This window comes from Bufo bufo, chromosome 1 (assembly GCF_905171765.1).
Source record: "Bufo bufo chromosome 1, aBufBuf1.1, whole genome shotgun sequence".
Classification (NCBI taxonomy): domain Eukaryota; kingdom Metazoa; phylum Chordata; class Amphibia; order Anura; family Bufonidae; genus Bufo; species Bufo bufo.
In genome coordinates, this window is record NC_053389.1 from 170,092,282 (window position 1) to 170,164,370 (window position 72,089).

Here is a 72,089-nt window from a genome sequence, read left to right on the forward strand (position 1 = left end):
TGGGAAAGTAGCTCAGAGAGCCGCGCATTCCTAATATATAAAAGGACTTAGGGGGTCATTTATCAAACTGGTGTAAAGTAGATTCCTTCTTTCATTTTCCAAAGGAGCTGTCCATAAAGAAAGGTGGAATCTGATTGGCTGCTATGGACAACTAAGCCAGTTCTAAATGATCCCCTTAGTACCTCTGAGAGGGAAACCGGTGCAAAAGACACAGAGGCATAGCTATAGGGTAAGCAGGGGAAGCGACTGCTTTGGAGCCCCAACTCAGAAGGGGCCCACCCAGGAGGAGGACTAAAAGATTTTATTGTTAGAACCCCTCAACAGTATTAGGCCTCATGCACACAGCCGCTTCCCGGCAAACAGCGGGTCCGCAATATGTGGGCACTGGCCGCGTGCTCCCCGAATCACGGATGCGGACCCATTCACTTGAATGAGTCCGCAATCTGGAGCTGCGTTGTGGAACGGAGGCACGAAACCCCACGGAAGCACTCCAAAGTGCTTCCATGGTGTTTCTGTCCGTGCCTCCGCACCCCAAAAAAATAGAACATTTTCTATTTTTCTATAGTGCGGACGGATCACGGACCCATTCAAGTTGAATGGGTCTTGATCCCTCCCGGCCACCGCACGGATGTAGCCCGTGCATTGGGGACCGCAAATTGAGATCCTCAATACACAGAATGGCCGCACAACAGCCGTGTGCATGAGGCCTTAGACAATTACATTCAGTGACAGTATATACAGTATACACAAGAAACAGAGTGGCTGCTGGACCTCGTCTGAGAGAGCGATCTTGACTAGCCACAGGAGTGGGGGTTGCACAGAAGGAGGGGGTTGCGAAGAAGTTGCTGAGGGGGCCCTTTTTAAAAATTTGCTGTGGGGCCCAGTTATTTCTAATTATCCCACTGCAAAGACCCTACTCAGCAAAACAGGTTACAGGATACCTCACTCTCATAAGAAACAGTAACTGAAGCTGATAGTAACCAGACTGAAGCCAGCAATTAGCACAGCAGCAGAGAGATAAAGCAAAGTATTCAGGTTTACCTGTCAGTTTACACTTAGCCTGCTCGAGCCAAGAGAAGATCAATTATTGTCTAAATGACACAAGTTTATTCAAGTAGAATCAATAAACTTCACCGAGTCTGGACTCTACTTATTCCACCAACTACAACTCCTTTGTTTTTATGGAGCCTAACCCCGGGGAACGACAGTACCAGGTAGGAGCACAGTGACGCAAACTATTAAGGCCACATTACTACTCAGCATTCCTACTGGGACCCGATCGCCCCTGGGGGCCAACTGTTGCACAAAGGGTCCAAATGTCTGTTAGCAACAAAGTACAGTAATTTACGCGTTTAGCTTTGTCAGACTCTTTCAGTTCTTGCACACATGTGATTCGGTACGGTTTCAGGTTCAGAGATTTCCGCTCTCGCTGACACGTCATTTATTATACACCAACTTGCAAATTTTTTGGGGGCTACTTGCAATCCGCTGCTAAATTTCATGCACAACTTTAGCTGTCATGATCGTTGGCGGCCTCAGTTTCTTCATGTTTGCAACAGAGCCAGTTTAAGGCAATTTCTGAATCAGGCTCTGAATACAACGTTTAGGTGGTGGCTTTGTTCTTGGCTACTTGTCGGCAAAGGTCTCTTGTGTTTTCTTAACCAATCTGCCTCGCACATAGCCTTCCACAATCAGGGAGAACACTATCTTTCTGACACAATAGGCAACTTTTTTCAAACTGAATAATAAATCAGATTTGATTTGGAGATATTGGAGACAGGCTACTTTTTTGTGGGCCACCCTGTAGAACGGTGGAGAGCCTTAAGAAGAAATTTTCCAATGGAGCTCTGATAAATAAAAGGTGGAATTGGATCGGTTGCTATTGGCAACTATAAGCCAGTTTTCCTTTTCACCAGTTTTGATAAATCTCCACCAGTGTCAAAAGTTTAAATAAGGTTCAAGAGAGAAGTGTTTTTAAAACGAAACTGAACAAAAGAACCATGGGGCACAGTCTAAAACTAGTTGGGAGGAAGATCAGAAGCTATGTCAGAAATATTATTTTATTGAAAGAATAGTAGATGCTTGGGACAAGTTTTCAGCAGATGTGGTTGAAAACTGGCTTTTTGACACTGATTCCAACGCGAAGTCACTTCAGAGTCAACATGGAAAAACACCTCAAATCTGCCTCACACAGTGATTAGTGTTTCATTTTTCAGCGTGCAGAAAAAAGAAACATTTTGCCCTATGTTGCCACGCTTTCCACGCTCTCCCCTCCAGAAAAGCACTGAGGCTGCAGCAGGTGGTTGCATACTGAATGAAGTTGACCAGTGTGCAAACTCAAGGCTCAGCCTCGGCTCACTGATGCCGGTTCCACAGGAAAAATACTCAGATTTTTCAGAGTATTTTGCCTGTGTGTACTAGCTGTAAATGAGTTTAACCCCTTCAGTACTGAGCCATTTTCACTTTAAGGATCCATTAAAACGTCCGTATGTGTTTTGCACATTGCCGGCACTCTCATAGAAAATGCCTTTTCTTGTCCGCAATTGCGGACAAGAATAGGACATGTTCTATTTTTTTGCGGAACGGAAGTGCGGATCCAGATGCGGAACGGATGCAGACCCATTTTGCGGACGTGTGAATGGACCCTTGGGACCAGGCCAAATTTAGGAAATATATCACTTTATGTGGTATCAACTTTGGAGCACTTTTACTTTATTTAAGCCATTCTGAGATTTTTTTATAGTGACACGTAGTTTATGTTAGTGTTAAATTTAAGTCAATATAAATCACCTTTATTTATGGGAGAGGCTTAAGGGCAAATGACGAGGAGAAGCACCTACCCCTGCCCTAAGCTGGCTGGGTTGTGCCGGGAGCCAGGAGCGAGGGTAAGCCTAGCAGTGGGCATACCCTAAATGGAGTTTGAAGAAGAAAGGGGGGGGGCGGGTGTGAACCGAAGCGCCTAGAGGAGACGGGAGACGGCGCTTAAAAGGGTCAGACGCCCCTCCCACAAATTCAGCCAGACTTTTCAGCCTTCCAACTTATGGGAGAGGCTTAAAGGCAAATGACGAGGAGAAGCACCTACCCCTGCCCTAAGCTGGCTGGGTTGTGCCGGGAGCCAGGAGCGAGGGTAAGCCTAGCAGTGGGCAAAAAGAATCGAGAATACCGGAGCAGTGAAAAAACATTTAATTCCTCTCAGAGCACGAGGTTATAAAAGCCTGGGAAATCTCAACATTTGGGTTTGGAATGTACCTCGTAAAACAAGAGGAACGCCAACGACCCATGTTTTTAATCACGTGAGCCGGGACTCCATTTTTTGAAGCTGCGGATGCAGCCCCAATACGGAATGGATGCCCAGTGATGGCCAGCGGGTTATAACCGAGACCTGATGCCATCGTCCTGATGTGAGATATGAACTAGACAGAAGACAGGAAATTTCCATGAATGGCAACAGCGGGCAATCGGGGGGGAGCACCTTGCAGCAGTGCTAGCAATTGTTGAAGGACCATGACCGGACACCAAACATTGGAAGTTCTGAAAAACATGACCTCGGTGGGGGGCCCATGCTGATTGGACTTGGTGGAAGGTAACCGGAGGACGAAATGGTCATGGACCCAGGACAATTGCCGCATCTGCAAGCCCTGATGCTTGGAGGTGGTGCTAGTGAACTCGCCTGGCCTAAGGAAACCGTAAAATCCGAGGTACATAGCTGCCTTAATGACCAAGCTAGAAGAGTGCCCAAAAGGATGTCCATCCAACGCAGAAGAAAGCCTCCTAAACATCTCACCGGAGACAGGCTGTCTTCGGACAGGAGGGGCATCCCCGCTATTCTGGATTCCCCTAAGAGCAGCCTTGACTGCTTGTACCGAAAAATAGAACCTCCGCTCGGACTGTGAAGCATGGAGCAGTGCTGGATTCCAGCTAAGTACAGCTTAATAGTATTATAAGACAGCCTGAGGTTGCGATGACAATGGGCGATGAACACCAGAATGTAGGAGATGTCGTCCAAGCAACCTTGCGGGTGAGACCTGGAAAAAACCCGGAATAGTAGACATGCGGGGAGACCAGACCTGAACGTACCAGGCAGAGAAGGAAGAACAGGGCCTGGGCAAACCCGGATTAACTGACAGTGTGAAAGACAGGGCCTGGACGGACCCGGGGTAATGATACATAATAAATAAACAGAACGTACCCGTTCCCAGGAGAGAAAAATCTAGTCGAGTCAGAAAGGTATGAGCCTGGGCGATCCAGGAGACAGAGGCAGGTATGAGCCTGGGCGATCCAGGAGACAGAGATAGGTATGAGCCTGGGCGATCCAGGAGACAGAGGTGGGTATGAGCCTGGGCGATCCAGGAGACAGAGGTAGGTATGAGCCTGGGCGATCCAGGAGAGAGAGATAGGTATGAGCCTGGGCGATCCAGAAGACAGAGGTAGGTATGAGCCTGGGCGATCCAGGAAACAGAGGTAGGTATGAGCCTGGGCGATCCAGGAGACAGAGGTAGGTATGAGCCTGGGCGATCCAGGAGACAGAGGTAGGTATGAGCCTGGGCGATCCAGGAGACAGAGGTAGGTATGAGCCTGGGCGATCCAGGAGACAGAGGTAGGTATGAGCCTGGGCGATCCAGGAGAAAAAGCTAGGTATGAGCCTGGGCGATCCAATGGGAAACAGGAAAACATAGCATGCAGTAAATGAACATACACATACAGAACGGTCCTGCTACCACTACATATCAGTACAGATGACGGCAGGCGAATGGTCAGTGTGCAGTGACCGCGCATAGTGTTTAGGCTGAAGCTGTGTGTTTCCAACCCAGGTGAGTTGTACTCATGGAAAACACAGCCCAGCGTGCGCTCCATCATGAGGATTTGGCACTGTATGACCAGCTCCTAGCAACCCCAACAAGGAACAGAGGAGCTGGTTTAGCTGCAAGACCCTATCATGAGCGATGTCAGCGTGTGTGAACCTGCCCTGAAAAATGCCGCTGTAGGAAGCATAGAGGAACCGGGAGGAGCGAGCACCGGTAAGTTTGGCCGCAATGACACAGTACTAAGCAGGACACCCTCTGTAATTCACAACGCACAAGTCCGGCTCGATGTTAACACTGATAGAGGTCATTGTCAAATGGAAACCGAGCCGTAATATGAGAGACCGTCCTAGCTACATCTACACGTGTCCTCCAGACCTCATATGCTGCAGTACTTGGGATTATTGTCCTAGTCCACATCTACACGTGTCCTCCTGATCTCCCCATGTCACATCACATGGACTCACTGTCATAGAATACATCTGCATGTGTCCTCCAGACCTAATATGTCACATCACATGTACTAATTGTCCTAGTCTAGATATACCCATGTCCTCCATATCTCATAAATCATAGGTCACATCACATGGACTCATTGTCCTACAGCACAGCTACATGTGTCCTACAGCTCTCATGAATCACATTACATGGATTCACTGTCCTACACTATATCTACAGCAGTGGTTCTCGACATGCGTTCCACGCTGGAATGCACGCCGACCCTGCGTCCGGAAGCAGGGAACACATGAGCGCGGATCGGAGGAGCCCTGTGGAGGGGACGGGACTGAGGGAAGGTGCTTACCCGTCCTGGAGCCGCATGTAGGTGGTGAAACACACGAATCCGGGAGCGATTATCCACATGCTTTCCACACTGGTACGCACGCCGACCCCGCGACCGGAAGCTGGAAAACATGTGATCGGTGATCGGAGGAGCCCTGTGGAGGGGACGGGACTGTGGGAAGGAACTTACCTGTCCTGGAGACGCGTACGGGCGGTGTAGAAGCGGCGAACGGATCGGACTGTAGTAGTGAAAGCGAGGCTGCTCCTTATCCAGCGATTGTGAACAGAAGCGCCCAGAGGAGATGGGAGGCGGCGCTTAAAAGAGTCAGACGCCCCTCCCACAAATTCAGACTGACGTTTCAGCCTTCCAACTTATCAAAAAAAAACAAAAATTTACTGAAAATTTTGAAAATTTCTCTGCTTTTAAAGAAGTGATACCTCACAAAATAGTTACTTTACATTTCCCATATGTCTACTCTATGTTGACATAATTTTGTAAATGTAATTTTATTTTTTAAGACATAAGAAGGCTTAGAATTTTAGAAGCAATTCTTAAAATTTTTGAGAAAATGTCTAAAACCCACTTTTTTAAAGACCAGTTCAGTTATGAAGCCACTTTATGGGGCGTACATAGTAGAAACCACCAATAAATAACACAATTTTAGAACCTACACCACTCATGTTATTCAAAACTGATTTGTACAAACTTTGTTAATCCTTTAAGTGTTCCACAAGAATTAAAGGAAAATGGAGATAAAATGGATGGAAATTTCACTTTTTTGGCAGATTTTCCATTTTGATCCATTATTTCCTGTAACACAGGTTAATAGTCAAACAAAGCTCAATATCTATTACCCTGATTCTGCAGTTTACAGAAACACCCCATATGTGGTCGTAAGCTGCTGAATTGGCATAATGCAGGGGTCAGAAGTGAAAGAGCACCATTTGGTTTTTGGAGGGCAGATTTTGCTGGACTGTTTTTTTAAGCACTCCTGATGCCTGAAACTCCCAAAAAGTTACTCTATTTTGCAAACCACGGGATAAGGTGACAGTTTTATTGGTGATATTTGGGGGTAAATATGATTTTTCAATGCCTGATATTACGCTTTTTGTAAGGCAAGGTAACAAAAAAAAGGCTGTTACAATGTTCACCTGACAGGTTAGATTAGGTGATATATTTATAAAGCAAGTTGTTACGGACGCGGCGATACCTAATATGTCTATTTATTTATTTTTATTTCTGTTTTACAAATAACTGTATTTTTGGGGAAAAAATCATGTTTTTGTGTCTCCATATTCTGAAAGCCATATTTTTTTACAATTTTTCTGTGATTGTCTCATGTAGGGCCTCATTTTTTTTTGGGTTGAGGTGACAGTTTGATTGGTATTATTTTGGTCTATATTGGACTTTTTGAGTATTATACTTTTTTGATGTAAGGTGACAAAAAAAATGCTTTTTTGGCACCTTTTTTTTACGGCATTCACCTTAGGGGGTAGATCATGTGATATTTTTATAGAGTAGGTTGTTACGGATGCGAGATACCAAATATATACAGTACAGACCAAAAGTTTGGACACACCTTCTCATTCAAAGAGTTTTCTTTATTTTCATGACTATGAAGGCATCAAAACTATGAATTAACACATGTGGAATTATATACATAACAAACAAGTGTGAAACAACTCAAAATATGTCGTATTCTAGGTTCTTCAAAGTAGCCACCTTTTGCTTTGATTACTGCTTTGCACACTCTTGGCATTCTCTTGATGAGCTTCAAGAGGTAGTCCCCTGAAATGGTTTTCACTTCACAGGTGTGCCCTGTCAGGTTTAATAAGTGGGATTTCTTGCCTTATAAATGGGGTTGGGACCATCAGTTGCGTTGAGGAGAAGTCAGGTGGATACACAGCTGATAGTCCTACTGAATAGACTGTTAGAATTTGTATTATGGCAAGAAAAAAGCAGCTAAGTAAAGAAAAACGAGTGGCCATCATAAATTTAAGAAATGAAGGTCAGTCAGTCAGCCGAAAAATTGGGCAAATTTTGAAAGTAAGGGTTATTTGACCATGAAGGAGAGTGATGGGGTGCTGCGCCAGATGACCTGGCCTCCACAGTCACCGGACCTGAACCCAATCGAGATGGTTTGGGGTGAGCTGGACCGCAGAGTGAAGGCAAAAGGGCCAACAAGTGCTAAGCATCTCTGGGAACTCCTTTAAGACTGTTGGAAGACCATTTCAGGGGACTACCTCTTGAAGCTCATCAAGAGAATGCCAAGAGTGTGCAAAGCAGTAATCAAAGCAAAAGGTGGCTACTTTGAAGAACCTAGAATATGACATATTTTCAGTTGTTTCACACTTGTTTGTTATGTATATAATTCCACATGTGTTAATTGATAGTTTTGATGCCTTCATAGTCATGAAAATAAAGAAAACTCTTTGAATGAGGTGTGTCCAAACTTTTGGTCTGTACTGTATATATATTTTTATTTATTTCGGTTTTACATATTTTAAAAAAATTTTGGGCAATTGTATTATGTAGGGGCTCATTTTTTTCAGGATGAGGTGATGGTTTGATTGGTACTATTTTGTAGTACAGATGACTTTTTTGATCACTTTTCACTTTTCATCAAGTGAGGAGGGCAAAATTGCAATTCCATCATAGATTTTCACCGTGAGGTAAAAGTTACATAATCCTTTTATAAATCAGGTTGTTACGGATGCGGTGATACCAAAAATGTGTAGTGTATTTTTTTAAACATTTTTAACCAATTATAAATGTAACTTTTTGTATTCACTTTTTGGTTCTTGAAGATTCAGTGGGTCTAATGTACAATACACTACAATATATAGTGTACTGCAGTGCATTGTTACTTACACTAAGCCAGATCAGGCTCCTGCCTCTGACAGGACCTGTCATCATTAGATACAATGATGAACTTGGATGCCTGTGAAGGCGTAGAGTTTCCATGGTAACCATTGGGATGCTGCCACAGCAGCGTAGCCGCCTGATAGGAGAGGGAGGGAGCTCCCTCCCTCTGTTAACCCCTTCCATACAGCAGTCTCTACAGACTGCGGCATGGAAGGGGTTAAGCAGCCGACATTGTTGCTAGCACTGATGTCGGCTGTTGCAGCAGAGTGTCAGCTGAATGGTTACAGCTGACACTCTGCTGCTAATGTGCAGCCATCTTGAAGATGATTGCGGCAGGGGAGGGAATGGGATGGAGGGGGTGAGTGCTACCTGCCCCCTGCCATTATGAAAGGTGGGCACATTGAGGACTGCAGGGAGGGGGAAGTTTGGGTGTCATTCATACATTTCACAAGGTTCTGATCCCCACAGCCCCACAGTCATGAAATGTGGGGATCAGAACCTTTTGCCGGTGATTCAATCCTCTAATTGGCCAGTCTGTACAGACTAGCCAATCAGAGCGATCCCCAGCTCGGTACCACTGTGATTGGTCCTGGGCCAGTTAGCCTTACGTCATGGAGGCTTAATGCAGTGCAGTTCATGACATACAAGAAGTGTGTGGAAATTCGGATTTGTTGCAAATCAAAGTTTTCCTAAACTTAAGACCGAATTCTGATTCGAATGCTTTGCTTCACTCAACACTAATGACAATCTGTCATGAACAAACATAGCATGGGATAAACATATATGTATTAACCCTTTCTACCCCGGGTGATGGACCATGTGATGAGCGCAGTGATGTCATCAAAGGTCCTTTAGCCAGGTCCTGAAGAAAGTAGAAAGAAGAGGAGATCCGCTATGCGATCAAGTGGATGGAGTGAGTTAAATTTGTTTATTATTTTTAATCTCTCAATGGACATTTTACTAAGCATTCTATATTAAGAATGCTATTATTTTCCCTTATAACCATGTTATAAGGAAAAATAATAATGATCGGGTCCCCATCCCGATAGTCTCCTAGCAACCATGCGTGAAAATCGCACCGCATCCGCACTTGCTTGCGGATGCTTGCGATTTTCACGCAGCCCCATTCACTTCTATGGGGCCTGCGTTGGTGAAAAACACACAATATAGAGCTTGCTGTGATTTTCACGCAACGCACAAGTGATGCGTTAAAATCACCGCTCATGTACACAGCCCCATTGAAGTGAATGGGTCCGGATTCACCTCACGCATTGCACCCGCGTGGAATTCTCGCCCGTGTGAAAGAGGACTAAGTGTTCCACAAGAATTAATGGAGAATGGAGATTAAATTTCCGAATTTCACTTTTTTGGCAGATTTTCCATTTTAATCCATTTTTTTTCCGCTAACAAAGCAAGGGTTAACAGCCAAGCAAAACTCAATATTTATCGCCCTGATTCTATAGTTTACAGAAACACCCCATATGTGGTTGTAAACTGCTGTACGGGTACACGGCAGGGTGCAGAAGGAAAGGAACGCGATATGGTTTTTGGAAGGCAGATTTTACTGGGAAAATTTTAAGATGTCACATTTGAAGACCCCCTTATGAACTCCTGGAATAACTTTAAAAAAAATTACCCCATTTTGGAAACTACGGGATAAGGTGGCAGTTTTGTTGGTACTATTTTAGGGTACATATGATTTTTTGTTGCAGTATATTACACTTTTTGTGAGGCAAGGTATAGCTGTTTTGACACCGTTTTTACTTTTTCTTATTTACAGTGTTCATCTGACAGGTTAGATCATGTGGTATTTTTATAGAGCAGGTTGTTACAGACGCAACAATACTAAATATCTTTGGTTGTTTTTTCAGTTTTACATAATAAAGCATTTTTGAAAAAAAATATTTTTTTAGTGTCTCCATATTCTGAAAGCCATAGTCTAAAAAAAATTTGGGCGACTGTCTTATGTAGGGGCTCAATTTTTTCGGTATGAGATGACGGATTTATTGGTACTATTTTAGTGGGCATATGAGTTTTTGATCGCTTGGTATTAAACTTTTTGTGATGTAAGGTGACAAAAATGGCTTTTTTGCAATTTTTTATTTTTTTCCGGTGTTCACCTGATGGGTTATCTCATGTGATATTTTTATAGAGCAGGTTGTTACGGACACGGACAATACCTAATATGTCTATTTTTTTTATTTATTTTACTTAAGCACAATAATAGCAGTTTTGAGGAAAAAAAATAATCATATTTTAGTGTCTCCATTGTCTGAGAGTGATAGCTTTTTTATTTTTTGACAGATTGTCTTAGGTAGGATCTAATTTCTTGTGGGATGAGGTGACGGTTTGATTGGTACTATTTTGGGGGGCATACGCCTTTTTGATCGCTTGATGTTGCAATTTTTGTGATGTAAGGTGACAAAAAATGGCTTTTTTGGCACTGTTTTTATTTTATCTTGTTTTTTACGGTGTCCACCTGAGGGGTTAGGTCATGTGATATTGTTATACAGCAGGTTCTTACGGATCCAGCAATACCTAATATATATTCCTTTTTTATTTATTTAAGTTTTACACAATAACAGCATTTTTTAAACAAAATAAATTATGTTTTCGTATCTCCATATTCTGAGAGCCATAGTTTTTGGGCAATCGTCTTAGGTAGGATCTCATTTTTTGCGGGATGAGATGACAGTTTAAATGGTATGATTTTGGGGTGTGTATGACTTTTTGATTGCTTGGTATTACACTTTTGTGATGTAAGGTGACAAAAAATGGCTTTTTTTTACCGTTTTTATTTTTATTTTTTTACGGTGTTCATCTGAGGGGTTAGTTCTTACGGACAGGTTCTTACGGACTTGGTGATACCTAATATGCATACTTTTTTAAGTTTTACACAAAAACAGCATTTTTGAAACAAAAAAAATTATGTTTTCGTGTCTCCATATTCTGAGAGCCATAGTTTTTTTTATTTTTGGGGCGATTGTCTTAGGTAGGAGCTCATTTTTTGCGGGATGAGGTGACGGTTTGAGTGGTACTATTTTGTGCCTTTTTGATCGCTTGGTGTTGCACTTTTAGTGATGTAAGGTGACAAAAAAAGATTTTTTTTTAGCACAGTTCCTTGAAACTTGAAACTTTTAATTTTGTTTTGTAAAACTATTTTTTTTTTTACTTTTTTTTCTTTCTTTATTTTTTGTCCCACTCTGGGACTTTGACTTTTGGTGGTCTGATCCCATTTAGGGTCCATTCACCCGTCCGCAAAATGGGTCCGCATCCGTTCCGCAATTTTGCGGAACAGGTGCGGACCAATTCATTTTCAATGGGGCCGGAATGTGCTGTCCGAATCCGTTTGCGGATCCGCACTTCTTGATTCGCATTTCCGTTCCACAAAAAAATAGAACATGTCCTATTCTTGTTCGCAATTGCAGACAAGAAAAGGCATTTTCTATGAGAGTGGCGGCAATGTGCAGTCCGCAAAATGCGGAACGCACATTGCCGATGTCCGTTTTTTGCAGATTCGCAAAACACAAACGGACGTATAAATGGACCCTTACAATGCATCACAATATTTTTGTATTGTGATGCATTGGCTGTAAGTGTATTACCAGAGTAATACACTTGCAGCCTGCTTCCTGCGAGAGCCAGAGGATTGGATCTCACAGGGTTACATGGAAGGAAGCCACGATACCTAAGGAAGGCATGGGGCTGCCTTCCCTGCCATCGGTTCCCCGTCACAGCAGCGCGGGGACCCGATGGCTGCTCCGATCCCCCACAGACATCGCACGTGCCGCGGTCAGCGCTGACTGCAGCACATCAAGGGTTAATGCACAGGTATCTATGTTTTCACCGATGATGGCGCATACAGCAGGGGTCCGGCTATCAGTGACTGCCGGACCCCGCTGCTGATCGGGCGGGCACAGCTCCTGCACCCGCCCGATCAGAGCGCAGTAATAGTACAGTGCTGGGCGGCAAGTTAAGTCCCGCTGCGCCGTACTATTAGAGCTCTGGGCAGGATGGAGTTAAGTAAAATAAAAAAATTAATATGAAGGAAAAAAAGTATGGGCAGACTAGATGGACCATGTGATCTATTTCTCCCATCCTTCTTCTCTATAGCTATGTTTGATCATAACAGATTGTCATTAGTGTTGAGTGAAGCAAAGCAGTCGAAGCGAAATTTGGTACGAGGTTTAGGAAAACCAGGTTTTCCTAAAATGGCAGCTGCACATGTTACAAAGCGAAATTAAGTCTAGTGGAGACAAGCCCGGGAATGCAAGATCACCCATAATGCCGTGCAGCCAGCCAATCCGCAGGTAGCCATCCCCCATGATGTCACAGCCCTATAAAACCCTCATCCCACATGGTCTCCGCCATTGTCCTGTGAGACGAGCATAGGGAGAGATGTGACAAGCGCTCATGTCTTAGGGACAGTGTTGCTGAAAACGATTAATAGAAGAATTCAATACCAATAAGATGGAAGCCTTTATTATTCCAGTGCCCAGCGTGCCAACTAATACCATCCAGTTTGCACACCGTAGGGGGGCAGGGCTTAATGATGAACATCCTTATCTTTTGCTGGCTTTACTTCCTAGAAAAGTTCCCGATGACATATTCTCATCGATATTAGATGATGTGGAAAAGGAGGAAAAGCAGATGGCAGAAGAAGGGCTCCCATCTGTTGGCAGGAGAGCGCTGGGGTTGGAGAAGTGGGCATGCCAGCATATTGTTCGCCCACCTAACCAGTCAAACCCCATACCAGCAACAGTCCCTGTTTAAAGGTGCATTAAGGTGCTGTGCGGCCATTAGGAATGACTATATACTATAGGTCTTCAGGCAGTTGCAGGCTAATTGGCCACGCGGTTCTTGATCGCAGCATGGCCACAACCCGCCTGCAGCATGGCCTCTCTGTGTGGCCGTACCCTAAGGCAGAGTGGGCTGGGTATACCTGATTTATAATGATTCATGACTAATTTATTTGTAACATCTCTAGCCATTATATAAAAACTTGCCCGTTGTAGTCAAATTCCTACAGTGGGACCTTATTAAAACCAGCGTCCTACATAGAGGTCTTAATCAATCCCTCGCTGTCGTCAGATGCGTCACAATTAGTAAGAGGCTGGCATCTCTTATTAATGTTGCAGATCTGAAATCTACTTCAGAAATGGAGCTGGTGTATATATCCAGTATGATCCTGGAGTAAGTTATAATAAATGTCCCAGGCCGGCTATGCCTGGCCCACCCAGCCCCCTTTTTGGAAAAGTGGCAAGTAGGGAGCAAAACCTCTGAAAAGCGAAAGGTTTTGCTCAAGCAGGGAAGTATAGATGTAATCTGCAGGCAGTATCTTATAGAGCAGGGGGAGCTGAGCATACAGTATTGATACAGTATATTGTTATGTAGGAAAAGATTCAGTAAAACCTATAATTTGTACATTTATATCTCTCCACCCCTGTGAACAGCTGTCAGTACCGGGGAAGGGGATGTAGGAATGAGCAGGTCCTACTTCCGGCTAGGAGGGGGAGTTGCAGAGTAGTGTTAGAGAGGAGAGCCATCACATGCAAGAACTCCTGCTCCTGGCATCAATATATGATTCTCCAGAGAGACCAACAAGATTCAGGTTCAAGAAAGAAGCGGAGAGACAAGACAGCAAAATACCACTTTACTGCTGCAAGGTGAGAGACTATAGCTCAGACTCCCATAACCTATACCAGCACTGGGCCAGAAAAAGAACCTTGGACAACTATACCCACAGGTGCCAATATACAATTATCCAACCTGCCACCATACCTCCTCAACTGGTGCCAGAAACTGCCCTTTGAATCTGTTACGTAAAAAGAAACCGTTACACATTCACTTCTGGCCTAATTCTTCAAACTACATTTCCACTGCACCGATCACTGGGGTGCAGCGGTCTCAGGGACCACAATACCTCATCGGGGCCACTACCACTTCCATCCTCTACACTGGCTCCTCAGGGGCTTGCTACAATAACACCTCCCCCATGTACTGACAGCTGTTCACAGGGGTGGTCTTATGTTAGAAAAAGCAGAGATATAAATGTATAAATTAAAAGTTTTACTGAATCTCTTCTCACAAAACAATATATCAATCTGCTCAGCTCTTCCTGCTCTATAACATGCTGCCTGCAGATTGTACTCCATTTTGTGGTGACAGGTCGTCTTTAAACTGGCCCAACTGTAATCTACGCATCAGATAGTTATTATCTTATTTTTCTCCCTTTTATCTCTTTCCTGTTGGGCTAAAGACGACCATGCATGAAATAACTGTTGTCCAAATGCTTGTCCGGCTAAAAGTTAACTCTCCCGTTCCCACCATATACATGCATGCATGGCTTGCAACTGGGAATGGGTAGAAAGATTATCTACCAGAGAACAAAAGGCATGTTAAAATCCAACATGCTTGATCCTTATATTCCCCAACCAGGGGCGGACTGACCGGTCGGGCACTTCGGACATGGTCCGAGGGCCCGGCCGGGATGGGGGCCCGCTCCAGAATAACATAACACCGGGCCCCGCTCACTGTAATAGTAATATTCCTATGTGAACAACTTGAAACCCCCTGCGATCCTCTCCCTCTCTGTACTCACAACCTCAGTAGCATAGAGGCAGCAGCAGGCAGTGTAATAGGAGCCGACAGTGGACGCTAGCCCCGCCCCTCCCCGCCCTCCAACCAATCAGAGGCAGCCAGCAGTCCACTCACAGCACAGGGGGAGTCGCAGGGACTCAGAGAATCGTCTGAGTTTATTAGTTAAAAGAATCGAATGAGTCACAGACTGTGTCACCGAGTCCCTGCCAGGCTTCCTGCTCTGCGGCTCCCTGTCTCCTGACAAGTCCGTCCGGGGGGGTGGTATAGTATTGCATGTAGCAGAGCTGTGTGTGTACAGGGTGCTTGCAGCAATGTAGCAGAGCTGTGTGTGTACAGGGTGCTTGCAGCAATGTAGCAGAGCTGTGTGTGTACAGGGTGCTTGCAGCAATGTAGCAGAGCTGTGTGTGTACAGGGTGCTTGCAGCAATGTAGCAAAGCTGTGTGTGTACAGGGTACTTGCAGCAATGTAGCAGAGCTGTGTGTGTACAGGGTGCTTGCAGCAATGTAGCAGAGCTGTGTGTGTACAGGGTGCTTGCAGCAATGTAGCAGAGCTGTGTGTGTACAGGGTGCTTGCAGCAATGTAGCAGAGCAGGAAGCCCGGCAGGGACTCGGTGACACAGTCTCTGACTCATTTGATTCTTTTAACTAATAAACTCTTAGACCATTATCTAAATCCCTGCAATAACTATACAGTGTAATTACATCATTCTGCTCCACTGCAGCAGAGCTGTGTTTGCCAGGAGCGAGTCCCTCCAGACCTTCGGTTCACTTGAGAGCCGACTCAGCAAGTGAACCGAAGATTCGATGAGCTGAGCATGCTCATTGATCTTCAGTTCACTTGCTTCTGCCGGCTCAGGAAGTGAACCGAAGATCCGATTCATGAAAAAGATCCGAACTTCCCATCTCTAAAACTCAGTAGCAGGCCGGGCGGCAGCGCAACTCACTGACGTCACGCGCCTGCTCCTCCTACTTCATTCATACAGTGGGAGGAGCAGGCGCGTGACGTCAGTGAGTTGCGCTGCCGCCCGGCCTGCTACTGAGTTTGTGAGTACAGAGAGGGAGAGGGAGAGGATCACAGGGGATTTCAAGTTGTTCACATCGGAATATTAGTATTACAGTGAGCGGGGCCCGGTGTAATAGAATACAGTGACTGCACCGGGCCCCGCTGCCATTACAACACCAGATGCCGGTGTTCCATTTACTTGACAGTATTATGTCTATATCGTGGGAGATAGTTTTGCATTACGTCTAGCTTGAACTGCTGACTAATATAAAATTTTAAATCTTTATTTCATTTCCTTAAAACTATTTTCCACGATATAGACATAATACTGTGAATTAAACGTCACAGAGGGGCTGAAGAGGTCTAGATATTTGCATTTTGTTAACCTTTATTTTTGTTTGCATTTTGTTAACCTCTACTGCGCCTGCGCCAAGTCGTCTTTTTCGCGCATGCGCAGTGTATTGGGGATCATTCACTCACAGGGACACTGTTATGGGGGATCTGTGGATGACACTGTATATGCTGCTATATATGTGTCATCCACAGAGCCCCCCCCACAACAGTGTGTCATCCACAGAGCCCCCCCCCCACAACAGTGTGTCATCCACAGAGCCCCCCCACAACAGTGTGTCATCCACAGAGCCCTTCCCCCACAACAGTGTGTCCTCCACAGAGCCCCCCCACAACAGTGTGTCCTCCACAGAGCCCCCCCCACAACAGTGTGTCCTCCACAGAGCCCCCCCCCACAACAGTGTGTCATCCACAGAGCCCCCCCCACAACAGTGTGTCATCCACAGAGCCCCCCCCCACAACAGTGTGTCATCCACAGAGCCCCCCCCCCCCCACAACAGTGTGTCATCCACAGAGCCCCCATAACAGTGTGTCATCCACAGAGCCCCCATAACAGTGTGTCATCCACAGAGCCCCCATAACAGTGTGTCATCCACAGAGCCCCCATAACAGTGTGTCATCCACAGAGCCCCCCCCCCCCAACAGTGTGTCATCCACAGAGCCCCCCCACAACAGTGTGTCATCCACAGAGCCCCCCCCACAACAGTGTGTCATCCACAGAGCCCCCCCCCCCCACAACAGTGTGTCATCCACAGAGCCCCCCCCCACAACAGTGTGTCATCCACAGAGCCCCCATAACAGTGTGTCATCCACAGAGCCCCCATAACAGTGTCATCCACAGAGCCCCCATAACAGTGTGTCATCCACAGAGCCCCCATAACAGTGTGTCATCCACAGAGCCCCCATAACAGTGTGTCATCCACAGATCCCCCATAACAGTGCCATCCACAGATCCCCCCATAACAGTGCCATCCACAGATCCCCCCATAACACCTTTTAGTTCAAAATATTTTTTTATTTGGCTATTCCCCACCCCTCTTGTAATTGTTCCGCTACTTGCGGGCTGTGTGCGGGAATGAGTTGAGTCACTTCGGTGGCCAATCCCGTCCTGCAGCGCGTGATCCCGCAAGACCTGCCGCTGTAGGTCACGGGTCTCGCGGGATCACGCGCCTCAGGATGGGATTGCGCACCGAAGTGACTGAACTCATGCCCATGTAGCCCGCAAGTAGCGGATCAGTGGAACAAGTACAAGGTGGGTGGGGGGATGATCTGTGGGGTTGCCCAGACGGCTAGGCTCTTCACAGTAGTTATTAACCCCTTTCAGCAGTCCCCCATTCACTGAAGGGGAGACTGCTGAAAGGGATTAATAACTACTGTGAAGGGCCCCCCCCCTTTCACAGTAGTTATGCCCAGATATGTGCCCCCTTCAGAGTAGTTATGCCCAGATATGTGCCCCCTTCACAGTAGTTATGCCCACACTGCTTCTAACAGAGGCTCACTAATGGACGCTGAGATTAGATCACCCCATATGAAAGCATTGAATCAATGCTTTCCTATGGGGAAAAATTTGACCCTGGAGGTCATCATGCAGAGTGTGAGGACGTCCAGCGTCAGATACCGGACCAAAGGTCTGTTTTAATCCAGGAAGCCCTCAGGTGGCTGCCGGCCACTAGAGGCTGACTTATTGCTGGAACGTAAACAATGCAGCTTCTCTAGAACATTGCAGTTCGATTTGCAAAAGGGACACTGTACCCAGACCACTTCAATGAGCTGAAGTGGTCTGGGTGCCTTTTTGTGTCACTTTAACTTTGAAATCTTATTAAAGATTGTGTAGGGTGTGGCTGGAGGCGGGGCATGGAGGCGGGACAAGGGTGCGGCTTGCAGCAGAACATGGGTGGGGCCTGTAAGGGGGCCCTTGATTTATTTTGCCCGGGGGCCCTGAGGGTTCTCAGTCCGCCCCTGTCCCCAACATCAGCCATTGGGTGAAATAAAGTTCAGATATTGCTGGCAGTTATCGCATGTGTATGGCTGGTTTCAGTCCAATGGGAATGAAAAAGATTAAAAGAGTTAAAAGAGATAAAAGTAATAAAAGTAAGATAGTCAGGCAGCACGGTGGCTCAGTGGTTAGCACTGGTGTCTTGCAGTGCTGGGGTCCAAGGGTTGAATTTGACGGCATCTGCACAGTTTGTATGTTCTCCACGTGTTTGTGTGGGTTTTCTCCGAGTTCTCTGGTTTCCTCCCACACTCCAAAGACATTGGGATAGGCAGTGGCGTACATAGATAAGTAAGGGCCCCATAGCAAGGTTTGAAACCAGGCCCCCCACACAGGACAGAAGGGTTTCTGCCTAAAACCTTTTCAATGACCCTAGGGCCATTTTTCCACTGCTTCATTTACTAAATGTTGTTCCTTTAGAGGGTAGAGTCCTGTCCAAGTTTTACATCCAGTAGAAGAGGAGATGATCCCAACTAAGACTGGGCCCCCTTTTGCCATGGGCCCCATAGCAGTCGCATGGTCTGTCGCTATGGTAGTTACGCCCCTAGGGATAGGGAACTTATATTGTGAGCTTCACTGGTGTAAAATAACTAGAGTAACCCGCAAAAGATACACACGGCAGATTTGTTTCAGAAATCCTTCCCATACATCTGAATATTGTTGTTTCGTAGCAGTTCTATCAAGTAAAAAATTTAAATTTTCGATCAGTGTGGAATCAGGATTTTCTCAGATTGCATTCATTTTGTCAGCTCGATCAGTCTATGGGGAATCAGCTGTCATCAATTTTTCACATCAGTGAATCTCAGCATCTCCTACCTAACCTCATTGAAAAACAGACTGTACACAAATGGTGTCCGTGAGCTGCCAGTTTTTTTTTTACTGACGGACTGGCGTGAATGGTCGAAGCCCACCCCCCTCCCCCCCAGCAACCCTCTCCTCCAGTGCAACCCTCACTCCTGCAGCTAGTCAGAAAAGCTCTCCCAGACCAGACCAGGCAGCCGCTCCGCCCGTTTCCTACACGTAAATACTGTATGTCATATTACTGTATATACTGTCACTGTAACATAGTATATAAGGCAGAAAAAAGACATTTGTCCATCCAGTTCGGCCTGTTATCCTGCAAGTTGATCCAGAGGAAGGCAAAAAAAAACTGTGAGGTAGAAGCCAATTTTCCCCACTTAACGGGTGGGGGGGGAATTCCTTCCCGACTCCAATCAGACAATCAGAATAACTCCTTGGATCAACGACCCATCTCTAGTAGCTATAGCCTGTAATATTATTACACTCCAGAAATACATCCAGGCCCCTCTTGAAATCTTTTAGTGAACTCACCATCACCACCTCCTCAGGCAGAGAGTTCCATAGTCCCACTGCTCTTACCGTAAAGAATCCTCTTCTATGTTTGTGTACAAACCTTCTTTCCTCCAGACGCAGAGGATGTCCCCTCGTTACAGTCACAGTCACAGTCCTGGGGATAAATAAATGATGGGATAGATCTCCGTACTGACCCCTGATATATTTATACATAGTAATTAGATCTCCCCTCAGTCGTCTTTTTTCTAAAGTAAATAACCCTAATGTTGATAATCTTTAAGGGTACTGTAGTCCCCCCATTCCAGTTATTACTATAGTTGCCCTCCTCTGTACCCTCTCCAGCTCTGCTATGTCTGCCTTGTTCACAGGAGCCCAGAACTGTACACAGTACTCCATGTGTGGTCTGACTAGTGATTTGTAAAGTGATAGGACTATGTTCTCATCACGGGCATCTATGCCCCTTTTGATGCAACCCATTATCTTATTGGCCTTGGCAGCAGCTGCCTGACACTGGTTTTTACAGCTTAGTTTGCTGTTAAACTAAAATTCAGAGGTCCTTTCCCATGTCAGTGTTACCCATATGTTTTTCCATTTAGTATGTATGGGTGACTTGCATTATTCCTTCCCATGTGCATAACCTTACATTTATCAGTGTTAGTGTTAGACACTTATCTGCCCAAGCCTCCAATCTATCCAGATCCATCTGTAGCAGTATACTGTCCTCTTCTGTGTCAATTACTTTACACAGTTTAGTGTCATCTGCAAAAATGTATATTTTACTGTGTAAGCCTTCTACAAGATCATTAATAAATATATCGAAGGGAATAGGGCCCAATACTGACCCCACTATGAGTGTGTACCGTTAATAACCACCCTCTGTTTTCTATCACTGAGCCAGTTACTTATCCACATACAGACATTTTCTCCCAGTCCAAGCATTCTCATTTTATATACTAACCTTTTATGCGGTAGTGTCAAATGCTTTGGAGAAGTCCAGATATACGTCATCCATTGATTCGCCGCTGTTAAGTCTAGAACTTACCTCCTCATAGAAACTGATTAAATTAGTTTGACATGACCGATCCCTCATGAAGCCATGCTGATATGGCGTTATTTGCTTATTTTCATTGAGGTACTCCAAGATAGCATCTCTTAGAAAACCTTCAAACAGTTTACCCGTGACAGATGTTATACTTACCGGCCTATAGTTTCCCGGGCTCTGTTTTTAGACCCTTTTTGAATATTGGCACTACATTTGCTATGCGCCAATCCTGTGGAATACTCCCTGTCAGTATAGAGTCCTTAAATATCAGAAATTAGGGTCTGGCTATGACATTACTTCATTCTCTTAGGATACGGGGGTGTATGCCATCTGGTCCTGGCGATTTGTCTATTTTAATATTTTTGAGACACCGCTGTACTTCTTCCTGGGTCAGATAGGGCACTTTTAATGGGGAATTATCTTTTACATTCTACATTTCATCTTACAGTTTATTTTCTTCAGTGAATACAGTGGAGAAAAAATATTTAATAGCTTTGCTTTCTCCTTATCGCCGACACCTTCAGATTTATACTTTTTACCATTTATATAATTGAAAAACATTTTAGAGTTAGTTTTGCTCCCTTTGGAAATTACTCTGTCGGTCTCTAGTTTGGCTGCTTTTATTTATTTTTTAAATATTCTATTTTTTTCCTTATAGTTTTTCAGTGTTTTCTCGCTACCCTTCTGTTTTAGTGATTTAAATGCTTTCTTTTTTTCATTTATTGCTTTCTTTACAGTTCTATTTATCCAGATTTTTTTTGTTCCTTAACCTTTTATTCCCATAAGGTATGTACCTCTCACAATTAGATTTTAGGATTAGGGATGAGCGAACCCGAACTGTATAGTTCGGGTTCGTACCGAATTTTGGGGTGTCCGTGACACGGACCCGAAGCCGAACATTTTCGTAAAAGTCCGGGTTCGGGTTCGGTGTTCGGCGCTTTCTTGGCGCTTTTTGAAAGACTGCAAAGCAGCCAATCAACAAGCGTCATACTACTTGGCCCAAGAGGCCATCACAGCCATGCCTACTATTGGCATGGCTGTGATTGGCCAGTGCACCATGTGACCCAGCCTCTATTTAAGCTGGAGTCACGTAGCGCCGCACGTCACTCTGCTCTGATCAGTATAGGGAGAGGTTGCAGCTGCGACGTTAGGGCAAGATTAGGCAGATTAACTCCTCCAAAAGACTTCATTCTGTGATCGATCTGCAGCTGTGGATCATTGAAGTGCTATTATTGACTTGCTCACTTTTTTGAGGCTGCCCAGAGCGTTTTTAGATCACTTTTTTTCTGGGGTGATCGGCGGCCATTTTGTGACTTGTGGTGCGCCAGCACGAGCTATCACCAAGTGTATTTAACCATCGATAGTGTGGTTATTTTGTGCTATATCCTACATCAGCTGCAGGCTGAGCCTGTGTCACCGAAGTGCATTTAACCATCAACAGTCTGGTTATTTTTTGGCCATATACTACATCAGCTGCAGGCTGAGCCTGTGTCACCCAAGTGCATTTAACCATCAACAGTCTGATTATTTTTTGGCCATATACTACATCAGCTGCAGGCTGAGCCTGTGTCACCCAAGTGTATTTAACCATCGATAGTGTGGTTATTTTGTGCTATATCCTACATCAGCTGCAGGCTGAGCCTGTGTCACCCAAGTGCATTTAACCATTAACAGTCTGATTATTTTTTGGCCATATACTACATCTGGTGCAGGCTGAGCCTGTGTCACCCAAGTGCATTTAACCATCAACAGTCTGATTATTTTTTGGCCATATACTACATCTGGTGCAGGCTGAGCCTGTGTCACCCAAGTGCATTTAACCATCAACAGTGTGGTTATTTTTTGGCCATATATTACATCAGGGGCAAGTTGAGCCTGTCACCCAGCGCCTAAAAAATAGACCTGACATTTCTATTCAACCAAATCTGTACTGTTTTAGCTGGTCAAGTTATTTGTATTGACCGTAAAAGCACACTTTTTTTTCTGGGTTGAAAAAGCATTCCCAAATTTGCCATTCTCAAAATAACTAGTTTCTGGTATTTGAGGCCTACTTGAAATCTATCCCAAAAAGAAAATCTTACATTGAAGGTATTGATAGTGTCATTCAGAAAAACCTAAGACACACGCTAGCGTGCTGATAGAAGTGTGATTCTGTGATTAAACCTATACCTGTCACACAGCGCAAAAAAAAAACAGGTCTCACATCTCTATTCAACCAAATCTGCACTGTTTTAGCTGGTCAAGTTATTTGTAGTGACCGTAAAAGCAGACTTTTTGTTCTGGGTTGAAAAAGCATTCCCAAATTTGCCATTCTCAAAATAACTAGTTTCTGGTATTTGAGGCCTACTTGAAATCTATCCCAAAAAGAAAATCTTACATTGAAGGTATTGATAGTGTCATTCAGAAAAACCTAAGACACACGCTAGCGTGCTGATAGAAGTGTGATTCTGTGATTAAACCTATACCTGTCACACAGCGCAAAAAAAAACAGGTCTCACATCTCTATTCAACCAAATCTGCACTGTTTTAGCTGGTCAAGTTATTTGTAGTGACCGTAAAAGCAGACTTTTTGTTCTGGGTTGAAAAAGCATTCCCAAATTTGCCATTCTCAAAATAACTAGTTTCTGGTATTTGAGGCCTACTTGAAATCTATCCCAAAAAGAAAATCTTACATTGAAGGTATTGATAGTGTCATTCAGAAAAACCTAAGACACATGCTAGCGTGCTGATAGAAGTGTGATTCTGTGATTAAACCTATACCTGTCACACAGCGCAAAAAAAACCAGGTCTCACATCTCTATTCAACCAAATCTGCACTGTTTTAGCTGGTCAAGTTATTTGTAGTGACCGTAAAAGCAGACTTTTTGTTCTGGGTTGAAAAAGCATTCCCAAATTTGCCATTCTCAAAATAACTAGTTTCTGGTATTTGAGGCCTACTTGAAATCTATCCCAAAAAGAAAATCTTACATTGAAGGTATTGATAGTGTCATTCAGAAAAACCTAAGACACACGCTAGCGTGCTGATAGAAGTGTGATTCTGTGATTAAACCTATACCTGTCACACAGCGCAAAAAAAAACAGGTCTCACATCTCTATTCAACCAAATCTGCACTGTTTTAGCTGGTCAAGTTATTTGTAGTGACCGTAAAAGCAGACTTTTTGTTCTGGGTTGAAAAAGCATTCCCAAATTTGCCATTCTCAAAATAACTAGTTTCTGGTATTTGAGGCCTACTTGAAATCTATCCCAAAAAGAAAATCTTACATTGAAGGTATTGATAGTGTCATTCAGAAAAACCTAAGACACACGCTAGCGTGCTGATAGAAGTGTGATTCTGTGATTAAACCTATACCTGTCACACAGCGCAAAAAAAAACAGGTCTCACATCTCTATTCAACCAAATCTGCACTGTTTTAGCTGGTCAAGTTATTTGTAGTGACCGTAAAAGCAGACTTTTTGTTCTGGGTTGAAAAAGCATTCCCAAATTTGCCATTCTCAAAATAACTAGTTTCTTGTATTTGAGGCCTACTTGAAATCTATCCCAAAAAGAAAATCTTACATTGAAGGTATTGATAGTGTCATTCAGAAAAACCTAAGACACACGCTAGCGTGCTGATAGAAGTGTGATTCTGTGATTAAACCTATACCTGTCACACAGCGCAAAAAAAAACAGGTCTCACATCTCTATTCAACCAAATCTGCACTGTTTTAGCTGGTCAAGTTATTTGTAGTGACCGTAAAAGCAGACTTTTTGTTCTGGGTTGAAAAAGCATTCCCAAATTTGCCATTCTCAAAATAACTAGTTTCTGGTATTTGAGGCCTACTTGAAATCTATCCCAAAAAGAAAATCTTACATTGAAGGTATTGATAGTGTCATTCAGAAAAACCTAAGACACACGCTAGCGTGCTGATAGAAGTGTGATTCTGTGATTAAACCTATACCTGTCACACAGCGCAAAAAAAACCAGGTCTCACATCTCTATTCAACCAAATCTGCACTGTTTTAGCTGGTCAAGTTATTTGTAGTGACCGTAAAAGCAGACTTTTTGTTCTGGGTTGAAAAAGCATTCCCAAATTTGCCATTCTCAAAATAACTAGTTTCTGGTATTTGAGGCCTACTTGAAATCTATCCCAAAAAGAAAATCTTACATTGAAGGTATTGATAGTGTCATTCAGAAAAACCTAAGACACATGCTAGCGTGCTGATAGAAGTGTGATTCTGTGATTAAACCTATACCTGTCACACAGCGCAAAAAAAAACAGGTCTCACATCTCTATTCAACCAAATCTGCACTGTTTTAGCTGGTCAAGTTATTTGTAGTGACCGTAAAAGCAGACTTTTTGTTCTGGGTTGAAAAAGCATTCCCAAATTTGCCCTTTCTCAAAATAACTAGTTTCTGGTATTTGAGGCCTACTTGAAATCTATCCCAAAAAGAAAATCTTACATTGAAGGTATTGATAGTGTCATTCAGAAAAACCTAAGACACACGCTAGCGTGCTGATAGAAGTGTGATTCTGTGATTAAACCTATACCTGTCACACAGCGCAAAAAAAACCAGGTCTCACATCTCTATTCAACCAAATCTGCACTGTTTTAGCTGGTCAAGTTATTTGTAGTGACCGTAAAAGCAGACTTTTTGTTCTGGGTTGAAAAAGCATTCCCAAATTTGCCATTCTCAAAATAACTAGTTTCTGGTATTTGAGGCCTACTTGAAATCTATCCCAAAAAGAAAATCTTACATTGAAGGTATTGATAGTGTCATTCAGAAAAACCTAAGACACATGCTAGCGTGCTGATAGAAGTGTGATTCTGTGATTAAACCTATACCTGTCACACAGCGCAAAAAAAAACAGGTCTCACATCTCTATTCAACCAAATCTGCACTGTTTTAGCTGGTCAAGTTATTTGTAGTGACCGTAAAAGCAGACTTTTTGTTCTGGGTTGAAAAAGCATTCCCAAATTTGCCCTTTCTCAAAATAACTAGTTTCTTGTATTTGAGGCCTACTTGAAATCTATCCCAAAAAGAAAATCTTACATTGAAGGTATTGATAGTGTCATTCAGAAAAACCTAAGACACACGCTAGCGTGCTGATAGAAGTGTGATTCTGTGATTAAACCTATACCTGTCACACAGCGCAAAAAAAAACAGGTCTCACATCTCTATTCAACCAAATCTGCACTGTTTTAGCTGGTCAAGTTATTTGTAGTGACCGTAAAAGCAGACTTTTTGTTCTGGGTTGAAAAAGCATTCCCAAATTTGCCATTCTCAAAATAACTAGTTTCTGGTATTTGAGGCCTACTTGAAATCTATCCCAAAAAGAAAATCTTACATTGAAGGTATTGATAGTGTCATTCAGAAAAACCTAAGACACACGCTAGCGTGCTGATAGAAGTGTGATTCTGTGATTAAACCTATACCTGTCACACAGCGCAAAAAAAACCAGGTCTCACATCTCTATTCAACCAAATCTGCACTGTTTTAGCTGGTCAAGTTATTTGTAGTGACCGTAAAAGCAGACTTTTTGTTCTGGGTTGAAAAAGCATTCCCAAATTTGCCATTCTCAAAATAACTAGTTTCTGGTATTTGAGGCCTACTTGAAATCTATCCCAAAAAGAAAATCTTACATTGAAGGTATTGATAGTGTCATTCAGAAAAACCTAAGACACATGCTAGCGTGCTGATAGAAGTGTGATTCTGTGATTAAACCTATACCTGTCACACAGCGCAAAAAAAAACAGGTCTCACATCTCTATTCAACCAAATCTGCACTGTTTTAGCTGGTCAAGTTATTTGTAGTGACCGTAAAAGCAGACTTTTTGTTCTGGGTTGAAAAAGCATTCCCAAATTTGCCATTCTCAAAATAACTAGTTTCTGGTATTTGAGGCCTACTTGAAATCTATCCCAAAAAGAAAATCTTACATTGAAGGTATTGATAGTGTCATTCAGAAAAACCTAAGACACACGCTAGCGTGCTGATAGAAGTGTGATTCTGTGATTAAACCTATACCTGTCACACAGCGCAAAAAAAACCAGGTCTCACATCTCTATTCAACCAAATCTGCACTGTTTTAGCTGGTCAAGTTATTTGTAGTGACCGTAAAAGCAGACTTTTTGTTCTGGGTTGAAAAAGCATTCCCAAATTTGCCATTCTCAAAATAACTAGTTTCTGGTATTTGAGGCCTACTTGAAATCTATCCCAAAAAGAAAATCTTACATTGAAGGTATTGATAGTGTCATTCAGAAAAACCTAAGACACATGCTAGCGTGCTGATAGAAGTGTGATTCTGTGATTAAACCTATACCTGTCACACAGCGCAAAAAAAAACAGGTCTCACATCTCTATTCAACCAAATCTGCACTGTTTTAGCTGGTCAAGTTATTTGTAGTGACCGTAAAAGCAGACTTTTTGTTCTGGGTTGAAAAAGCATTCCCAAATTTGCCCTTTCTCAAAATAACTAGTTTCTTGTATTTGAGGCCTACTTGAAATCTATCCCAAAAAGAAAATCTTACATTGAAGGTATTGATAGTGTCATTCAGAAAAACCTAAGACACACGCTAGCGTGCTGATAGAAGTGTGATTCTGTGATTAAACCTATACCTGTCACACAGCGCAAAAAAAAACAGGTCTCACATCTCTATTCAACCAAATCTGCACTGTTTTAGCTGGTCAAGTTATTTGTAGTGACCGTAAAAGCAGACTTTTTGTTCTGGGTTGAAAAAGCATTCCCAAATTTGCCATTCTCAAAATAACTAGTTTCTGGTATTTGAGGCCTACTTGAAATCTATCCCAAAAAGAAAATCTTACATTGAAGGTATTGATAGTGTCATTCAGAAAAACCTAAGACACACGCTAGCGTGCTGATAGAAGTGTGATTCTGTGATTAAACCTATACCTGTCACACAGCGCAAAAAAAAACAGGTCTCACATCTCTATTCAACCAAATCTGCACTGTTTTAGCTGGTCAAGTTATTTGTAGTGACCGTAAAAGCACACTTTTTTTTCTGGGTTGAAAAAGCATTCCCAAATTTGCCATTCTCAAAATAACTAGTTTCTGGTATTTGAGGCCTACTTGAAATCTATCCCAAAAAGAAAATCTTACATTGAAGGTATTGATAGTGTCATTCAGAAAAACCTAAGACACACGCTAGCGTGCTGATAGAAGTGTGATTCTGTGATTAAACCTATACCTGTCACACAGCGCAAAAAAAAACAGGTCTCACATCTCTATTCAACCAAATCTGCACTGTTTTAGCTGGTCAAGTTATTTGTAGTGACCGTAAAAGCACACTTTTTTTTCTGGGTTGAAAAAGCATTCCCAAATTTGCCATTCTCAAAATTGTGGTGAACGGGAACAATGAGGAAAACATCTAATAAGGGACGCGGACGTGGACATGGTCGTGGTGGTGTTAGTGGACCCTCTGGTGCTGGGAGAGGACGTGGTCGTTCTGCCACAGCCACACGTCCTAGTGAACCAACTACCTCAGGTCCCAGTAGCCAGCAGAATTTACAGCGATATTTGGTAGGGCCCAATGCCGTTCTAAGGATGGTAAGGCCTGAGCAGGTACAGGCATTAGTCAATTGGGTGGCCGACAGTGGATCCAGCACGTTCACATTATCTCCCACCCAGTCTTCTGCAGAAAGCGCACAGATGGCGCATGAAAACCAAGCCCATCGGTCTGTCACATCACCCCCATGCATATCAGGGAAACTGTCTGAGCCTCAAGTTATGCAGCAGTCTCTTATGCTGTTTGAAGACTCTGCTGCCAGGGTTTCCCAAGGGCATCCACCTAGCCCTTCCCCAGGGGTGGAAGAGATAGAATGCACTAACGCACAACCACTTATTTTTCCTGATGATGAGGACATGGGAATACCACCTCAGCACGTCTCTGATGATGACGAAACACAGGTGCCAACTGCTGCTTCTTTCTGCAGTGTGCAGACTGAACAGGAGGTCAGGGATCAAGACTGGGTGGAAGACGATGCAGGGGACGATGAGGTCCTAGACCCCACATGGAATGACGGTCGTGCCACTGAATTTCACAGTTCGGAGGAAGAGGCAGTGGTGAGACCGAGCCAACAGCGTAGCAAAAGAGGGAGCAGTGGGCAAAATCAGAACACCCGCCGCCAAGAGACTCCGCCTGCTACTGACCGCCGCCATCTGGGACCGAGCACCCCAAAGGCAGCTTCAAGGAGTTCCCTGGCATGGCACTTCTTCAAACAATGTGCTGACGACAAGACCCGAGTGGTTTGCACGCTGTGCCATCAGAGCCTGAAGCGAGGCATTAACGTTCTGAACCTTAGCACAACCTGCATGACCAGGCACCTGCATGCAAAGCATGAACTGCAGTGGAGTAAACACCTTAAAAACAAGGAAGTCACTCAGGCTCCCCCTGCTACCTCTTCTGCTGCTGCCGCCTCGGCCTCTTCTGCTGCTGCCGCCGCCTCGGCCTCTTCTGCTGCTGCTGCCGCCGCCTCGGCCTCTTCCTCCGCCTCTGGAGGAACTTTGGCACCTGCCGCCCAGCAAACATGGGATGTACCACCAACACCACCACCTGCGTCACCAAGCATCTCAACCATGTCACACGGCAGCGTTCAGCTCTCCATCTCACAAACATTTGAGAGAAAGCGTAAATTCCCACCTAGCCACCCTCGATCCCTGGCCCTGAATGCCAGCATTTCTAAACTACTGGCCTATGAAATGCTGTCATTTAGGCTGGTGGACACACACAGCTTCAAACAGCTCATGTCACTTGCTGTCCCACAGTATGTTGTTCCCAGCCGCCACTACTTCTCCAAGAGAGCCGTGCCTTCCCTGCACAAACAAGTGTCCGATAAAATCAAGTGTGCACTGCGCAACGCCATCTGTGGCAAGGTCCACCTAACCACAGATACATGGACCAGTAAGCACGGCCAGGGACGCTATATCTCCCTAACTGCACACTGGGTAAATGTAGTGGCGGCTGGGCCCCAGGCGGAGAGCTGTTTGGCGCACGTCCTTCCGCCGCCAAGGATCGCAGGGCAACATTCTTTGCCTCCTGTCTCCTCCTCCTCCTACTCAGCTTCCTCCTCCTCTTCTTCCACCTGCTCATCCAGTCAGCCACACACCTTCACCACCAACTTCAGCACAGCACGGGGTAAACGTCAGCAGGCCATTCTGAAACTCATATGTTTGGGGGACAGGCCCCACACCGCACAGGAGTTGTGGCGGGGTATAGAACAACAGACCGACGAGTGGTTGCTGCCGGTGAGCCTCAAGCCCGGCCTGGTGGTGTGCGATAATGGGCGAAATCTCGTTGCAGCTCTGGGACTAGCCGGTTTGACGCACATCCCTTGCCTGGCGCATGTGCTGAATTTGGTGGTGCAGAAGTTCATTCGCAACTACCCCGACATGTCAGAGCTGCTGCATAAAGTGCGGGCCGTCTGTTCGCGCTTCCGGCGTTCACACCCTGCCGCTGCTCGCCTGTCTGCGCTACAGCGTAACTTCGGCCTTCCCGCTCACCGCCTCATATGCGACGTGCCCACCAGGTGGAACTCCACCTTGCATATGCTGGAGTTTCAGCTGCAGCACGCACGGTCAGTCGCACTGTGGATCAGACCTACTTCACCACCAATGACTGGGCCTCCATGCGAGACCTGTGTGCCCTGTTGCGCTGTTTCGAGTACTCCACCAACATGGCCAGTGGCGATGACGCCGTTATCAGCGTTACAATACCACTTCTATGTCTCCTTGAGAAAACACTTAGGGCGATGATGGAAGAGGAGGTGGCCCAGGAGGAAGAGGAGGAAGAGGGGTCATTTTTAGCACTTTCAGGCCAGTCTCTTCGAAGTGACTCAGAGGGAGTTTTTTTGCAACACCAGAGGCCAGGTACAAATGTGGCCAGACAGGGCCCACTACTGGAGGACGAGTAGGACGAGGATGAGGAGGAGGTGGAGGAGGATGAGGATAAAGCATGTTCACAGCGGGGTGGCACCCAAAGCAGCTCGGGCCAATCACTGGTGCGTGGCTGGGGGGAAACACAGGACGATGACGATACGCCTTCCACAGAGGACAGCTTGTCCTTACCTCTGGGCAGCCTGGCACACATGAGCGACTACATGCTGCAGTGCCTGCGCAACGACAGCAGAGTTGCCCACATTTTAACGTGTGCGGACTACTGGGTTGCCACCCTGCTGGATCCCCGGTACAAAGACAATGTGCCCACCTTACTTCCTACACTGGAGCGTGATAGGAAGATGCGCGAGTACAAGCGCACGTTGGTAGACGCGCTACTGAGAGCATTCCCAAATGTCACAGGGGAACCAGTGGAAGCCCAAGGCGAAGGCAGAGGAGGAGCAAGAGGTCGCCAACGCAGCTGTGTCACGGCCAGCTCCTCTGAGGGCAGGGTTAGCATGGCAGAGATGTGGAAAAGTTTTGTCAACACGCCACAGCTAAGTACACCACCACCTGATACGGAACGTGTTAGCAGGAGGCAACATTTCACTAACATGGTGGAACAGTACCTGTGCACACCCCTCCACGTACTGACTGATGGTTCGGCCCCATTCAACTTCTGGGTCTCCAAATTGTCCACGTGGCCAGAGCTAGCCTTTTATGCCTTGGAGGTGCTGGCCTGCCCGGCGGCCAGCGTTTTGTCTGAACGTGTATTCAGCACGGCAGGGGGCGTCATTACAGACAAACGCAGCCGCCTGTCTACAGCCAATGTGGACAAGCTGACGTTCATAAAAATGAACCAGGCATGGATCCCACAGGACCTGTCCATCCCTTGTGCAGATTAGATATTAACTACCTCCCCTTAATAATATATTATTCTACTCCAGGGCACTTCCTCATTCAATACTATTTTTAATTTCATTTTACCATTATATTGCGGGGCAACCCAAAGTTGAATGAACCTCTCCTCTGTCTGGGTGCCGGGGCCTAAATGTGTGACAGTGGCCTGTTCCAGTGGTGGGTGACGTGAAGCCTGATTCTCTGCTATGACATGAATACAGATTCTGCGCTGACATAAGGCCAGATTCTCTGTTACGGGACCTCTCTTCTCTGCCTGGGTGCCTGGGCCTAAATGTGTGACAGTGGCCTGTTCCAGTGGTGGGTGACGTGAAGCCTGATTCTCTGCTATGACATGAAGACAGATTCTGCGCTGACATAAGGCCAGATTCTCTGTTACGGGACCGCTCTCCTCTGTCTGGGTGCCGGGGCCTAAATGTGTGACAGTGGCCTGTTCCAGTGGTGGGTGACGTGAAGCCTGATTCTCTGCTATGACATGAATACAGATTCTGCGCTGACATAAGGCCAGATTCTCTGTTACGGGACCTCTCTCCTCTGCCTGGGTGCCTGGGCCTAAATGTGTGACAGTGGCCTGTTCCAGTGGTGGGTGACGTTAAGCCTGATTCTCTGCTATGACATGAAGACAGATTCTGCGCTGACATAAGGCCAGATTCTCTGTTACGGGACCGCTCTCCTCTGTCTGGGTGCCGGGGCCTAAATGTGTGACAGTGGCCTGTTCCAGTGGTGGGTGACGTGAAGCCTGATTCTCTGCTATGACATGAAGACAGATTCTGCGCTGACATAAGGCCAGATTCTCTGTTACGGGACCTCTCTCCTCTGCCTGGGTGCCTGGGCCTAAATGTGTGACAGTGGCCTGTTCCAGTGGTGGGTGACGTGAAGCCTGATTCTCTGCTATGACATGAAGACAGATTCTGTGCTGACATAAGGCCAGATTCTCTGTTACGGGACCTCTCTCCTCTGCCTGGGTGCCTGGGCCTAAATGTGTGACAGTGGCCTGTTCCAGTGGTGGGTGACGTGAAGCCTGATTCTCTGCTATGACATGAAGACAGATTCTGCGCTGACATAAGGCCAGATTCTCTGTTACGGGACCTCTCTCCTCTGCCTGGGTGCCTGGGCCTAAATGTGTGACAGTGGCCTGTTCCAGTGGTGGGTGACGTGAAGCCTGATTCTCTGCTATGACATGAAGACAGATTCTGCGCTGACATAAGGCCAGATTCTCTGTTACGGGACCGCTCTCCTCTGCCTGGGTGCCTGGGCCTAAATGTGTGATAGTGGCCTGTTCCAGTGGTGGGTGACGTGAAGCCTGATTCTCTGCTATGACATGAAGACTGATTCTGCGCTGACATGAAGCCAGATTCTCTGCTATGGCATGAAGAGACTGATTCTCTGCTGACATGAAGCCAGATTCTTTGCTATGGCATGAAGAGACTGATTCTCTGCTGACGTGAAGCCAGATTCTCTGCTATGGGACCTCTGTCCAATTGATATTGGTTCATTTTTATTTTTTTTATTTAATTTTAATTTTAATTCATTTACCTATCCACATTTGTTTGCAGGGGATTTACCTACATGTTGCTGCCTTTTGCAGCCCTCTAGCTCTACCCCACTTTGTAACTGTTACCCAGCCAGCTACCGAGCCTCCTCGCTACCCCCCTCCCCCACACCTACCCCAGTGAGTAGCAAACTCTTGTCAATGCTTCTCAGTGTTGAAATTCGCCCACTCAATGTGCGATTCCAAATCTCAAGTCACATCATCGATGTGCGATTCCAAATCTGAATCTCAAGTCACATCATCTAAAGTCATACACTTAAGGCCTCCTGCACACGAACGTATTTTTTTGCGGTCCGCAAAAACGGGTCCCGTTGGTCCGTGATCCGTGACCGTTTTTTCGTCCGTGGGTCTTCCTTGATTTTTGGAGGATCCACGGACATGAAAAAAAAGTCGTTTTGGTGTCCGCCTGGCCGTGCGGAGCCAAACGGATCCGTCCTGAATTACAATGCAAGTCAATGGGGACGGATCCGTTTGACGTTGACACAATATGGTGCCATTTCAAACGGATCCGTCCCCATTGATTTTCAATGTAAAGTCTGGAGTCCCTTTTATACCATCGGATCTGAGTTTTCTCCAATCCGATGGTATATTTTAACTTGAAGCGTCCCCATCACCATGGGAACGCCTCTATGTTAGAATATACTGTCGGATATGAGTTAGATCGTGAAACCTCATTTCCGACAGTATATTCTAACACAGAGGCGTTCCCATGGTGATGGGGACGCTTCTAGTTAGAATATACTACAAACTGTGTACATGACTGCCCCCTGCTGCCTAGCAGCATCCGATCTCTTACAGGGGGCCGTGATCAGCACAATTAACCCCTCAGGTGCCGCACCTGAAGGGGTTAATTGTACTATCATATCCCCCTGTAAGAGATCAGGGCTGCCAGGCAGCAGGGGGCAGACCCCCCCCCTCCCCAGTTTGAATATCATTGGTGGCCAGTGCGGCCCCCCCCCCTTCCTCCCTCTATTGTAATAATTCGTTGGTGGCACAGTGTGCCCCCCCCCGCCCCCCCCCCTTCCTCCCTCTATTGTAATAAATCGTTGGTGGCACAGTGTGCGCCCCCCCCCCTTCCTCCCTCTATTGTAATAAATCGTTGGTGGCACAGTGTGCGCCCCCCCCTTCCTCCCTCTATTGTAATAAATCGTTGGTGGCACAGTGTGCGCCCCCCCCTTCCTCCCTCTATTGTAATAATTCGTTGGTGGCACAGTGTGCGCCCCCCCCCCTTTCTCCCTCTATTGTAATAAATCGTTGGTGGCACAGTGTGCGCCCCCATTGGCCCCCCCTCCCTCTATAGCATTAACAACATTGGTGGCCAGTGTGCGGCCTCCCATCTACCCCCCCCCCGATCATTGGTGGCAGCGGGTTACTAGCAATAGTACAATAGTAAAAGATTCATACTTACCTGGGAGCTGCGCTCTCTGTGTCCGGCCGGGAGCTCCTCCTACTGGTAAGTGACAGTTCATTTAGCAATGACACTTACCAGTAGGTGGAGCTCCCGGCCGGACACGAACATCGCAGCAGCCGGTAAGTATGAATCTTCTACTATTGTACTATTGCTAAGTAACCATGGCAACCAGGACTGTAGTAGCGTCCTGGTTGCCATGGTTACCGATCGGAGCCCCAGCGATTAAACTGGGACTCCGATCGGAACTCCGCTGCCACCAATGATGGGGGGGGGGGGAGAGGGGAGATGGGAGGCCGCACACTGGCCACCAATGTTGTTAATGCTATAGAGGGAGGGGGGGCCGATGGGGGGCGCACACTGTGCCACCAACGAATTATTACAATAGAGGGAGGGAGGAGGGGGGGCGCACACTGTGCCACCAACGAATCATTACAATAGAGGGAGGGGGGGGCCGCACTGGCCACCAACCTATTATTACAATAGAGGGGGGGGGGCCGCACTGGCCACCAATGATATTCAAACTGGGGCGGGGGGACCGCCCCCCTGCTGCCTGGCAGCCCTGATCTCTTACAGGGGGCCGTGATCAGCACAATTAACCCCTTTAGGTGCCGCACCTGAAAGGGTTAATTGTGCTGATCACGGCCCCTGTAAGAGATTGGGTGCTGCCAGGCAGCAGGGGGCAGTCTTGTACACAGTTTGTAGTGTATTCTAACTAGAAGCGTCCCCATCACCATGGGAACGCTTCTGTGTTAGAATATACTGTCGGTTCTGAGTTTTCACGAAGTGAAAACTTAGCTTTGAAAAAGCTTTTATGCAGACGGATCTTCGGATCCGTCTATATAAAAACTAACCTACGGCCACGGATCACGGACACGGATGCCAATCTTGTGTGCATCCGTGTTCTTTCACGGACCCATTGACTTGAATGGGTCCGTGAACCGTTGGCCGTGAAAAAAATAGGACAGGTCATATTTTTTTCACGGCCAGGAAACACGGATCACTGATGCGGCTGCAAAACGGTGCATTTTCCGATTTTTCCACGGACCCATTGAAAGTCAATGGGTCCGCGAAAAAAAACGGAAAACGGCACAACGGCCACGGGTGCACACAACGGTCGTGTGCAGGAGGCCTAAGGCCTCATGCACACGACCGTTTTTTTTTGCGGTCCGCCAAACGGATTTCCGTTGTTCCGTGATCCGTGACCGTTTTTTCTTCCTTGATTTTTGGAGGACCCACGGACATGAAAAGTGAAAAAAAAAACTAAGTCAAGTTTGCATTGAAAATGATAGGAAAAACGGACACGGATCACGGACGCGGATGACTATCTTGTGTGCATCCGTGATTTTTCACGGACCCATTGACTTGAATGGGTCCGTGAACCGTTGTCCGTGAAAAAAATAGGACAGGTCATATTTTTTTCACGGACTGGAAAAACGGATCACGGACGCGGAAGCCAAACGGTGCATTTTCCGATTTTTCCACGGACCCATTGAAAGTCAATGGGTCCGTGAAAAAAAACGGAAAACGGAACAACGGCCGCGGATGCACACAACGGTCGTGTGCATGAGGCCTTATACAAACACACACTTAAAATCAAACACACGAACGCTCACAAACTCGTGTTATTTGCCTGCTTGTATAAATGCAGCTTTCAAACCAGCCTGCTTTTTTTTCCCTCTGGATTCAAAGATTGTATATAATTTCACTGTATAAGGCCTCATGCACACGACAGTATTTTTTCACAGTCCGCAAAACGGGGTTCCGTTGTTCCGTGATCCGTTTCCGTGTGTCTCCCTTGATTTTTGGAGGATCACCAGACATGAAAAGTGAAAAAAAAATCTAAGTCAAGTTTGCCTTGCAAATGATAGGAAAAAAACGGACACGGATCACGGACGCGGATGACAATCTTGTGTGCCTCCGTGTTTTTTCACGGACCCATTGACCTGAATGGGTTCGCGAACCGTTGTCCGTGAAAAAAATAGGACAGGTCATATTTTTTTGACGGACTGGAAACACGGATCACGGACGCGGATGACAAACAGTGCATTTTCCGAGTTTTCAACTGACCCATTGAAAGTCAATGGGTCCGCAGAAAATCACGGAAAACGGAACAACGGACACGGAACACAACAACGGTCGTGTGCATGAGGCCTAATACTGTTGAGGGGGCCATGACAATAAAATCTTTCAGTCCTCCTCCCAGACAGGTCCATTCTGAGTTCGGGCCCCGTAGCATCCACTTCTCCTGCTTCCACCATAGCTATGCTCTTGGATAAAACATACTGCATTTTCTTTTTCTGAAGGGACAGATAACAACAACAAAAAAATCATGAGAATTTGCCCATTGACTTTAATAGGTCAGTTTTCTGTTCGTTCTAAACTCTGACAGCACCCAGATGGGAAAACCATTCTTGTGAATAAGCCCTAACACTCAAGGTCACTATGGTAAATGTTTCCTTTAGCCCCCCATCACCCTGATTCAGGGCTTGGTCATTGAACAGGTTCATAAAATCTGGCTACGGGATATATTATATGTGTGCACCCCCTGCATGTTCATAACATTTTATGTTCAATTAAAACCACATGGAACATCTACATCATAAATATGGGGTGATGACAATCCTTCTGCTTTGATGGCTTTAATGACAGTGACTCTTTAGATCCTTTGTCCTTCATGTCCCGGTTCCCCTATTCTTGAGTGCTTTTAATTCTCGCCTTTATGTCCGCTCATTGCTAGTTCTGTTGCTGTGGATTAGCTTTAATGTGACCTCTACATTAGACTTGCACTGAATAGCATTAGTACATCATAAAAGACACTTGCCCACATTTCTCTCATTCCACAAGATAATCCAAAAAAACATTAGATGCTAAATTTAACCCCTAAATATGCTCCACTGGCCAGTCATACCGGAGACTGGAGATTGTCACCTCTAACAACGCCTGGTAATTGTTTACTGTGTCGCTACAAATAAAAGCGAAGCGGCAAGATATACATTAAGCTCTACGCGTTTCGGTCAGCATTTGAAGTCTTCCGATAAGGTCTGGCAATTCGCCTTCCGTATAATGAGTGATAGGAACACCAAAAAGAAAAATCATTCCCTGTTCCCTGAAAGCAAAAGAGATCAATGAAGATTTCTTCTCTAGAACTTTATGTTCACTCTCAATGTTTCTTTCCTGTCACTGTTTTAAGTTTTCTTTTTGTAACGTCCTGCCTTTGTTCACTCTTTATGTCATGTTTTGTTATAATGCTTTACTGTCCGGTATATTATTCATGTGGTGATGAATAGACGCTTATTTATGTGTTAATAAAGGTATTTGTGACCCAAAGAGACCCGCACCCCATTCAGAATGGTACAACCTTCGTCACTTAATGTATTAAGGAGCAAGCAATCCATGCGAAGTTCCACCAACAGCATCTAACCTGTTTGTGGATGGTTTCTCGGTAAGCAACAGTGAATTGCCTCTCTTAAGGCAAATTGGTAAATTTCTCTGCTGAAAAATTTCTCAAGCAATAGATCACCGTGTTCTTCATGTTAACACGAGAGTATGGAATATACTGACTATAGGGAGAGAAAGATAAATATGCTGATTTACATATAATTTCATCAAAGGGGAGATTTAATCATCAAAATACACCAGAATTCTGGTACAGTTTTTGCCAAAACCTATGAAGTATTTAAGGCACTTTTAGAAGCTTTTCACAACGTGTCTGATGAGGTGATGTAGCTTACTGGGAGAAAAGTGAGGTATGTCAGGGCATGGCTTAAGATGTGCCAATGTATGCCAAAAAGAGTCAAAATTGTACCCACACAATTCTAACTTAAAGTAAGTCAACTAACAGATAGTGTAAAGTTAGACTAGACAGTCTAAATGTGCGCCAGATTTATCATTCAGCATCAGCCACCCAGATTAATCTGGTGCAGTCTAAGACTATCTAGTCGAAGTTTACACTGTTTTAAGGCCCCTTTACACAGGCCAACTTTGCAAGCAATTATGGGGAATGAACATATTGTCATCTCGTCAGTGGAGTTGAGAGTTGCGTTTTTATGGAGCAATCATCTCCTCTGCATACAGATGCATTGTTTCTAGGCAGCAGATCCTTGTTTACTGCCTACTGCCATCATCATAGTCCGGAGACACACAAGACTAACACTAGGTCTTATGGTATAGGGCAGGGATGCTCAACCTCTGGCCCTCCAGCTGTTGCAAAACTACAACTCCCAGCATGCCTGGACAGTCTACTGCTATCAGCTTACAGCAGGGCATGATGGGAGTTGTAGTTTTACAACAGCTGGAGGGCCGCAGGTTGAGCATCCCTGGTATAGGGTATCATTAGCTACCATGGCCATTCCCATCTGGTATTCCCGAAAGGAACATTGATTAGCCTGATTAGTCCAGGACATCATGGAAACTGTCCTACAGCCTTTTTTAACTCAGGAGATGTGATGTTTTATCAGTATAATGCCAGTCCACATACTGCCTGGGCTACACAACATGCTCTTCAGGGTATCCAGAAGTTCCCATGGCCAGTGCTATTGCCAGATCTCTCCCCCATTGAGAATGTGTGGGATTGGATGAGGAGATGGATCTCCCATGCAGCACAGCCAACAACCACCTTTGCTGAGCTATGGGTCCAAGTTGAAAGACAGGAGGATATCCAGGATCTGTATGACTGTTCCCAAGCCATGAGTGGCAGCCTGTATCACAGCCAGGGGAGATGCCGCCCAGTAATAACGTGACCCTGCTTTAACATATACCCTGCTGCTAAACCCAACATAAAGGGTCCACCACCTTGAGTGTGTGATCATTGACCTAGCACCACTTGCAGTTTATACTTTTGCAATCTCAGCATTAAAAGGGCATTTCAGCAAATAGCATTTATCATGTAGACAAAGTTTATATAAGGCACTTCCTATTGTATTGTAATTGTCCATATCACATATCATATTTTTCTGTCACATTATATACTGCTCGTTTCCGTGGTTATGACCACCCTGAAATCCAGCAACGGTGCCCATACAATACATTAGGAAATGCCTTGTATTAACTTTGTCTACACGATAAATGCCATTTGATGAAGTGAGACAACCCCTTTAAGTTTTCCAGGTGTTCTAGAATTCTCTAGAACTTTACTATGTGTCTTTCCTTCATTATTCATCATGGGCAAGTATGAATAAATTGACAACTTGGTATTACAATTCGTCTTGGCAATGGGGTTAGCTCCCACACATTGTGACAGTGTCCGATCAATGCTGATATCTTCAAATTATTTTGGAACCCATCATATAGAAGGAAGGATGATAATACCGAGGTGTCCATGTACTGATACATTTCCAAGAGTTATAACAACAGAGAAAAAAAGGTGCTCTAAAATATATGTATTTAGTAAAACAGACAATCAGTATAGAGGTACAGGTTTATTTTTGGACTGGTACAAAATAAGTCAAATTAACACAAAAGTAGTCAGCTACTAAATTCTGGTCACACTAATACTATTGTGGGATATAATTGATAACAAATGGTTTCTTATGACAAAAGATTACTGCCATGAAAAGGAATATTCAGCTTATGGTGCCGCGTCTGAGCGGCTCTGTGAAGCCCTGGTGACAGCAGCTGTAGTTGACTTTATTCAAGCCGCCAGACATCAATTTAAGGCAATTGTTCCTCACCAGCTTCCTCTAATCTCCAATTTGTAATTATTGCATCTCCCGTTATTTAACATTAGAGAAGTTTTCCTTCAAAGTTATTTAGAGTATTGACTGCCTGGAAGCTTTAATGGCCGCTGGAGATGAGGTTGATACGGCAAACGCTTTGGTTGTGCCGTCAGACTGATTGAAGTTGGAAAGGCCATAAAACGGGCTCTCTTTGAGGTAGGCCGCATACTGTACTCCACGAATAATTGAACAAATAGTTTATCTGGGTAACCAACAGCTGTAGTGTACAGGAGATTTTCAGAGGATTACGAGCAAGCTGTTAAAGGAGCCTCCCAGGGGATCCTTGCATGAAAAATCTCCATGCTCCTTCTAGTTTGATTAAAGGCTCATTTGACTGTCGCTGCTTTGAAGAGTGTTAAAGTGATCAGGCACGGGATCCCGCATTCTGCTCTGTAGAGGTTGGAGAAATGGTACAGGGTGATTAAATATATGATTTTATATCACTGAGGCCATTCTGTCTATACATGATGCTAGATTGCGTATTTCTTCAGCTGTTATGTGGACTGCCAGTTACATGAAACTCTATATTATATTCTTCTGCAGTCACTGTAAAGAAATGATAACTGACAAGTATAGAGCAATAAAGAGCTGGGCACATACTGCTAGCTTATGGGACTTCAGAGAAGCGAGTACATTAAATGCTCATGAGAATCTCACTCCTTCACATTGAAAGCATCCATGGTAAATCTAGAATTTATATACCGGTACATCAGGCGGCAGCTATCGGAACACTCTCTGTGGAAATGGAATGAGGAAGAAGAAGTGTCATTTTGGAAAGAAAATGTGAAAAAAACAACAGATGAATATCAGTAAGGCCGGGTTCACATGACCGTTTAGCTTTCCGTTTTTCTGATGCATCAGAAGAACAGAAAAAAAGGGATCCATCATTTTGAACATCAGTTTGTGTCACTTCAGTCAGAGATCAGTTATTTTTGACAGGAGGAAAAGTCCTGAAAAAAGTACTTTTTCACCCGTCAAAAATAATGATCTCTGACGGAAGTCACACAAACAGATTCAAACTGCTCATAGCTGATGCTCAAAATGACTGATCGTTTTTTTTTTTATGTTCATCTCTTGGATCAGAAGAATGGAAAGCTAAACGGTGATGTGAACCCGGCCTATTTTTCAATGATCGTCAATTTCTTATGATGTTTGTAGATTGTATTGACCCTGTCTGTCTCACGATGGAAAAGACATGGAAAGGAATGTCAGATCCAGGGAATGTATTGCATTTAAATAGTTGAAATAATGCAGGATCTACATGTGTCTTGTGTCTATGGTGGCATAAGGCTGAGTTCACATCACCATTTAGCTTTCCGGATCCGTCAGAAGAAGAAAGAGAAAAAAAACAGGATCCTGTAAAAAAAAAAAGGGATCCTGTTGCATCAGTTGTCAACCGTTGAGCCATTTCTGTCTGAGATCAATTTTTTAGACAGAAAAAAGTCCTGCATGCAGTACTTTTTTTTCCCATCAAAAGCCTCATTCACGCTTCAGTGTTTTGGTCAGTGATTTCTACCAGTGATTGTGAGCCAAAACCCGGATTGGAGCCTCCACAGACATAAGGGAAAGATCTGCTCCTGTTCTGTATTTAGAGCCGCACCTGGTTGGCTCAAAATCACTGATGGAAATCCATCAATGGCTCAAACGTATGACAACTGATGCAACAGGATCTTTTTTTTTTTTTACAGGATCCTGTTTTTTTTCTCTACTTCTGATGGATCAGAAGAACGGAAAGCTAAACAGTGATATGAACTCAGTCTAAGGCCTCTTTCACACTACCATTTTTTTTTTCCGTTTTGCGGTCCGTTTTTTGCGGAAAAAAAAACGGAATGTGTTCCGTATGCATTCCGTTTCCGTATTTCCGTTTTTCCGTTCCGTTGAAAGATAGAACATGTCCTATATTTGGCCGCAAATCACGTTCCGTGGCTCCATTAAAGTCAATGGGTCCGCAAAAAAAACGGAACACACACGGAAATGCAACCGTATTACTTCCGTTTCCGTTCCGTTTTTTCTGAACCATCTATTGAAAATGTTATGGCCAGCCCAATTTTTTCAATGTAATTACTGTATACTGTATATGCCATACGGAAAAACGGAACGGAACGACGGAACGGAAGCGGAAACACAATGGAACCAAAAAAACGGAACAACGGATCCGTTAAAAACGGAATGCAAAACACTGAAATGGACATACTGTAGTGTGAAAGAGGCCTAAGGCCTCATGCACACGACCGTATTTTTTCACGGTCCGCAAAACGGGGTTCCGCTGGTCCGTGATCCGTGACCGTTTTTTCGTCCGTGGGTCTTCCTTGATTTTTGGAGGATCCACGAACATGAAAAAAAAGTCGTTTTGGTGTCCGCCTGGCCGTGCGGAGCCAAACGGATCCGTCCTGAATTACAATGCAAGTCAATGGGGACGGATCAGTTTGACGTTGACACAATATGGTGCAATTTCAAACGGATCCGTCCCCCATTGACTTTCAATGTAAAGTCAGGAGTTAATATACCATAGGATCGGAGTTTTCTCCAATCCGATGGTATATTTTAACTTGAAGTGTCCCCATCACCATGGGAACGCCTCTATGTTAGAATATACCATCGGATTTGAGTTACATCGTGAAACTCAGATCCGACAGTATATTCTAACACAGAGGCGTTCCCATAGTGATGGGGACGCTTCTAGTTAGAATATACTACGAACTGTGCACATGACTGCCCCTTGCTGCCTGGCAGCACCCGATCTTTTACAGGGGGCTGTGACCAGAACAATTAACCCTTCAGGTGCCGCACCTGAAGGGGTTAATTGTGCGTATCATAGCCCCCTGTAAGAGATCAGGGGCTGCCAGGCAGCAGACCCCCCCTCCCTCCCCAGTTTGAATATCATTGGTGGCCAGTGTGCGACCCCCCCGGCCCCCCCCCTCTATTGTAATATCATTGGTGGCCAGTGTGCGGCCCCCCGGCCCCCCCTCTATTGTAATATCATTGGTGGCCAGTGTGCGGCCTCCCCTCTCCCTCCCCCCCCTGCCCGATCATTGGTGGCAGCGGAGATTCCGATCGGAGTCCCAGTTTAATCGCTCTGGGGCTCCGATTGGTAACCATGGCAACCAGGACGCTACTGCAGGTTACTTAGCAATATTACAATATTAGAAGCATCATACTTACCTGCTGGCTGCTGCGCTGTCTGTGTCCGGCCGGGAGCTCCTCCTACTGGTAAGTGACAAATCATTAAGCAATGCGCCGCACAGACCTGTCACTTACCAGTAGGAGGAGCTCCCGGCCGGACACAGACAGCGCAGCAGCCAGCAGGTAAGTATGATGCTTCTAATATTGTAATATTGCTAAGTAACCATGGCAACCAGGCCTGCAGTAGCGTCCTGGTTGCCATGATTACCGATCGGAGCCCCAGAGCGATTAAACTGGGACTCCGATCGGAATCTCCGCTGCCACCAATGATCGGGAAAGGGGGGAGGGGAGGCCGCACACTGGCCACCAATGATATTAATACAATAGAGGGGGCGGGGGGGCCGCACACTGGCCACCAATGATATTACAATAGGGGGGGCGGGGGGGGGGGCCGGGGGAGGCCGCACACTGGCCACCAATGATATTACAATGGGCCCCAGAGCGATTAAACTGGGACTCCGATCGGATCTCCGCTGCCACCAATGATCGGGCAGGGGGGCAGCCAATGATAATACAATGGAGGGAGGGGGGGCGGGGGGAGGCCGCACACTGGCCACCAATGATATTACAATAGAGGGAGGGGGGGGGGCCGGGGGAGGCCGCACACTGGCCACCAATGATATTACAATGGGCCCCAGAGCGATTAAACTGGGACTCCGATCGGATCTCCGCTGCCACCAATGATCGGGCAGGGGGGGGGGAGGGAGAGGGGAGGCCGCACACTGGCCACCAATGATATTACAATAGAGGGGGGAGGGGGGCCGACGGAGGCCGCACACTGGCCACCAATGATATTACAATAGAGGGGGGGCCGGGGGGGGGTCGCACACTGGCCACCAATGATATTCAAACTGGGGAGGGAGGGGGGTCTGCCCCCTGCTGCCTGGCAGCCCCTGATCTCTTATAGGGGGCTATGATATGCACAATTAACCCCTCAGGTGCAGCACCTGAGGGGTTAATTGTGCGGATCACAGCCCCCTGTAAGAGATCGGGTGCTGCCAGGCAGCAGGGGGCAGTCATGTACACAGTTCGTAGTATATTCTAACTAGAAGCGTCCCCATCACTATGGGAACGCCTCTGTGTTAGAATATACTGTCGGATATGAGTTTTCACGAAGTGAAAACTCATCTCTGAAAAAGCTTTTATGCAGACGGATCTTCGGATCCGTCTGTATGAAAGTAACCTACGGCCACGGATCACGGACGCGGATGCCAATCTTGTGTGCATCCGTGTTATTTCACGGACCCATTGACTTGAATGAGTCCGTGAACCGTTGTCCGTCCAAAAAATAGGACAGGTCATATTTTTTTGACGGACAGGAAACACAGATCACGGATGCGGCTGCAAAACGGTGCATTTTCAGATTTTTCCACGGACCCATTGAAAGTCAATGGGTCCGCGAAAAAAAACGGAAAACGGCACAACGGCCACGGATGCACACAACGGTCGTGTGCATGAGGCCTAAGAATCATTTCAGTATATAAACTTGTATGATAGGAAGTTTACCTTAAAGAGGACCTTTCATCTGTTTAACCCTAGTCTAATTAGGGTCTTACCTTATAGCGCGGCCCCCACTGATGTTATCGCACTTTATTTTTTTTTCAAATGAGCTCCTCCCTGGCTATGAGTGGTGTGCTCTAATTGGATGCGCTCCAGTCTCCGCCTAGTATAACCAAGTCGGAATTATTAATATATAAGGCGCCAAAATCAATGGGGGACATTCACCATTCGGGATAAATATTTTTCAAATTTTTTTGGTAGTTTGAGCGTTTTGGGACGTGACGATCCAAATGATTGTTATATTTTTTTTTTAATTTTTATTTTAATATGGGGAAAGGAGGTGAAGGGGGTCTTTAAAAAAAAAAAAAAAGTGCGATGACTTCAGTGGGGGCCGCCCTATAAGGTAAGACCCTAATTAGACTAGGGCTAAACAGATTAACAGTAGGATTATCTTTACAGATCTCAAAGCAGCACAGTTACTCACTCCCTGCTGTTATTTGCTTCATCTACAAACATTTACATCAGCATGTCCTCATCTTACTTAACCCCTTCCTGACCCAGTAATTTTTTTTCTTCCATGCACGTAGCTGGATGGGCACTTTCTAATGTCACAATTTTATACTTCATACAATGTAGTGGGAATCTGGAAAAAAAATCAGATAGGATGAAATTGGAAAAAAAATCCAAATTCCTCCATAGTTATATGGTTTTGTTTTTACGGCCTTCTCTATGTGGTAAAACTGATTTGTTACCTTTATTCGCTGGATCAGTACGATTACTGAAACACCATATCTTGATAATTTTTTTGGTGTTTAAATATTTGAAAATTAACGTTTTCTTTGCATTGCCATATTCTGACCCCCATAACTTTTTTTTATAGCCACATTTACAAACTGTGTGAGGACTGATTTATTTGCAGGGTGATCTGTAGTTTTTATTGATTCTATTTCCAGTTTGTATAGCGTTTTGATCACTTTTTATTCAATTCATTAGGGGAGGTGAATACATGAAAAAAAATGTGAATGGGTTACTTTGATTTTTTTTTCCTGCTTTGTCATTCACCATTCGGGATAAATATTTTTTGATTTTTTTTGTAATTTGAGCATTTTGGGACATGATGATGCAAATGGTTTTTTATTTTTTTATTAATTTTTATTTTAATATGGGGAAAGGAGGTGAATTTTCATATTGATTTATAAAAAAAAACCATTTTCACTTATTTTAAGTCTTCCTAGGGGACTTTAACATGCAGTAGATCACTGCATGTTAAAGTCCCCTAGGGAGACTTAAAATAAGTGAAAATGTTTTTTTTTTTTAATAAATCAATATGAAAATTAACCTCCTTTCCCCATATTAAAATAAAAATTAATAAAAAAAAATTAAAATAATTTGCATCATCATGTATGTCCCAAAACACTCAAACTACAAAAAAATTTTTTAAAAATATTTAACCCGAATGGTGACTGACGAAGCAGGAAAAATCAGATTGATCACTTCTCCCATAGACTGCAATGATTTAACACTGAACTCTTTGGGAGATTCACTGTATTCCTTGTCATAATGTGAAAAGCCAGCCACACGACCTTATCTTCCCTGATAGTTCCTGCATGACAACTTCAATTACAGTCTCTAGAAAGTCTTGTATGGGATTAAAATAAATTTAAGGCAGAACATTTACATGCAGCAATCACTTCCACTGCATGTGGCGGGGGCAGTGATCAATATAGCAATCGCGTATCCCTGTACAGAATAATTATTCCTGTGCAGCAGATTGTTGTTTTGACAGAACAATCTGCTGCCTATGAACAATGATTTTCTGTACTGTCAGAACAACACTATCACCCGATGAATGAGCACAGGCAGATTATTGGCAACAAGTGTTTATACAAATGCTCATCCCCGATAATTTGCCTGATAAGTGGTCTTATATGTGATTTTGCAAGTTCTCCCACTTGGAGGGGTGCATTCCCACTCTGAGAGACAGAATAAAAAAATTATAATAAGGAAATCACATTGTATGATTTTTAAAGAATTTATTTGTCTTGCACTGCTAAACATAAGTATTTGAACACATGAGAAAATCAGTGTTAATATTTGGTACAGAAGCCTTTGTTTGCAATTACAGAGGTCAAACGTTTCCTGTAGTTCTTGACCAGGTTTGCACACACTGCAACAGTGATTTTGGCCCACTCCTCCACACAGATCTCCTCTAGATCTGTCAGGTTTTGGGACTGTCGCTGAGCAACACAGAGTTTCAGCTCCCTCCAAAGATGTTCTATTGGATTTAGGTCTGGAGACTGGCTAGGCCACTCCAGAACCTTGATATGCTTCTTACGGAGCCATGCCTTGGTTATCCTGGCTGTGTGCTTCGAGTCGTTGTTGGAAGACCCAGCTACGACCCATCTACAATGCTCTGACAGAGGGAAGGAGGTTGTTGCTCAAAATCTCACAATAAATGGCCCCATTCATCCTCTCCTTAATACAGTGCAGTCGTCCTGTCGCCTTCGCAGAAAAGCACCCCCAAAGCATGATGTTACCACCCCCATGCTTCACAGTAGGGATGGTGTTCTTGGGATGCAACTCATCCTTCTTTTTCCTCCAAACACGACGAGTGAAGTTTAGACCAAAAAGTTCTACTTTGGTCTCATCTGACCACATGACTTTCTCCCATGCCTCCTCTGGATCATCCAGATGGTCATTGGCAGACTTCAAATGGGCCTGGACATGTGATGACTTGAGCAGGGGAACCTTCCATGCAATGCATGATTTGAAACCATGACGGCGTAGTGTTCTACCGACAGGTACCTTTGAAACTGTGGTCCCAGCTCTCTTCATGTCATTGACCAGCTCCTCCCTTGTAGTTCTGGGCTGATTCCTCACCTTCCTTATCATCAGTGATACCCCACGAGGTGACATCTTGCATCGAGCCCAAGTCGAAGGGAGACTGACAGTCGTCTTTAGCCTCTTCCATTTTCTAACAATTGCTCCAACAGTTTATCTATTTTCACCAAGCTGTTTGGCAATTTGCCCCCTAGCCCTTTCCAGCCTTGTGGAGGTCCACAATTTTGTCTCTGGTGTCTTTTGACAGCTCTTTGGTCTTGCCCGTGGTGGTAGTTGGCGTCTGACTGACTGTGGGGTGGACAGGTGTCTTTAAAGAGCTCAGACAGGTGCTACTAAGTTAGATTAATGAGTGGGGTAGAGGTGGACTTTTTAAAGGCACAGTAACAGGTCTTTGAGAGACAGAATTCTTGCTGTTTCTCAGGTGTTCAAATACACTGCTCAAAAAAATAAAGGGAACTCAAAAATAACACATCCTAGATCTGAATTAATTAAATATTCTTCTGAAATACTTTGTTCCTTACATAGTTGAATGTGCTGACAACAAAATCACACAAAAATTTAAAATGAAAATCAAATTTTTCAACCCATGGAGGTCTGGATTTGGAGTCACACTCAAAATTAAAGTGGAAAAACACACTACAGGCTGATCCAACTTTGATGTAATGTCCTTAAAACAAGTCAAACTGAGGCTCAGTAGTGTGTGTGGCCTCCACTTGCCTGTATGACCTCCCTACAACGCCTGTGCATGCTCCTGATGAGGTGGCGGACGGTCTCCTGAGGGATCTCCTCCCAGACCTGGACTAAAGCATCTGCCAACTCCTGGACAGTCTGTGGTGCAACGTGATGTTGGTGGATAGAGCGAGACATGATGTCCCAGATGTGCTCAATTGGATTCAGGTCTGGGGAACGGGCGGGCCAGTCCATAGCATCAATGCCTTCATCTTGCAGGAACTGCTGACACACTTCAGCCACATGAGGTCTAGCATTGTCTTGCATTAGGAGGAACCCAGGGCCAACTGCACCAGCATATGGTCTCACAAGGGGTCTGAGGATCTCATCTCGGTACCTAATGGCAGTCAGGCTACCTCTGGCGAGCACATGGAGGGCTGTGCGGCCCTCCAAAGAAATGCAACCCCACACCATTACTGACCCAATGCCAAACCGGTCATGCTGGAGGATGTTGCAGGCAGCAGAACGTTCACCACGGCGTCTCCAAACTCTGTCACGTCTGTCACATGTGCTCAGTGTGAACCTGCTTTCATCTGTGAAGAGCACAGGGCGCCAGTGGCGAATTTGCCAATCTTGGTGTTCTCTGGCAAATGCCAAACGTCCTGCACGGTGTTGGGCTGTAAGCACAACCCCCACCTGTGGACGTCAGGCCCTCATATCACCCTCATGGAGTCTGTTTCTGACCGTTTGAGCAGATACATGCACATTTGTGGCCTGCTTGAGGTCATTTTGCAGGGCTCTGGCAGTGCTCCTCCTGTTCCTCCTTGCACAAAGGCGGAGGTAGCGGTCCTGCTGCTGGGTTGTTGCCCTCCTACGGCCTCCTCCACGTCTCCTGATGTACTGGCCTGTCTCGTGGTAGCGCCTCCATGCTCTGGACACTACGCTGACAGACACAGCAAACCTTCTTGCCACAGCTCGCATTGATGTGCCATACTGGATAAGCTGCACTACCTGAGCCGCTTGTGTGGGTTGTAGACTCCGTCTCATGCTACCAATAGAGTGAAAGCACCGCCAGCATTCAAAAGTGACCAAAACATCAGCCAGGAAGCATAGGAACTGAGAAGTGGTCTGTGATCACCACCTGCAGAACCACTTCTTTATTGGGGGTGTCTTGCTAATTGCCTATAATTTCCACCTGTTGTCTATCCCATTTTCACAACAGCATGTGAAATTGATTGTCACTCAGTGTTGCTTCCTAAGTGGACAGTTTGATTTCACAGAAGTGTGATTGACTTGGAGTTACATTGTGTTGTTTAAGTGTTCCCTTTATTTTTTTTGAGCAGTGTACTTATGTTCAGCAATGCAAGACAAATAAATTCTTTAAAAATCATACAATGTGATGTCCTCTCAGAGTGGGAATGCACCTACAATTTGAATTTCAGACCTCTCCATGATTTCTAAGTGGGAGGACTTGTAAAATCGCAGGGTGTTCAAATACTTCTGTTCCTCTCTGTATAAGGTGGCGGCCTCTTCCGGCACTTTGGGTAGAGAGATACTTGAGTTTATGTCTGGTGACGAACCAATGCATCTGGGAGGAGCCACTCCTGGACCTGGTGATGAGAACTTTAGGCTTAAGAAGAGACTCAGCTTTTTCTGTGAAAAAAGGGGACATTTTGTTAACATATGTCCTTATGTTCAGCGTCAAGGTGAAAAAGAAAAAAAAAAATTCAATTCTTATCTCACTCTTGGTGGTGTGGGTGAGGAATCTGAGAATTTACTTTTGTCATTTGCCGGTAGTACACGATTTCTCCTGTCTGCCGAGGTGGCGCTAGATTCCAAAACTGTGGGAATTGAAGTGTTTATTGACAGTGGGGCAGGGGTTAACCTAGTTGATGGTCAGTTTGTCCGTATGCATGGTTTGACTACAAGTGCATTAAACAAAAATATTTTGGTGTTTGCAATTGATTCCGCTTCACTCACACAGAAATATTTGTCACAAATGGTGCAGGACATCCGTTTAAAAGTGGGTGATTTTAATCAAGAATCCATTTTGTGTTTTGTGCTGGAGGGTCTGCCTGCTCCCTTGGTGCTAGGGTTACCATGGTTAAGCAAACATAATCCTACCATTAATTGGCAAGCGAGACATATTCTTGATTGGAGTGATTATTGCATAGACAACTGTTAGCACATCACTTTCTGTTGTAACCACTAATGTTGTACCTTCGTTTATTTCTGATTTTTCTGATGTATTCTCTGAAAGTGGAAACCAGGAGTTACCTCCACATCGGGAGTATGATTGCCCCGTCAACCTTGTTCCTGGAGCTAGGTTGCCCAAGTCTCGGTTTTATAATCTTTCTGAACCCGAAAGAGCAGCCATGCAAGAATATATCACTGAGAGTTTGGCTAAAGGTCATATTAGACCATTAAAATCCCCAGTGGACACAGGGTCCTTTTTTGTTAAGAAAAAGGACAGAACTCTTAGACCATGTTTGGACTTACGTGAGCTTAATTGCATTACTGTCCGTGATCTTTATCTCCTTCCTTTGATCCCGGATTTGTTCAATCAGATTGTCGGTGCCAAGGTGTTCTCTAAGTTGGATTTGAGGGGGGCATATAATCTGGTAAGGATCAAGGAGGGGGATGAATGGAAGACGGCCCTTTATACCCCTGAAGGTCATTTTCAGAATATGGTCATGCCTTTTGGGTTAACCAATGCCCCTGTGGTTTTTCAACATTTCATCAATGACATCTTCCATCATCTGGTGGGCAGGTTTGTGGTGGTGTATCTGGATGATATTCTAATTTATTCCCCTGACATGGAGACGCATAAGGATCACGTGAGACAAGTGTTTCAGATCCTAAGAGATAATAAATTGTATGCTAAGTTGGAAAAGTGTGTATTTGCAATTCAGGAAGTGCAACTCCTGGGTTACTTGCTCTCATCTTCAGGTTATTGTATGGATCCAGAGAAGGTCCATGCTGTGTTGGACTGGGATCGACCCGAAAATCTGAAAGTGCTTATGCAGTTTTTAGGGTTCACCAACTACTACCGTACATTCATTTTAAACTACTCGACTCTGGTTAAACCTTTAATGGACATGACTAGGAAAGGTTCGGATGTCTCAGTCTGGTCTAATGAGGAATTACAAGCCTTTTCAGCGGTGAAGGAATGTTTTGCTTTTGCTCCTATACTGGTGCAACTGGATGTGTCACAGCCATTCATTGTGGAAGTTGACGCATCCGAGGTAGGGGTAGGAGCAGTCTTGTCGCAGGGCCCTTCACCTAGTAAATGGCGCCCATGTGCTTTCTTCTCTAAGAAGCTCTCAACTGCTGAAAAAAATTATGACGTGGGTAATAGAGAGTTGCTGGCCATTAAGTTGGTCATTGTTTTTTTTACCAGATTTAATTTCATTGTCACCTATTGCCCTGGGGTTAAGAATGTCAAGGCAGACGCTTTGTCGCGTAGCTTTCCTGGGGGGGTGATTCGGAAGATCCTGGTCCGATATTGGCTAAAGGGGTGGTAATATCTGCCCTTTATCCTGACCTTGAGGGAGAGGTGTGGGAGGCCCAGGGAGATGCACCAGAGTCCTGTCCTCCGGGGAAGTTGTTTGTTCCTTCCGAATTACGACACAAGGTGTTCGAGGAACATCACTGTATAGTCCTTACAGGACACCCTGGGAGTAGATCCACAGTCTAGCTCATTTCTCGTAGATTCTGGTGGCCGGGGTTGCGTAAATGTGTTGAGGGCTATGTGTCAGCTTTTGGTAATTGTGCACGTGCTAAGGTGACACATACTCGGCCTTCAGGATCTCTACTTCCGTTGTCCATCCCGTCCCGACCTTGGACTCATTTGTCCATGGACTTTATCACAGATTTGCTGAATTCCTCAGGAAAAACTGTGATTCTGGTGGTTGTTGATCGCTTCAGCAAGATGTCGCACTTTATAGCATTATCAGGTCTACCTAATGCTAAAACTCTTGCACAAGTGTTTGTCGATAACATTGTGAAGCTACATTGTATTCCCTCTGATGTGGTGCCTGATAGGGGGACTCAGTTTGTTTCCAGATTCTGAAAGGCTTTCTTTACTCGACTGGGGGTACAATTGTCCTTCTCTTCAGCCTTTCATCCTCAGTCGAACGGACAGACTGAACGCACTAACCAGAATCTGGAGACTTATTTGAAATGTTTTGTCTCAGAGAACCAGGAGGAGTGGTCTTAATTTTTGTCTTTGGCCGAGTTTACCATAAATAACCGTAGGCAGGAGTCTAATGATAAGTCGACATTTTTTGTGTCATATGGGTTCCATCCGCTGTTTGGCACATTTTCTGGTACTGAGACTTCCAGTATACCTGGAGGAAACATTTTCCTCTTCTTTGTCATCTATTTGTTGGAAAATTTAAAAAAAAAAAAAAAAAAAAAAAGGGGCAACAAGTATAAATGGATGGCTGACAAGAAACGTATGAGTGGTCCGGACCTGAGAGTAGGTGATTCTGTGTGGCTGTCCACAAGAAACATTAAGTTGAAGGTACCTTCTTGGAAGTTGGGTCCAAGGTTTAATGGTCCATATAAGATCTCTGCCATTATTAACTAGGTAGCCTTTTGTCTTGAACTTCTGCAGGCTTTAAAAATTCATAATGTTTTCCACAAATCATTGCTGAAGAGATATGTTGAACCTGCTGAACCTTCCTCCTTTCCTCCCGCTCCTGTCATGGTGGACGGTAATCTTAAATTTCAGATAGCCAGGATAGTGGACTCACGAATTCTCCGTAGATCCCTTCAGTACCTCATTCACTGGAAGGGTTATGGTCCAGAGGAGAGAATGTGGGCCGACGTTAATGCTAGTCGCCTTCTGAAAGCCTTTCACAGGGCCCATCCGGATAAGGTCAGTCCAGTTGTCCAGAGGTCACCCGTAGAAGGGGGGTATTGTCACGGTCCCTCCAGTGACAGAGGTTACAAGATCTGAGAGACTGGCTGCACGTTAGGTTATCTGACAGCCTATCTGTTTTCACTTGTTGCAGTGTTGTTGTTGGTAATGACCACACCTCTTGTCTTAGGTGTAGCTGCTCCTCTATTTAGTCTGGACTCACACTTCATACCATGCGGATGATAATCTCTGCCTGGAGTTGGAAGAGCTGGTGTGTGGTCCTCATCTGAGGTTCCTGCTCATTCATTTTCTATTGAAGATAAGAGTACTTCTCTTGGTATTTTGTTGCTCCCATTTGCTTGTTGTTTACTAGGCCTCAGGGAGACGCTGGTTTGTTCATCTGGGAAGGAACCAGTAGTCTCAGACCCTGTCACTAATCCTAAGTATTTTCAGGGTTATTAGGGCCTAGATTTCCTGTGTATGAATATTCCCACCTTTAGGGTCTATTCATACGGACAGGAGTCAGAGCTAATGTTTAGGGTTTCCTTAGGGGGTCACCATTTCCCTTTCCCTAGCCTTGAGGCCTAGTTCCTGGTCATTTTCCTTCTGTTGTCATTCTGGTGTTCCACCCCTCCCCCTACTTTGTGACAGTGTCATGGTCCCTCAGGTGACTGATGTCAGGAAATCAAGGAGATTGGCTGAGCGTGGAGGAATCTAACAGCCTCTTTGATTTCTCTTGATTCAGTGTTGATAGGGTTAATGACCACTTCCCTTTTATCAGCTGTTGCTCAGTGGTCATCACTTCTACCCTTTATAGTCTGACCCCACCCTTCTGACTATGTGGTAGATAGCTTTATTTGGGTTTGGCTGAGCTGGTGTCAGTTTGTCTCTGGTGTTCCTGCTCGTCCATCTCTACAGAAATTAAGTGTTGCGTTTGTTTGTGTTTGTTACATTCTCTGTTGTTTGTATCTGGGCCTGGGCCATCTGGGGAGGAATGGGTTATCTCTGGTCCTAACCTTTTCCAGGGCCTAATAGGGATATAAAGGCCTAGGTATCCTACCTTCAGGGTCTATTCATATTGATAGATAGTTAGGGCCCGGATTAGGGTTTTCTAGGAGGTGATCTGTTTCTTCCCTAGATTCCAGGCCCAGTTACTGTTCCCCTTCCCTCCTGTGTTCAGTGGGAAGTCCCCCCCCCCCCCCCCCCCCCCCCCACACACACTGATCGTGACAGACAGGCAGTCTGGATGCACTTTTGAAAGGTTTGTTGAAAAGAAGACTAGGAAACATCAGGAAAAGTAGCAATCATGAGTTGGAGGGGAACAATAAGGACCAAAGAGTCTAGGTGCATCTGCCCTTACCTAGGGTGGCTAAACTTAGATCAGCGTGATCTTTTGATAATTGAGAAAAAAATAGTATCCCCTAATTATTATGGTTTCATATTTTTTTTGAAACTCGATAGTAGCTCATCTCTTCTTTTTAATTCCCTCCTTCCCCAGCATAACCTATGAAAAGAAGTATACTCACCTGGTCCCAGCATGTAAACTTTCCGCATGGATAGGGTCACGTGTGAAGCTGCAGTAAATAACTGGCCTCCACTCCACCCAGGAGTGACATGCCGCTTGGGGACACATCACTGCTGAGACCAGTCATTGGCTGCAGCGGCACACATGACTATATCTAGGCAGGAAGTTTACAGACGAGGACCAGAAGTCCAATGAATACAGCCCGGGAACAAAGTGGTGGGGGGCAGGTAAATATACCGTAGTTCTCTTTACAAGGCCCCCTGGGTGCGGTAGAGATAAAAAAAAAAATAATTTAAAATGTGGATCACCCATTTAAACCAATGCTGAGAAAAACATCTAGAAATATGTGAGCTGCTTACAAATACGCTGTGCAATCACATTTAAATAAAAGACATTCGATCATGACTTTGTCGGAATTCACGGCATCATCGTGTCCTATCCACTTACAACCAGCGGCAAAGATGTCAGGTACAAATCCCGCATGCATTAACTTGAAGTTTTTTTGCCATTTATCTCTGTAAGTGAAGATTCAATAACAGATAGGCTGCTGTGATTTCACATATAAACAGAGATGTCACTGACTTGATGAAAACCAGTCATTAATTTTTCTCTTGAAGAGATAGAATCTCCTGTGTAATGCGCCCTCGCCCCTCCCCCCAATTAATAGGTATCATAAAAAGCCTCCTTTCTGCTTGTTGACATCCTGTCAGCTCTTCTGTGACCGCCATTATGCAGGTAGATACTATTCCCATCATGTACTGTGGTTTTACACAGACAGGACGTAGCAGTGTGTACAAGCCCTTAGGTTATTACTGACAACTATCTTCCTGTATATTGTAGTGCGGCTGCCTTGATGATTATAAGCACCTCTTCATTGGGCGGCTCATAAAAATGTCACCTGGCGCTTAGGGGAAACACTTGTCATTCTTCAAAACAATCACACATTCATTAAAATATTTTAAAATATATAAACTCCTGTGTGACACCTCAGAAAATGCAACAACTTGTGTTTTAGAACAAAGACTTCTTTGTCCAGGATAAAGACATGTGTGGCTACATAGAGATGAGCTGCTGACAGGAGGTAAATGACAAAAGTATGGTTATAAAAAACAAGAAATTCTTTGCTATTTTCATTTTCAAAACAAGAAAGGTCAGCGAAACGTAAAAAAAAAAAAAAAAACTCCTGTGATGCATATTGAAGAAAAAGGGGGGAATTTATCAAAGCCGGTACGCCAGTTTTCGAAAACGGAACTGCGGGGTACAGGTGAGTGTCTTTTTTTTATTTTAGGTAAAACATTGTCCAGGGCCTGGATAAAACTGGGCTTGAAGCTGGATGACCCCTTTAAGACTGGCATATGTCATGCCAGTCTGAATAAATGATTTCCCTCTTCCCTCCCTCGACGAAGTGGAAATGCTGCACTGGAAAATAGTCTGCCTCAAGGAAGTGGGCATCAAGATGCACCACACTGAACACCATTATTACAGTGTATATCATATTCATCTAGGAAGATTATTTAGCTAAACCACAGCAGATCTTTACCTATAGGAGCGCTCATTTCTCCTGCAGGGACTCATTGATTCAATGAAGGACAACCACACAAACCTATTGGGCCAGATTTATCATTAGCTCAGGTCAGAATAATGGAGTGAAAAAGTCCCAAAAAAAGTCCCAAACTCTAAAACTGCGCACAAATTTGCGACTTTTTTCTGCTCTGCACTATGCTCACCAGTTTTCTGAAAGTGGGCGTGTTTTCTTATGTAAATGTATCTTTAGACAGATTTACTATTGGGACTATTTAAAAAGTCGCAAAAAAGTCGCAATTTCACTCCAGTGAGGACCATGCTTATCTTATGAGACTTTTTAATAGAACATGTGATTTTTTCATAAAAACGTGCGACTTTTGTAAAGCTGCTTACTGACGGATAAACTGCTACCGTCAAACCACATTTATTACAGTCTTAAAGGGCCGATCATAAATCGGACTTGGCTAAAACTGACTTTAGACATATGTTAAAGTGGAGTGAGCTGTCAGAGTCATGATAAATCTGGCCCATTGTCTTTAGGCCAATGTGACATGAGTGCATTCAAGTCTACTGAACTGTACTGACATAATGCTGTCAGTACAGTATAGTTGCCCCATGGTCAAGCAGGAATTCACAGCATCATAAATCATTATGATACAGTGAGTACAGTCAGAGGGGCAGTGTTCGGTCCAGGAGATACAGCTGTCACACGGACTGAATACCCTCACGTGAAATTGGCTTTAGAATTCTTTCACACAACATTTTTATTGTTGTTTTCACTGGTAAAAAATCCCATGAGTTATTTTTGTGTGGAAAAAAAGCATAAAAGACACTGATGTATAAAAATGCTAAATACACCAATGGATGAAAGTAGTGGTAAGGTGAGCCCATTACCGAGTGTCCTTCTTTTTCTCCATCACACAAGAAGCACTCGGTGCTATGTATTTCATTTTTATAATGCCACTTATAAGTATCTTTCTTAAGATCCAACATATTCTTCAAAATCATTTATGAGAACTGATGTTTCTGCAGGGCAAACGTCAGTGTCTGTTTTTTCAGGTGATGCAATGTTTTCAAGAATTTTTGCTGATACGAAAAATTAACCATCAGTAAAAATTATTATAAATGAGGCAAATGTCTGGGACCTCCTAATGTTCTGTTCTGTTTTCAGAATAATAAGGTGAATTGAGTGATACACTTAAAGGGGTTGTCCAGGTTCAGAGCTGGACCCGAATATATCCCCTTGTTTATCCAGGCAGCCCCTCTGAGATGAGCATTGGAGAATTTCATGCACTGAACCACGCAGGACAAGGGCTCTGTGTCTCTGCTAGACGGAGGCTTCCACCTAGTAGTGTTCCCGGTGATGTCACCGGCACTAATGGGCGGGCTTTAGCACTGCCCAAGCCTGTAAAACAGCTTGGACACTGCTAAAGCCCGCCAATTAGTGCCTGATGTCACCCAGGAACACTGCTAGGTGAAAGCCTCCGCCTAGCAGTGTACAAATGGAAACAAAAAAGTCCTTGTGCTGCGCAATACAGCGCAGGGCAAGGGAGAGCGCTGAGTGGAATGTGCTGATGCTCCACTCAGAGGGGCTACCTGGGTAAAGAAGGGAACCTGTTACATGATACATGCATTCCTATCCGTTGGCAGCGTGTTCTAGAGCAGAAGTCGCTGCGCAGATTTATATACACAGTGTCCTTTTGTGCAAAAAGATTTAGGATAACTTGTAGTTTATTCATTTAAATCCATGCTCTTTCTCCATTGAGGAGTCCAGTGTGCGGTCGTACTGACTGCTATCTCTGTATGTACCGTCAGAGAAGGAAGACTGTCACCCACTGAATAGGTCCACCTACTGGAATCCTAAGCAAAGAAAGAGCAAGGATTCCAAGAGGCTGTCTGAGATAATTATTTATCTCAGACAATCCGTCCAATAGTATTCGGCGCAGGTGCAGTGAGGAAGCCTGAACGGTGCGAGAGTTCACCAGAGCACAGGGCTGGCAGATAGTGTTGAGCGAACTTCTGTTTTAAGTTCGGCGTCTAAAGTTCGGCTTCCGGTTAGCGGAGAATCCCAATATGGATTCCGAATTCCGTTGTGGTCCGTGGTAGCGGAATCAATAATCGGCCATTATTGATTCCGCTACCACGGACCACAACGGAATTCGGAATCCATATCGGGATTCTCCGCTAACCGGAAGCCGAACTTTAGACGCCGAACTTAAAACACTACTGGCAGACAAATGCTGCCGCCAAACAATGTCCTCAGGCGTCTAATGCTGTGGACAGTGATTGGCTGCAGCCATCATGTGCCGTACATGTCCAACTTTTTGACACCATTTTGTTTTTAAACCCACCTCTTTCTCCGGCACCGTTCTCTGCGGCGCTGGTCCGGTCCTCATTATGCTGCTTGTTTACAAACTGCAGGAGTGACGTGTCGGTATACGGCACATGAACACTGCCACCAAACAATGTCCATAGCTGTCTAATACTGTGGGCAGCGATCATGGGCCGTACACTTCCAATTTTTGGAAATTCTTGCCAATGACTGAGCTTTATTTATATAAAACTGGACAACGCCTTTAACAATTGAGGGAGAAAAGTGCAGTTTGGGCTGTGACCTGTGCCTAACACTTCATAAACATTTTAGGATTTACAAGGTCACTGTGACAACCTGTTTGACAAGCGGTAAGTAAACAGCAAGGGAACTGACAGTAAATCTTCCATGGGGGCTGCTGCTCCCTTTTGGCTTTGTATCAATAAAACATGTTTAAGAAGTATGCCAAATCCATGCACACCTGAAGGCTGATGTCATCCGGCTCTCCCTAAATGTCACGTTATATGTTACTGCGGTAATAAATGAGGGCTTGGGACATACTCATCTGACAGTTTTATCTTACTTCGATATGGTGAAGAAGTGAAGTGCACCTTAATTCACCTCTACACACCTCACTAAACTATGTCTTCTACAGAGCGATGCACGCTGGTAGAACAACAACTCTGATAAACAACAGACTCTTGTGTCAACCACTGAATGGCAGAAAAATGGTGGAATTACACCCAAAAATACAGTGCTCAAAGCACGCAGAATACTGTACTGTATTTGTGTCATGATAAACGCAGATGTTGGGGACTTCACATGATCTTCACACGCCGTGAGGAGCAGATGACTACGGGGCACATTTATTAAGACCGGCGTTTTAGACCATTTTCTACACCTAAAACAGGCATAGAAAATGATTAATGAGATGGACCTGCCGGCCCGTCACCTTCCCCGCCCACGCTACGCCCTCAATTTTAGACCTGGTATGATCTGGGCAAAGTTGGTTAGTTGTGCTGCCATCTGCACCTGAAATACGCCAAATTTAGGCATATTTCAGAATAGTAAATGATCCCCTATATGTCTTTGCATATAGATCAGTAATAGGCCTCATGTAAACCACCGTATTGAGGTTATGACCACACAATACCATTGTGCTGCACCATATGTGCCACATCGGGCTCCAATTAACTAACTAGGACCACACTGTTTAGTTGGTCTGCATTGTTAATGCTGCACCTGCAATACCGTGTAGCCATTAACAATGTAGACCAACTAAAGGTATGTTCACATGGTGGATTTTGCTCCTACGGCGGTTTTTCACTTTGAATGCCATGGACCAGCTGACAGTTCGGCCCCAATGAATGGAGCTAAACACGCGAAAGAACAACCACTGTGGCTTCCAGCGGCATCCGACTGAACACCACGCAAAGAAAGGACGTGTCCTTTCTGTTTCAATAGTTTTTATTGGTTTAGTATCAATAAAAGATAATAGAGGACAATAAAATGCTAAATAAAATAAAATAAAAAAATCTTGCCGCGGTCTCAGCTCAAAACCACTGGCCATGCAAAAGGCAATTCTGCATCCCAGTGACAGCAATGGGAGGCAGACACAATGCAGTGCTGGAATTTTGGAACAGAATTCGTGCCAAAGTTCTAGTGGCAGAATCCGCTGTGTGAAATACCTTAAATAGTGCAGTCCTAATTAGTTAATTGGTACCTGGCGCAGCTCATACGGCCATGAGTTATTAGATGTTTGTTCATACCTTTAGGATCTGTATTACGAAGAACCTGAACGTGGTGTTTAAATGAGGCTATTATAAAGAGCGCAATGCTTTGCCACATTTCTGCAGCGCCTTAAATATAAAGGTTTATGTTTAAAATCTTCTGAGCTCAAAATGCCTCCACAGCTGCCTGCAACCTAATATAGACGCGGCCCAATATGTCATTTACACCGTCGAACGAGTTTTAACAGTTGTCCCATTAATCTTATCATAATTATTCTGCACACAATGATTATATACTGTATGCTTTATTATGACTGAGCCCAGTGTGGAAGATGATATTGTTCAATTAAGCGGAAAATATTCCAAATTTTTCAGCTCATTTACAGGTTTACAAAAGAAACGTACAGCGCTTGCACCCATAAACAAGTCACCAATTGCCGCGCCACAGAAACTATTATCACACATTTCTTAAAACTGAACAATCTCTTCAACGTAAATAGGGGTAAATCATGGCACAATGAAAATTTCTGTCACTTACAATAGACTGTGGGGCTCATTTACAATGTCCGTCAGTTTCTCTCCTGTGCGGGCGGAGAAAGCACCTCATTTATAACAAGACTCATGCCACATCATAAATCAGGAGCACCTCCGGCAGTCCATGCGCTCTCAGTGGAGTCGTTTTTACTCCGCTTTTACGCCTGCTTACAAGCATAAAAGATAGCAAATGCCCCGGTCACTCCCTCAGCACTCCCAAGTGGCAAAAACGTCTGTGCAACAAAATATTGCTCACGGGCATAAAAAAAAAAAGTCTCATGACTATTTTTACACCAAAAGTTGCCCTAAAAATATTTGTCAATTGCCGCTTTTGAGTTTCAAGTTTTCACCATTTTCGCATTTTTTAGGAGATCTTGCTGTCAATAAATGGTAACATTGCTTCCATCCAGAGGCTGAAAACCTGTAGAAGACCAAATACGTTGTCCCACAGCTGTGGTTTCATTAATGTATACAACCATCTGTGAATTTAAGGATCCCTTCACACGCAGCAGATTTCACTGAGTGAAAATCAGTTCTATTTATCTTAATGGGGCTTGCAGAAATCAAATTGCTTGCTGCCAAAACAACCCCTTTCAGATGAATGGATGTGATTTTTAGAAATTTTTAGAAATTTCTGCAACAATTTGTGCGTGGAGGTACCATAAAGCTGAGGCTAGATCTAGATCACTGTGAGATCGCTGTCCATATGGAATGCATTGAGTAGCATGAAAATCAATTCCAAATTGGTGCAGACAAGTGATTATTATTTTTATACTCACTTATATAGCGCTGACATATTCTGCAGCACTTCACAGACATTAGCATCACACTGTCTCCAATGGGACTCACAATCTAAGGTCCCTGTCAGTATGTCCTTGGGAGGAAACCCACACAAACACAGGGAGAACATACAAACTCCATGCAGATGTTGTCCTTGGTCCAGGACCCCAGCGCTGCAAGGCAACACTGCTAACCACTGAGCCACCATGCTCTTAGCTGAAGAGAGTTTATCAGTAGATATTTAGCAGAGATTTCAGTGATTTTATTGGGAAGAGATTTGCACAACAATTTTTTGTAGTGCGATAACAAAGTATAAGTGTAGCCTCAGCCTAAGGCCTCTTTCCCACAACCGTTTTTTTCCCCCCGTTTACGGGCCGTTTTTTGCGTTCCGTATACTCCGTATGCATTCCGTTTACGTTTTTCCGTTCCGTTAAAAGATAGAACATGTCCTATTATTGCCCGCAAATCACGTTCCATGGCTCCATTCAAGTCAATGGGTCCGCAAAAAAAACGGAACACATACGGAAATGCATCCGTATGTCTTCCGTATCCGTTCCGTTTTTTGCGGAACCATCTATTGAAAATGTTATGCCAAGGCCAATTTTTTCTATGAAATTACTGTATACTGTATATGCCATACGGAAAAACAGAACGGAAAAACAGAACGGAAACGGAAACACAACGGAAACAAAAAACGGAACAACGGATGCGTTTAAAACGGACCACAAAACACTGAAAAAGCCATACGGTCGTGTGAAAGAGGCCTTACCCAGCAGGAACGCCAATCTGTCTTCTGCCCATCATTATAGAGTCTTTGCTGTTAAGTGGCATATAAACAGGGTGAACATGTCTGATTGTGCATCTCATCTCTTGCAACTGACTGCATCTACCTGTAGAATGGTCCCTGTGACCTTTTCCTACCTGAATGCAGCAGCAGTGGTAATCAGGACACTAGGAACATCCGAGCAGGCTGTGTTATGCTGTTTCTGTAGCTCCCATACAAGTGAGATAGACTGAGCTTTCAGTACATTTTCAAGCCACTATACAGTATATGGAAGTGTGCTAGTCCCAGGAAATTTTGGTTCCAGCAGCTGATCTTTGTGGGCACCAGCAGGGTTGCCAACCATCCAGAAATGTCTGGATAGTCCGTAAAAATAGGTGACTTTTTTTCCTGTGTCCATGAAAAAAAAAACGTATGTTTCAGTGTTTTTTTTTTAGGTAGATGGTACTTGATTAGATTATCATTATGGTTTTGCAATTTGTCCATAAAAATGTTGGTTGTGATTTTGGGATAAGTTGTCCAGAAAAAGGCAACTCTAATCCTTATAGTCATTAATATTTCATTCTTGGAATTATCTGACAAGTAAAGATCCTAAAAGATGGTGAAGAACTGAAACAAAGGATATTAAACATTACACTTTATTAGCATAAAACCTACATACACAGATAAACTTTGTGAACAGAAATGTTTCACTTAATCTCTGCAGGGGTGGAACTACCAATGTAGCACCCATAGCGGCTGCTATTGGGCTTGCAAAATCATGTGGGCCCAGCCAGTAGCTGAGACCATAGCCAGCTGAAGGGAGGGCTGCTTTAACCTGCTGTATCTCAGGCTGTATAACAGCTAGTGATATGAGTCAAGTCTTGTTTTAAAGCGGACAATCTACTTTAAACAAAACCAAGATCGTGGTGCTAGTTAACTGAGCCTCAGAGGAGCCGTTGCAGAGGATGCGAGTGGTAGTGGTCCTGATGAGACGTTGTGTCACGGTGTACTCACTCAGGTGGTCACTCCCTGGGATTTGGTGCTGTAAGAGTGGAGTTTGAAGAATCCAGCCAGAAGTAAAGTATAACAGTCACTCTTTACTAGTGCAAAATATAACTTGTGGAACATCCAGCAGTATTAAATACAAAGTGCAGTTTCTTACACCAGATGTGGAGGTATAGAGGCTGGTTGGATGGCAATAGGTTGGCAATAGCAAGCACTTGTGGATATGTGTCCACAGTTTTTTTTTTTGAGGCAGGATTAAGTTGTTCTCACAGGAGAAGAATATCTGGTTCCTGAGTTTCCCTTACAATTGAATAAGATATGGTTCCTTGGAGTAGCAGCTCGGTATGTTCTTCCTCATTCCACCGCTATCTGAACAGGAACTCCCACTACTTTCTGTCTGTGGACAGGAACTCCTTTTTCTCTAGCAAGACCAGCCCACCCCTACCAAGATGGAAGGACGGAGTGGTTAGCCCTGTTCCTGTTACCTATTACCTCCCCTTGCATAACATTGCGTATTAAGCAATTCCAGACCTGGGCTACTGCACAGGCCACAATACAGCCAAATATAGAGCCTTTAGAAACCAAGTTAGGAGAAAGATCTGCAGATTTTATTCCCAATCTGTTTTTGGCTAAATGGCAGCTAGAACGCCTGGTGTATATAGCCTGAGATAGAGCAAGTTAAAGCAGCCTCTCCTTCAACCGGCTATGGTCTCAACCACCGCAAAGGAGGGAGGATGTGCTGCCAGGCTGCAGGGAGACTGCAGAGAATGGAGAGAGACATAGCTCATCCTCTTTCTGTGAAATTACTGTATATGACCCCAATAGGGACTTCTGTGCATTCCCATCAATCAAAGAGCATCTGATTCTCACATCAGTTTTTCCAGAAAAGAAGTGAAAGGGTGAGCGCGTGCCAATCTAACCGATCTAACCACACCTGTGCCTAATTAGGCCATTTTATTGACACCACCCATTGTCCAAGCGTCCGTTGCAGCATCCGTTGCAACAAATACTTGCACCTCACTCACACTAACATTAATTATTATTATTTATAAAAATAACAAGAATTATTATCATTTATATCATTATATTATACACTGCCACTACCCTCTCCCTTTTTGTAAAGTATGTGCTATTATTGTACAAAAGTAGTAAAATCTAAAAAGAAAAAACTACACATATTTGGTATTGCTATAATCATACTGACCCAGAGAATAACACATAAATTACACCACATGGTAGGCCCATTGAAAACTTTGCTATGGGGCCCAGTCTTTTCTAGTTACGCCCCTGCTATGCAGGATCAGAAGTCTGGGGATCACACGGTGTTGCCAAGTTAATAATTAGGATCAAACTCAGATGAGTGATTTCCTAAACTAATAATCATAACCCAACAGGCCTCACGCTTGAGGTCTTACATCATGACCCTACTTCTGGAGCCTGCTTCCACCGAGCAGAGAAAAATGTTCCTATTAAATAACATCCAAGTTCATGTGGCATTTGCAGATGGAGAGTGGCCTCATGATCAGACAGACTGGGCCGACGCCAGGGTGTCGCATTCTATGGATAGCTCTCGGCTATGGCTGTGTTGCGATGCCACCTGGCTGTGTGAGAACTTCGTATGACCTCTGGCTGCACTAAAGGAAAATAAGTAAAAATACAAGAAGTACACCATCTATTGTAATTAGAGCACTTGAGTTTGCTTTGTCTGCAGCAGCTACAAGCTTCACTAAATATCCCACTCACAAGTGAGGACCACCCTGTAGCAAGATGTGAAGTTCAGCAACTGTTCTCCCAAGTCATGATGGAATGACAAGTCGAAGAGACAGAGAGGAATGCAGGTGCTGGTGGTAAATCTGATTACAATGGCAATAAAAGTATGAATTATGAAACAATGGTCCAGTTAGAAGTCTTTGGCGATAAATTGGATTGGTTGGGCCTTATTGCCACATTCTCTCCAAAAAGCAAATTACAAGCATATATCGTAACAAAAGCATGACTGCAGTCAATGACACTATGCCCTGTGCTCTTACTTATCTTATAATCTGTTCCATTCAGAACATTTGACCACGCCTGCACCTTACCTGTTAAAGGGGTTATCCGAGACTAAAAAATGCCCCCCATATACCCGGGCCCCTCATACTGAATATACATTCAGTGTGTGGAGCCCGGGCATATGGGGGGCATTTTTTAGTCTTGGATAACCCCTTTAAACTACCATAACAAATCAGCCACCCAAGGCTGGCATTCCATGAGGTGGTTGTGATGCTGCAGTAGAAACCCTGCCCGCACTCATTCACAAATACGTGGACCACGGTCCGTGAAAAGGAGCTATGGTTGCTATGATGCCGTGCGGTTCGTGCCGCTGCTGCTGTATAGTAATACACTCGTATGATCTATCCGAGTGTATTACGCGCGGCGTCATAGCAACCAAAGTGCTCGTGCACTCAGCAGGACTACATTTTGTGGAATAAAACTTTAGTTATATATTAAAGGGATTGTCCAGGCAAATAAATCAGAACAAACATTTGTGCTGTCGATGTGCTCTTTCACACATCAGGGTTTAGTCAGTGATTTCCATCAGTGATTGTGATCCAAAACAAGATGAGGGAAAATTAACTATTTTATCGATGAAAACCCCCTTGCTTTTATCAATAATATTAATCATTAATACATTATCACAGACCAGCTCATTAAAGAGACACTAAACCCTAAAAAAAGAAAAGAAAAAGACGCATAACCTGAAAGTTTGTCTGTAGTCCCTTCTTCATGGACACCTGCAAACTGCTGCAGAGAGCAGTTAAACAGATATCCTGCAGAGAGACAGATGTCTCCTTCCTCCCTGCCTCCCCATCTTTGGCTGGGGCCCAACTCTGTGCCCTGGTATGAGTTCAGAGGCAGACAGGAAGTTTGTGAAAGGGGTGAGGCTTAACACTGCATTCACTTTAATGGTCACTCAGGGCACTGTGAAAGAGCTGGAAGCTGCAAAACTTCCACAAGTTCTTAAAAAACTTTCCAATGTGTGTGTGCAGGTATACTAGACAGTACCAGACCGCTGACACTACCGAATGTGCTAGATGAATTTCCCCTATGCCGGAATGTCCAGTGAGCCTATGGATTTCTCACTGTCTTTCTAGACAAATTTGATATTCATCAGTGTTGGAAAACTGGATTACAAGTCTGGTGGAATTATAACTGCGTAACTGGGCAGATTAGCTATTAGGCTGTATGTTCTGTGGCTGGTACTATGTACATTATATTATACAGCTGGCACTATAATTGGTGCTGTTACCAAATCTATTTTGTTCTATTAGTAACTAGGAGATTCCTTCCGAAAAAGGCCATGCTACCTGTGAAGACAAAAATTATGCAGCCTAAACCCAGTCCCCTATTCCTAAACTTCCTGGCTCACATGCACTAGCAGCCGTGGGGGAAAGGGAGGGGGAGAAGACATGGCTGCAGCCTGAGAGAACAGTGCACTGCTTTTCTATTGTATTTTTCATGGTTTTCCTTGTGATAGAGCAAATAACAAAAAAGGAGATTATGTTCTCTTATGTTTTGTTGGTTCTTCTTTTTTGTCAGAGGAATCTACAATATAAGGCTACATTTAGACGACTATAATTGTTTTGCAGTCCGCAAATTGCGGATTCGCAAAACACGGATACCAGCCTTGCAGAACGCACAGGACCACCCTATAAAGAAATGCCTATTCTTGTCTGCGATTGCAGACAAGAATAGGACATGCTCTATATTTTTTGCTGGTCTACAGAACATAACTACGGATGCGGACAGCATTTCATTTCAATGGGGCTGCACCTATTCCACAAAATTGCGGAACGGATGCGGATCCAGAAATATGGTTGTCTGAATGTACCCTAACTCTTATCTGGTTTCTACGGTTCCTTGACATGGATTCCACCTGAACAGAGTAATAATGCTAATCTAATTTTCAGCTAATAATCACAATTAGCTTTCAGAAAGCCATCGGTGGATAACATCCTGAGCTGCAACAGGATTTCTGTAGGTTTGCTTGTTACTTGATTCTGAGTTCTCATTCAGGACTATGCCATAAATAACATATTGATGGATAGATATGACGTTGACTAGTTTTTAACTCCTCCTAATTATCATAGGAAATAATGGCCACCTATACATGAAGTGCTCCATTCATACCACAGCTCACATCAGTTCCCTGAAGACTTATGATTCACAGCATAATGACTCTTCATCTCCCCAAGATCACAAATAATTTCTTCAGGTATTTTCAGCTGTAATTCCCAATGATTCACAGTTATGAGAAATCCTCTTGCCAGTAAACAACAACACAATGGCTCATTATTGTTAGTGTACCAAAAAATATATAACTCCTACTTTGAGCGCTGCAGTTCCCCTGAGAAGTGGGTTCAATTCACAACGGACATAAAAAGCAAGAAATACGGACCACCCTGCTCCTCTAGAATCCACAAACCAATTGGGTAGGTTAGGTCCTAGACCCCTCCTCTTTCACTCCTTTTCCGTGCTGCCAAACACTGGTTATAGTGTCAATTGCAGTACCACTTCCACATTTTATGCGACTTCAGTTCCAACCAGCTTTTAAATATTGATGTGCCTTGATCTTATATACTCTTGTGAGTATAATAAATCCAGCTTTTGTTGTATGAGTGTCTGCTGTGCTTCACTATTCTGCAACCTGATCCTTGATTTATATAGGAATGACATCACATAAAATGTGAACGCGGTACTGCAATTGACACTATAACCAGTGTTTGGCAGCACGGAAAAGGAGTTAAGGAGGAGGGGTCTAGGACCTAACCTACCCAACCTGTTTGCGGATTCTAGAGGAGCACAGAGGTCTGTTTTTTTTGCTTTTTATGGTTAATGTACCAATTTTCTGGTGTTGTTTGCCCCATTTTTGTGTCATCATGCTTACCTGTTTTTCTGTCTGATCAAAAGTGAGCAAAATTATCATCTAACGTAAGCCAACTAAGCGCTGGCCTAAAAAGAGGAAGTGTCGAATTTCTAGAAAAATTAGTGCATCAAGTTTGACCTTGATAAATGAGGGGATTAGTTCCTTCTACTTACCACTTTTACCCAGATTGGCTAATATTACCTCTTGATGTCGGCATTCCTCAGGGCTCAGTACTAGTTCCTCTACTGTTCTCCCTCTATACAGCCCCCTTTGGACAGACTATCAGTAGATTTGGCTTTCGATACCATCTCTATACTGACGACACCCAACTATACACTTCATCCCCTGACATCACCCCTGCTTTACTCCAAAACACCAGTAATTGTCTGGCAGCTGTCTCTAACATCATGTCCTCTCTGTATCTAAAATTGAACCTCTCAAAAACTGAACTTCTTGTCTTAACACCATCTACTAACTCACCTAAACTTGATATTTCAATTTTGTTCTGCAGCACTATCATATCTCCTGTGCAACATGCCCGCTGTCTTGGGGCCACATTTGACTCTGATCTTTCCTTTGTTCCCCATATTCAATCACTTACACGCTCTTGTCGTCTGCACCTCAAGAATATCACCAGAATCCACCATTTTCTTATGGTGGAAACTGCAAAAACTCTTGTTGTTGCCTTGATTCATTCTCGTCTTGACTACTGCAACGCATTACTAATCGGTCTCCCTCTCACTTAACTCTCCCCCCTTCAGTCTGTTCTAAATGCTGCAGCCAGGATCATCCATCCAACCGCTACACAGATGGTACTAGTCTGTGCCAGTCACTTCTCTGGTTGCCCATCCACCACAGAATACAGTTCAAACTTCTCACCCTCACCCACAAAGCTCTCCACAGTGCTGCACCTCCATACATCTCCTCCCCCATCTCCATCTACCACCCTACTCATGCTCTTCATTCTGTTAGCAACCTAAGTGTCACGATAACGCACCAACCAGGCTCTGGGCGAGAGACAGGGGAAGGGTCATCTCCTAGCTAATCCCTGACCTCTTTCCCTGCACTGCTCAGCCCACCTACAGACCTTTAAGGTAGGTATGAGGTGTCCCCGTGCCTGGGCTGACAAAACCCTGAATTCCCTGATATGGTGAAGTGGGAAAATAGGAGCAGCCTGCTCGCACAGGACCTGGATGGGATTGATGACACAAAACAACCAAACTTGAAATAACACTTATCTTCCTGAGCTGGAACAGACAGCCAACCTTCCTTCCTAGCTTCCAAGACCACAATGATGAGTATAATTCGCTCAGAGCACTGGGCTGGTATACTATTTAAACTAATGACCCCACCCAGTGCACTTGATGAGAGGCGGATCCAGCACGGCTCCAAAACAAACACTAAACTCGTGCTGCTATCCTGGCCGATCTCCGCACATCGTCAGAGTGGGGCATGACACTAAGATTAATAACCTCCATAATTCGTACCTCTCACTCCCGTCTTCAAGACTTTTCTCGAGCTGCACCTACTCTCTGGAATACTCTGCCCCGGAATACTAGGTCAATTCACAACTTCTCCACCTTCGAACGTGCCTTAAAAAAAAAAAAAACATCTTTTCAGGCAGGCTTATCAAGCCACCTAAAATGACTTTTCCCAGACTAAACCTTTCCCCAACCAACTCCTCTGGCCTAAACTCGATCCTCTAGTAGTCCCAAACCCGAAGTAGATCGGCCGGCACCACTCCTGTCAGTTCAATAATGGCTCAACTCCTATTTATCACGATCAACTACCTTATGTGTCACCCACAATTCTTTATAGATTGTAAACTCTTGCGAGTGTTTCAGTTGCATATTAGCCAGTTACTTTTGTTTTGTACATGAACCCTATGAATTTGTAAGGCGCTGCGGAATATGGTGGCGCTATATAAATAAAAAAATTTATTATTATTATTATATTACCCATTTCTACTTTACACTAATAAAGTGTGCTTCTTAAAACTCTCAACTTTATTGTGATTGCTTAAAATCTTAAGATCTCCCGCCAAGGATCTGGTGAAACATGTTGGGTGTCAGTGAATGAAGCAATTTTTAGAAACAGGCTGTTGCGAGTAGAGATAGGAGGTACAAGCACTTTCTAGAAGGCAAGCTTTTTAGGGACCAGTGGCAGCAGTGCTCACTACTACAATCCATTCCTCTACATATGTCTATTACAGCTAATTGGCACACCTAGCGACAAGCCTACTGGGTTTTTAAAGAGCACCAAGATTTAAAGCAATTACAATAAAGTTGAGAGTTTTAAGAAGCACATTTTATTAGGATAAATGAGAAATGGGTAATATAATTTTTTTTGCAAAAAACACCAACATGAGCCACTGTGATACATTTGTCAAATCTTGTGACTTGCATGCCGGCAGCAGATCGCTCTGTGTAAGGTCTCTATTACAGTCCCCGATTTTTTGTCAGATAATCACTAAGGAGCATTTGCATGAACTCTTGTTAGCGATCATATGGTAGTGTAATACTGCCGCTGAGTGCCCGATGAACGAGCAAATGATCAATCATCGGGCAATCCAAATCTTTTGACATGTTAAAAAATTATCGTTTGAAGGCGGCAGATCATGGTGTCTAATAACGATCTGCCGCCAGCAAACCACTATACAGCACGGGGACAAGTGATGGGATAGCTATCGCTCCTTCCCATGCTGCAGATGACATTGCTGCATGTAATAGCAGCAGTCTCCTCCGCTAGCGAGAAGGCAATTACCGGGAGGGAACGTAACCCTCCCAACAATCGTCTGCCATATCAAGCTGTATAGTGGTTTGCTGGTGGCAGATTATTATTAGACACCACGATTTGCCACCTGCAAATGACAATTTTTTAACATGTCAAAAGTTTTGGATTGCCGTCGATTGCTCGTTCATCGGGCAGCAAAATTACACTGCTAGATGATCGCTAATGAGTGTTCATGTAAACACTCTCTAGCAATTATCTGCCAAAAAAACAAAACAGGCAGTGTGATACAGACTAAATACAGCCTGTATTAGACAGGCAGATCAGCAAGCAATTGTCGGGTGGAAAGCATTCCCTCCCGGCAATTGCTTGCTAGCTAGTGGAGGAGACCTGCTATTACATGCAGCAATTTCCTCCGCAGCATGCAGAGGAGCTATCGCTATGCCATCGCTTTTCCCTATACTGTCTAATGCTTTGCCGGTGGCAGATCGCTATTAGATAGCACGATCTTTAGGGTCTTTAGTCTTGGGCACAGCAGTAGACAAAACTCTACAGATAACTAAATGATAAGATTCCGTGCAGAGAATTTGTATGTAGCTCTTTATTGGGGAAAATGGAGCTCCGGCTCCTAGAGGGGTGTTAAGAAATTGTTCAGTACAGAATTTTGGACCTGAAAACAATATGGTAATAACATGGAGACATTTGAAGGGGTTATCCTGGAAAAGATCCAGGATAGGCAGTGTTTCCCAACCAGTGTGCCTCCAGCTGTTGCAAAACTACAACTCCCAGCATGCCCGCACAGCCAAAGGCTCTCCGGGCATGCTGGGAGTAGTAGTTTTGCAACAGCTGGAGGCACACTGGTTGGGAAACACGGGGATAGGTCATCAATATGACATCTGCGGGGTCTGACACCTGGCACCCTCTCCGATCAGCTGTTAGAATCGGCCATGCTCTCTGAGAGCGCCACAGTCTCTTCTAGGCCTAGTCAATGGGACTGAGATGCAATA